Genomic DNA, 72,089 nt, shown 5'->3' with positions numbered 1-72,089 from the left:
TTTTGTTGTGTCCCTGCCAGGTTTTAGTGTCAGAATAATTCTGGCCTCATAGACTGAGTTATGGAGAAGTTTATTCTTCTCAATTTCTTGGAATAGTTTCAGTAGAAATGGTACTAGCTCTTTCATATACGGCTGGTAGAATATGGCTGGGAATCCTTCTGAAAAATGGAGAAAATGTCTCCGCGGCGTGTCAGCGCCTCCCATCACAGGCCCAGAGGCCTAAGAGAGAAAAGTTGTTTTGTGAGCCAGGCCCAGGCTTGGCATGCTGTGTGTAGCCTACCGACTTGGTGCCCTCCATTCCAGCCACTCTAGCCATGGCTGAAAAGGGTCAACATAGAGCTTGGGCCATGGCTTCAGAGGGTGCAAGCTTCAAGCCTTGGTAGCTTCCACTTGGTGTTGAGTCTACAAGTGCACAAAACTCTAGAATTGAGCTTTGGAAACCTCTGCCTAGATTTCAGAGAATGTATGGAAACACCTGGATGTCCAGATAGAAGTTTGCTGTAAGGGTAGGCTCTCATGGAGAACCTCTGCTAGGGCAGTGTGGAAGGGAAATGTGGGGTCAGAGCCCCCACACAGGGTCCCTACTGGGGCACTGCCTACTGAAGCTGTGAGAAGAGGACCATCATCCACCAGAGCCCAGAATGGTAGATCCGCCAATAGCTTGCACTGTGCACCTGGAAAAGCCACAGACACTCAATGCCAGCCTGTGAGAGTAGTCGCAGTCAAGAGGAGGGCTGTAACCTGCAAAGCCACAGGGGTGGAGCTGCCCAAGGCCATGGGAAGCCACTTCTTGCATCAGTATGATTTGGATGTGAGACAGGGAGTCAAAGGAGATCATTTCGGAGCTTTAAGATTTGACTGCCCAGCAGGATTGCAGACTTGCATGGGGTCATAGCCCCTTTGTTTTATCCAATTTCTCCCATTTGGAATGGCTGTATTTACCCAATGCCTACCCTCACGGTATCTAGGAAGTAACTAACCTGCTTTTGATTTTACAGACTCATAGGTGGGAGGGACTTGCCTTATATCAGATGAGACTTTGGACTGTGGCCTTTTGAGTTAATAACAAAATGAGTCAAGACTTTGGGGGACTGTTGATAAGGCATTATTCATTTTGAAATGTGAGGAAGTGAGATTTAGGAGGGACCAGGTGAGGAATGATTTGGTTTGGCTGTGTCCCCACCCAAATCTCATCTTGAATCCCATGTGGTGTGGGAAGGACCCAGTGGGAGGTAATTGAATCATGGAGGAAATATTTTCCATGCTGTTCTCATTATAGTGACTAAGTCTCATGAGATCTGATGGTTTTACAAAGAGGAATTTCCCTGCAAAAGCTCTCTCTCTTTGCCTGCTGCCATCTATGTAAGATGTGAATTTATCCTCCTTGCCTTCTGCTGTGATTGTGAGTCTTCCCCAGCCACATGGAACTATAAGTCCAATTAAACCTCTTTCTTTTGTAAATTGCCCAGTCTCAGGTATGTCTTTATCAGCAGTGTGAAAACGGACTAATACACACTTTATCTTTCATCAGTGTGAATAATATGTATCAATATTATTATTTCATATAACTAATGTTTGACTTTATTCACTTTGATCATTTTTTTGTTTTCTCCCTCCCATATTTCTATTATATTTATTAGTTTTTCTCTCTTACAGTTTTTTAGTTTATTTTTTCCAATAGATATTTTAGTGTAAACTTAGATTATAAGTTTGAAATCTTTTAATTAAGTTTCATAAGTTTCTTTCTAGTCACAGCTCTAGTTGCATTCAATGAGCTTTGGTACATTGTGCTTTTGTTTTCATTTAGTTCAAAATAGTATCTATCTTGCCTTTAATTTCTTCGAACCATTGACTATTTGGTAGTATGGTATGTAATTTTCAATATTTTGGTATATTCCAAACTTGGTATTGTTATTTATTTAATTGTTGTAGATTCAGAGGGTACTTCAGAAAGCCTGTCACAGGGATATATTGCATAATGGTAAGGTTGGTTTTCAGGTGTACCCATCACCCCAGTAGTGAACATTATACCCAATAGGTAATTTTTCAACCCTCTCCCTCCTACCAACCTCACCCATTTTGAAGTCCCCAGTGCCCATTATTTTTTTACTCTGCATGTCCATATGTACTCATACTTTAGACCCCCTCCTATTATGACTGAGAACATACAATATTTGCTTATCTCTTTCTGTATTTTTTTGCAATCAAATTTCTATATAATTTTAATTATTTGCAATTTGATAAAAATTGTAGTCTTTACAGAGTATGGTATATCTTGATGAGTATTTTACACATACTTGAAAGTAATGTGTGTTTACCTGTTTTGGAGTATAGTTTTCTGTAAATACACACTAAATCATGTATCTTAATGAGGGAAGTATCAAGTCTTGTATTTTATTACAAAATAAAAATGATGATTTGTCTGTCCTGCACTATAAATTTCATAAGGGATATGGCTCAAATCTCCAACTGTGCCTTCTGTATTTACTTCATTGATTTGGTACCTTATTTTTAGAAGTGTGTGTGTGTAGCAAGGGTTGTGTGTGTGTTATTTTTGTTTTTATTTATTTTTTGCTTTCTTGGTGGACTGGCCCTTGAACATTTATATCTCAAAATACGGTTACTACTGAAATCTACTTTTACTAATATTAATATAAGCCACTGCAGCTTGCTTTTGATTATGTTATATGTTTGACATTGTTTTCTTTTTATGTATTTTTATATTTAAAGTGGATTTTATGTTGATAGTATTTATGTTTTCCTTGCATTTTGTTTGTTTTCTGTCTTTCCAAATAGAATGCAGGCTCAATTAAAGCAGGAAGGTTTTATCGTTTTCCACTAGAACACTACTTTACAATCTGTGAGCGATAAAATACTTGCTGAATAAATAAAATTCAATAGCTTCTTCATAAATTAATTAATATTTTAAAGCATTTAGAACACTGTTTGGAACATAAGCACTATATTTAATAATATAAGCACTACAATTTAATGTAATGGTATCTGAAAATACAGCTAGTATTCATTCATTTAACCAAAACAATTTTGTACCTTATATTTGATAGACAATATGGCAGGTTAACTTTGTAGCTTCTAAGATACATTTTTCATTATTATTTTTCATCTTCTAGAACCAAATGGTAGATTCAATTTCTCTGAGCCTTAAATTCAGGGGTCTTGAGACTTATTAGAAAGTGTGAGAAATGACGTTGTTCCAGTTGTGATGCCTAAAGAGATCTTCAGGCTTCTTTTCTCCTTACTGGAATTTTGCTTCTAACATGTGAACAAACCCATATTAGGTCGTTCTAATCTGAGAACAATGAGAGGCAAGTGGAGAGAGGTGTAGCATACCAAGCTGCTCTCTGCCATCACCCAAACACCTGAGAGAATCTGCCCTAAGGTGAGTCATGTCCCCTCTGACACCTGACCACACCACAGATGCATGAGGTAAGCCCAAACATGACCAGAAACCCAGCTAACCTGAATACGCTGAGCCAAACAAAGGGCTGTATTTTTAAAGTGATGAGTTTTGAGGTAACTGTTTTGCAAAAATAGCTAACTGTATACAAAATATAAATTCTCCAGTACATCATATAGGACTTCAGCAGTGCCAGGTATCAGATTGGAGAATGGGATCACTGGCCCTTAGGCTCTAAGATTTTTAAGACTCATGATTCAGAGAAGCACCAGCCCCTCTTCTGTTGGGATAAGGAATTAGGTCCAACAAAATATTAATAATCAAACCATCACCTATAGCCAAGTCCCATCATCCCCGTATTCGTTGTTGGGAACTTACCAGGCCCTAATCTTTTATCATCAGTAGCACAGATCCTTGGTGTTTGAACAGAAGCATCAATCTGATTCATTATTAATGTTATTACTAATAGAAAAATTAGATTAATTTTAGGACATTTTGCATATTATTTTATTAATATAATATATTAGAAAACTTCGGGAATTTTTAGTGGCATAAACAGTAGTAAATGTTATATTTTCCTTAAGGTTACAGAAGTATTGAAATAGATGAAAAAGTAATAAAAGACATTCAAGAAGTCTCAAAATAAAAATTTTCAGCAAAACCTGAGGCCATTAATTTTGTATTTTATAACAAAAAGTGTCTCATGATTTAACCTATTTTAGTAAAAACCTTAGAAAAATATTATAGCTTATAATAAAAAGAAGAGACTCAGTCATAGAAAGGAAAAGAAGGGGGTTGTGTGAGAAGAGGGAAAGAGACATACTATGAAACTTATGGTAACTTTCAGAGTGAGTAAAAATGAGGTTATGAAATTCACAAGTCTTGGTGACTAAGTTCAGAGAAAGTTGGGAGACATGATCTTTACAGAGGAATGAGGTAGAAATCCAATACAAGACAGGCTAAAGACAGCTTGATTAGAAGAGAACGTTCATGTCTTCTGGCATTCGCATTCAGAAGAATTGTAAGGGAGTCTGCAACATTTTAAAATCTTCTTCTTATTAAAACAGTTAAGTTTTTCAAGATCTATTATTTTCCTTTCAATCTTATCCCATACTCGAAGGTAATTCTTTTTAGCTTATTGAGTTATAGTTGGCATATAATAAATTTGACACATTTAATGTACACATCTGACTAGTTTGGATATATGCGTACATCTGTGATAACTATCACCATAACCAAGGCAGTAAACAACTCCATCATTTCAAATAATTTGCTTATGTTTTATTGCTGGATTTTTTGCTTATTTTAGAAGAACTTTAAATATGATATCTATATTCTTATATTTTTAAATGAACAATACAGTATTGCTAACTATAGAGACTATATAGGCAGCAGATATCTCGAATTTATTCATCTTGCATAACAAAAATTTTATGTCCATTGAAAACAAATTCCTCATTTTTCCCTTCTGCTAGTTCCTGGCACCACCATTGTATTGTCTGTTTCTGTTAGTTTTACTGTTTAGATACCTCATAAAAGTGGAATCGTATTTGTCCTGTGACTGGTTTATTTCACTTAGGGTAATGCCCTATGCATTTAAATATGTTGTTACAAACAGTAGGATTTTCTTCTTTCTTAAGGCTGAATAACTTTCCACTGTGCATTTATATACCAAAATTTCTTTTTCTATTCATCTGTTGATGGACATTTGAGTTGTTTCTATATTTTGGCTATTGCAAATAATTCTGAAATGGAAATGGTCACATCCTCATCAACGCTTGTTATTCATTCGTTCATTTAAAAATGATAGTCATTCTAACAAGCGTGACGTAGTATTTTGCTTCAATATAGATTTTATCTGCATTTCCAGAGTGATTAGTAATGCCGAGGCCCTTTTCATGTACTTGGTAGCCATTTGTAGGTCTTACTTGGAGAAATGTCTATCCAAATCCTCTGTTACTTTTGTTAAACCAGATTATTTGTTTTAAAAGGAGAAATATTATTTTGAAACAAACTGTAATTTTATTTAGATGATGTATTTTGGGAATAACTTTTAGAATCTTTCTCCTTCAATTGCTTTGCAACAATGGAATTGTTTTGCGTTATGGATGATGCACAATGTATATTAGAAAATACATTATTTTCTAAATGAACTGGTATAAATAAAAAAAGCAGGATTTCTTGAGAAGCAAAATATATTTGTCTGAAAATTTTTGTACATTAAGAATATAAAAGTGTCTTAAAGATTATGATTTATAGAATATAACAATTACATTACTTCAAATGACATGTTACCATTAAAACTACATTCTATTACCTGAAAATGAGCAATTTACATTTTATCTCATTGTCATGACTAGATTCTTTTTATAAATTAGAGGATGTCATGCAGTAACTGCTGAATTTGCAAATGTTAAGAAAATGTGCAAGTTCACAGTAAGCATTTTCATCAAGCTGAGTAAATGTGTCATACATTTTATATAAAACAGAAATTTCTCCCATTAATGGTTCATTACTCTGCTGAACATTTTGTTTCATTAACATTATATGCTGGAATTTTTCTGTCTTACCTTCAATTTTGTAGGTCAAATAAAATACAAATGATTAAAAATAAATACCAAGTTCAAATCAGTACCTAGCACTTTGACTAGCATTGGTAGATACTCAATGTTTTGAATGCTTAATGAATCAACTGAATTACAGTTCCATTTTTGGCCACATTATAGAAACTGTATGTCTCAATATTTATGTTCATATTTTAGAAAATGTTGGCCTAATTAGAAATGCGGGTAAGTGCTGGCTGTCCTGTTGGGTGCCTGTAGTGCCAGCTATTAATACTAGGGTGGTTGATGCAGTAGGACTGCATGAGCCAAGGAGTTCCAGTTTGGGCAATGTGGTGAGATGTTGTCTCTAATTTAAAAAGAAGCAGAAGCAGAAGCAGAAGCAGAAATGTGATATTTCAGCTCCATATTTTGTTTAAATCTTACAGCCAGGCATTGTGGCTCATGCCTATAATCCTAGCAATTTGGGAGGCCAAGGCAGGCAGATCACTTGAGGTCAGGAGTGTGAGACCAGCCTGGCCAAAATGGCAAAACACCATTTCTACTAAAAATACAGAAATTTGCTGGCATACTGTCGGGCACTTGTAATCTCAGCTATTCAAGAGACTGAGGCAGGAGAATCTCTTGAACCTGGGAGTCAGAGGTTGCAGTGATCCAAGATCATGCCACTGTACTCCAGCTTGGGTGACAAAGCTAGACTCGATCCTAAAAAATAAAATAAAATAAAATAAAAGTATATCACAATATATGTGTTATATGAAAGAAAGCAAATATAAAAATTAATTATTCCTATAGTTTATGTTTAAAATATAATTATATGTCATTTCATATTTCCCATTTTGAGAGGCAGTTTTTATGATTAATTTTACAGAAAAGGATTACACATGTTACATCATTTGCTCAAAAAGATATGCCCAGTTATTTTAAAGGATAGGGCTTGGATTTGAATCAATATATTATTTCCACAGTACTTCTTATTCTGTATAAAATAAGTTGTTCATATAAGAATTACAAGTGTATATCTAACTCCTTTAAGTTATAGTATGAAGAAATGTATTTAAATAAAATATAGATTTAAAAATTGAGAAACCCTAGGAATTGCTAAGAATATGAATTTTTGAGTGGATTTTTAAATAATTGTGGATTTATATGAAACTCATTATTATAATAAGCACATTTTGTTATCTGAACTTTTTAAAAAGTGCTGATTTTCCTCAGATAACTCCCCATATGCTTCTCTTTATTAAAGAGTCTCTGGGTTTATGAAAGAACTATGTGAACAACATGTTATTGTGACATTAAGGGTGAGAATACTCCTAAACTCATGCTGGGCTTTGGGAATACCTCAGCTGGCATGAATTAAAATCTGGTGTTATTTCCTTGATCCAGTTTTTTTCTTTTTTTTTAATTCTTTTTTTTTTTTTGAGACGGAGTCTCGCTCTGTCACCCAGGCTGGAGTGCAGTGGCACTATCTCGGCTCACAGCAAGCTCCGCCTCCCGGGTTCACGCTTCTCCTGCCTTAGCCTCCCGAGTAGCTGGGACTACAGACGCCCGCCACCTCGCCCGGCTAATTTTTTGCATTTTTAGTAGAGACTGGGTTTCATCGTGTTAGCCAGGATGGTCTCGATCTCCTGACCTCGTGATGCGCCCGTCTCGGCCTCCCAAAGTGCTGGGATTACAGGCTTGAGCCACCGCGCCCGGCCGATCCAGTTTTTAAACATGTAGAATTGTATATCCTCTTGTCTTTCACCGCCCACTGGCTTCAGTCTGTATGGTCTTAGCTATACCCTCTGTCCACATTTGAATAAGCCACCCCAATCTCTGTTTTCCAATATACGGTCAATATTCACTATGGTGAGAATCATGGTAAGAATATTGTCTTTCTTTAGGAAGAAACTGACAATCAATTATGTTAAGGAGGAAAAGGTAACTCTATTCTGGCCTCTATATTATCCCAGCACCTGCCAGAGAGTCTGAGACTATAAATATTTGCTGTAGAATGAATTGGATGTGGATCTTAGCTTAGAATATAAAAGAATGATAGTACTAATAAAAATGAAGCATAGTGCATAGTGCAAAGTGCTGCCTAGTTAATTTGTCAAAGAAAGAAAAGAGAAATGGGTTATAGAGATAAAGATTAAAATACTTTTCTCTGGGATATATATATTGAAAGTTGAGAATGCAGAATGAAAAAGAACTCCAATATCAACATGGTAAAGGTATATTAGAATATAAATATTAATGTTAAAAATACATGAACATCTTACTATTCTATTGCCTTAAATCAATATCTAGTGAACTTTTTAATTTTGTATTGCTATTTTCTCTTGTATTATAGAATGAGTGTGTGTGTGTGTGTGTGTGTGTGTGTGTGTATGTACGTGCTCATGGTATGAAATATTATAATTTACTTTTGAAGGCTTCGTAATAAAATATTTTATGTTATACCTTAACAAAGATGTGTAAAATAAACATTAATTCTATAGATTTTTACAAAGAAATATATGCTGTAAACTTTGGCAAAGGCCATCTTATACATTGGTAGATTGTTCTCCTATTTCTCCTTCATTATTTATTTGACAAAATTATTATATTTCTAGAAATCATAAAGACACTTCAACAATTAATGCATATGAACTGTCTTTATAAAAACAGCAGTGTTCTGAAAGTGGCATTGCTATCATTATGATTAATACATTAGAAAATATATACATGTGGTAATTAAGCAATACATTCTTGAACAACCAATGAGTCAAAGAGGAAATAAAATGGAAATAAAAAAATATCCTGAGATAAGTGAAAAAGAAAACAAAACATACTCATACTTACTTCATGTAGTAAAAGAAGTTCTAAAAGAACAGTTTAACAGCAATAAAGGCCTACACAAAGAAAATGGAAATCTCAAACAGCCTAACATTACACCTCAATAAACTAAAAAAAGAACAAGCTAAATCCCAAATCAGCGGAAATAAGGAAAGAATAAAGATCACAGTAGAAATAAAAGAAATAGAGACTAGAAAGGTCATAGAAAAACTCAATACAACTAAGAGTTTTTTTTTTTTTTTTTGAAAAGATAAAAAATATTGGCTGGGTGTGGTGACCCACACCTGTAATCTCAGCACTTCGAGAGGCCTAGGCAGGCGGGTCACGTGATCAGGAGTCCCAGACCAGCCTGGCCAATATGGTGAAACCCAGTCTCTACTAAAAATACACAAATTAGCCAGTCGTGGTGGCACGTGCTTGTAGTCCCAGATGCTCGGGAGGTTGAAGCATGAGAATCGCTTGAACCTTGGAGGGAGAGGTTGCAGCTAGCCGAGATTGTGCCACTGCACTTCAGCCTGGGCAAGGGAGAGAGACTACGTATAAAATAATAATGATAATAATAATAATAATAAATCAAAGATAAACAAAATTGCCAAAACTTTAGGGAGACTAAGAAAAATAAAAGACAAGTAAAATCAGAAATGAAGGAGGAGACATTAAAACAGGTGCCAGATAAATATAAAGGACCATAAGAGACTACTATATACACTAACAAAATGGATAACGTAGAGGAAACATACATAGTAGACTTATAAAACCTACTAAGACTGAATCAAAAAGAAATTTAAAATATGAACAAACCAATGACGAGAAAGTAGAGTGAATTGGTAACAAAAAACTCCCGTGAAAGAAAATCCCAGTTTCCAGATGACTTCATTGGTAAATCTACCAAAATTTAAGCAAGAATAATGCCAATCCTTTTCAAACTGTTTCTAAAAACTAAAGAGGAGAGAAAATTTTCAAACTTATTTAGGAAGTATTTCCAAACTCCAGCAGTGATTTTTCTCATTGAATATGTTGCTACGTGTGGGTTTATCATACACGGCTTTATTGTATTTAGGTACGTTGCTTCTTTACTTAATGTATTCAGAGTTTTTATGATGAAAGTATGTTGAAATATATCATATGCTCTTTCTGCATCCATTTAGATGATCATGATTTTTATCCTTCATTTTTAAAATATTGTATAATCCATGTATTAATTTACATGCACTGAGCCATCCTCATATCCCAGGAATAAATCACAACTGGATATAGTGTAGTTTCTTTACATGTGCTGTTGCATTCTATTTACCAGTATTTTGTTCAGGATATTTGCATCTATGTTCATCAAGGATATCGTCCTGTAATTTTCTTTTCTTTTAGTTTTCTTGTCTGGCTTTAGTATCAGCTTAAAGCTGGAGTTTGGAAGTATTGCCTAAATAAGTTTAGAAGTATTCACTCCTCCTCAATTTTGAGTGAGAGTTTCAGTTAGACAGGAGGAATAAAAAAACACAGAAAGTAGAGGGAAACATCAGAGGTTTCTGGAATGCTGATATATTATTTTACCTGATCTCGGGGCTGCTTACAAAGGGTGTGGTCCACTGATCAAAAATCATCAAGTTGAATACTTTCATATGTATATTATTCTGATATAGGAAGTCGAAAAGAAAAAAAGAAGTGGAGAAAATCACCACTCATTTTAAGGGTACAGTTTAGATATTAGATGCCTAATATTTGCTCTCAAATTGGGTACCACGTAATATCCATATCCTAGTCATGTTTAGCTGAAAGAAAGGCTAAAAAATGTGGTCAACTTTTTGTTAGCCATGTGTTCAGTAAAAATATGATGTTCTATTATAAAAGTTCAAAAGAAAAACTGGAAATTGAGGGACAACTGGTGTTTCTGCCAACAAGAGTTGGGCCTTGTTTCCAGAAATGATGTTAAAATGACAGTTCTGTTGTAGTGCCTTTCCCTAGTATTAAAATATATTATAAACCAAAATAAAATTTAAGAAGCAATGAAGAAACAATTTTTTGTGGAAAAACCTAATAAAACATTAGCAATATATTTGGATCTTAGTTAAAATAATCAAAAATGTATATTACTTTATCTGTAGATGCAGTCTTTTAAAAATTGTATCAAAATGCCTATATTTGAATTATTTTGTGTGTATATACAACTCAACTGAAAAACTGTTTTATGAAGATCATTTAATGTCAATGCCATCTGTGCACAAGAGCTAACAACTCATTTCATTGAATGATGCTTTTATATGGCTTGAGTGCCAAAATCATCATTTATACAAAAGATTTCTACATTCCGTTACTAGATAGTGGCAGCAGACTGTCAAAGAAAGTGTGTTTTTTTAAAAAATACTACTTTATAGTTTTAATTTCCTTTCTTAATTCATTATAATTTTTAGTCTATGAATCCTACACCTTAGATCATCAAAATACTAATCTATTAAGTATCAGCTATAGTAGTAATCATTTTAATTGTTAATTCAGTCTTAAAAACTGATTGAATGACAAAATGTCTTTTATTACATGACCATGCTATAGTCCAATAAAAAATTATAGACAATGATGAAAAAATTATTTTAAGGGCTAAGACTAGATTATCTTTATCATTTGAATGAGTATAGCTATGTAGGAACCTATGTTGATAATCATCTGGCTTTTACTCATAAATAGTAGATAATATTAAAATCTGGAATATTTCCACAATTACATCTTATAAGTTTACTTAATCAATTCACTGTTTGATCAAATAAGAAATATGAGAGAAAAACAAATAGGCCATATGTAACACAGGACAAGTGGCAAGAAAAGTGGACATTCTGGGGTACCTGACCCATATAGAGGGAACATCCATCCCACTGGCCAATAATCAATAAAATGGAATGTGAGTCTCTGGATTCTCAAAAAGATGAAAGCAAAAACAAAAATCCGACAAACAAAAAACATTTTCAGGTACTTGTGAGATATCTCTCCGTTAAAAATAAAACAAAACAAAAAACCTAACAAGTCAGTTTTTAAATAGCTGCGCTAACTGTATCTAAAAGCCAGATCTCACCTATGGACCACCAGATTACAAACTTTCCATTAGAGTTTGAAATGTATCAATGTATTTCAGGTTAAAAATATTATTTCAACAAATGTGAACTACAAATTTTCATTATCATTTCTTAATTTTGTTAATGACAAGCTTTATAGTTGAGGAACATTTTTAGAAAACTTTTTAAAATAGGAAAAATGAGAAAAAAAACCTCTTTTATTCAATGAATGAGAGGCAAGTAAATGATGAAAATTTATAGTGAAAAATAGGGGAAAATATAGACATCACATTGATTAATTTTTACAAAAGGTGTCATATTCATACTACAGAGCAATAGGATATTTATAAATAAACCACTGTTGTGAATCCCCCATCCATATTCAATTAAGCTTTCTAGGTTCAAGAACATTTAAAATATCATACTTAACCTAGACATGACAATTTTAAACATAGAACCCAGTCATTTAAAACTTCTCAGTAAGTGCCTGAGTAAATATTTCTTTCCCTAGCATTATTTTTGACCTCCAGACTTGTAAGATATTTACATATGTAAAACATATATAAATGTATATTATATGTGTCTTTCTAGAATTCTACATATGTGAAAATATATCATTCAAAAAGTGTTCTTATTAGAAAGTCACCCTATGATCTAAATGTGCTGTGAACATTTTGAAACCTGTGGCAACTTTATCCTAACTTTAAATTTCACCTTGAGAGTCTTGATCTAATTTTCAGGCTTGGCGGAAAAGTTTTAAATCATTATATTATCAGTGAATTTATTTAGTACCATTAGCTTTTTAAAAGATTACTTACTGTGTTATTTTTATTTATGTTTTTCTTCACATATGCACAACATAGTGTCCAAAAATGTAGGAAGCAACAAATCATGGAGACAGGTGAAAAGCCAGGAACTAGAAGAGTGAAAAAAGGGACATTAGACAGGAAATGGGTTAGGAATGGGAATCGACTACATCAAATTAGCAGCTTCAGTAAGTAAAAGAACAGCACCAGGATTAAAACAAAGAATCACAAAATAGGCTAAGTAGGCAAAACAGATATTAAAAGGAAACCCAAGAAGTTTTCTAAGGAATAAGTAAGACATATGTAATTAGTACATCAGGGCGAACAGTATGTTCATGGCAGGCACATCTTGTAGATTCTGGCAGTTATTAAAACTCGGCTAGGTAGGAGTTCCAGAATCTAGAAGCAAAATCTGCTCTTCATACATCAGAGTCTGAAGCACTGAGATTTGTCAATACATTCAAGAGCAATAATGCTAACTACTTACAATAAAAACAAAGAAAACCAATAGCTTGTTTTGAAGAGTGCTTATTGTATCATTTGACAGATGGATTTCACACATAATTTCATTTTTTATGATAGTTGTGAATGGAAGACATTGTCCCTATTTACAATTTAAGAAACTTGTGCACAGAGGTTTTAAGAAGAGCACATCATGCTGTTAAATGACCAAGCATCAGAGCTAAAAGCTCATTCCATGTTTAATAAGGCATTGCATTAATTTCCTCTCCCTACTATAACAAATTGCAACAAATTAGTGACTTCAAGCAACACAAATGTATTACCTTCCAGTTCTAGATGTTGGGAGTCTAAAACAGATGTCACTAGGCTATAATCAAACTTCAGCAAGACTGCATTCATTTTGGAAAACACTGGTGGATGATCCATTTCCTTACATTTCCCAGTTTCTAGAAGCTGCTCATATTCCTTGACTTGTGGCCCCATTCCTCTACCTTCAAAGCCAATTACTAACTGTTTTCTATATTCTTACATTGCCATCTCTCTAGTTCTCCATAGTCACAGCTTCCTTTAGCTCTTTTAAGGACTCTTGTGATTACGTTGGGTTCACCTGGATAATCCAGGCTACTCTTCCTATTTTAACATCATCTGTTCAGCAAATTTACTTCCACCTACAAACTTACTTTAGCTTTGCTATGTAATGTAGGATATTCACAGGTTCCAGGCCTTAAAGAAGGAACATCTTTGAGGGTGGGGAAGATTATTCTACCTGCTACAGCCAGCAAAGCTTTTATTCTTAATTCTGAGCTCCAGGGTCTCACCCAGCAGCAGACTTGCACATGCCTAACAGATCACCAATGTAGTACAGGCTCTCCCCACACTCCCCCTTTCCTGACTAACTCTGAATCTCAGCACTAATTCTCAAAAGTGTCTAATACAGAAGCAAGAGCTAACGATAAGTATGAGCCCATGGTTAAGAAAAAGAAATTCCTCTTCACTGGTGTAAAATAATGGATATGACATATATTATATACAGAACATCATCAAAATAAAAATTATGTTTTCATATGCAAATATTCAACTTCTATATCATTAGAACATTAAAAAATAATGAGAAGAAAACTGTGTGGGAACATTTTTTTAAAATTTAAGCCTTAAATAGCTAAGAGGACATTGTGTAGAATACAAACATGTTGTAATTGCTAATCTACTCAGAGTTCTCTTTAGCAAATTCCAGCAAAAATTTTGTGAAAATGATAGTATGATTGAGAAGATATTTTAGGATAATTGAGAGAAGATAGAGAGTCTTTTAAGTATTTAGAAATTACATAATGAGGAAAATGACATTAAACTGATAAAATTATAGAATCCTGATGTTAGAGCTGGATCCAGAGATTCTTAAAACTTTTGCAATGACATTTTTGTTTTGTTTTGTTTTGTTTTTAGAGACAGGGTCTTGCTCTGTCAATCAGGCTGGATGCAATGGCATAGTTGTAGCTCACTATAACCTTCAACTCCTGGACTTAAGCTACCCTTCCAGCTAATTTTTATTTTTATTTTTTATTTTTTATAGAATGGGTCTCCCTATGTTGCCCAGGCTGGTCTTGAATTCCTGGCTTCAGGTGATAATCCTACCTTGGCCTTTCAAAGTGCTGGGATTATAGACATAAGCAACTGTGCTTGACTTGCAAATGACAAATGTAAGAATAAAGATTTCCCTCATTTCATACAAGAATTATGCTGAATTGGGAGTTCACTGCTTTTCAGTAGTTAATAGGCCATCTAGACAGAAGGAATTTTTTTACTCTATTGACCATATATGCAATAAAGAAGTTGAAACTAGATGGTGACGTGGGTAGGGAGAGGAAAAGGTGGTGGTGAGGTGAGAGTGGGACATTGTTTGGAGATGATAGCCTAAATGTCATTCAGTGGCTAGGCAACACAGAGACACTGAGCTAGATTAGATTTTAAGCAATTTACAAAATGCAAAAATCTATAGTTCAAAAGAAATATGCTTAAAATAAAACAATGAAGAAAGCTAACTAAAAAATAAAAATAAACTTATCAAACAAATATGAACCAAAATAAAGCCAAGGTATCAATCTTGTAGAAGATGACAGACTTTTAAGCGAAAAACATTATAAAAACAATGGCAATTTAATATATCATTTAAAAATCGTACTTTTTCAATTGCATGTCATTTGATCCAAAGAGAAGCAATTAACAAAAGTATAGTGAGAATAACCTGTGTGGAGCTTGAAATACATTTTTAAAGTATATTAATGTACTTCTCTCTTTTATTAATTGCGTGAAATTGCAGTCATTTAATTACATGTATGAAGGCAGACTTAACCTGTGATAAAGACTATGTGATTAAAAATTTATGTTATCATTAAAAGACATATTAGTAAATCAGTCTGATATTGGCATTCAATATAACGTCATCTTTAAAAAATCAATATTTACATAGGTATACATATGCCTATGTCGTTTGCTGCACCTATCAACCCGTCACCTACATTAGTTATTTCTCCTAATGTTATCCCTCCCCTAGTACCCCAGAACTTAAAGTATAATAAAAATAAAAAATAAAATTAAAAAAAACCGGGAGAAAACCTAGTTGAAGTTGTAAAAAATGTCCAACAAAAATTAAAGATGTAAATGAATGAACATATACACCGTGTAGATGAATTAAAAGACTCAATACCATCAACACACACAAATAAACAATATTTATCAATCGCCTCCCAGGTGAAAAATACCAAGGAAGATGATATTAAAATGTTGATACCTTTTAATGGTACTTTGCAATACTAAAGTAACAGCTATTTACTAAAGTGTTTTAATATGCAGTTTTAAAAATGCGTTTCTTACAAAAGCTTTGTTTGAATAGTGTGTCTCGGATGCAAATACAGATCAGTAGCTACATGAAAAACATAAAATATATTGTTGTAAATCTCCTGTGGTGAGCACAATCTAGAGTAATGATTAAGTTACTTTTGGATGGCAAAGGTGGTAGGCTACCACTACTTCAATTACGTTTTGTAAGAGAAGACTTTATCTTAGCAGATTAGAGGGTGAGATTATCCTGCTGACCATGAAGAAGCAAACAGCCAGGTTGCAAGTGTCTATTGAGAGGGACATGTGATAGTAAATGACTGGCAGCCCTTAGGACCTAAGTATTGCACTCAGACAACATCCAGCAACAAAATGGGGACTTAATTCTTTAAACTCCAAGGAGATGAATTCTGCCTAACAACGTGTGGGAGCTTAGCAGAGGACTTATGCACAGTCAAAACTCTGGTAAAATCACAAACTTGACAGACATCTTCCTGCAGCCTTGTAAGACCTTTAGCTTAATAGGCTGCTTAATAGGCTGATCTGTGCTTAGACTCATCACAGAAACTTTCAGATAGTAAATAGGTGTTTCAGTCCTCTACATGTGCAGTCATTTGTTTTGCAACAATATAAAACTAATACAGATACCTGGGATTAAATTGTGAAGGATGAAAGCTAACCAAAGCCTAAGAAGTAGTTCTCATGATTTTTGGAGGTATGTGAAACCTTAAAACATAGGTATGACTCTAGGTTCAGGATACCTTATGATATCAGCCTGAAAGATCTGAATGTCATAGACAGAGATTGTGGTCGTGACTCAGCATACCGCAACCTGTAAGCGTGATATGAATTTGAGCACATTTATTGGGCATGTTAAAATGAATGCCTTGAGAGTAAGATTCCAAATAAATTTGATAAAAATAACTCAATTAATGATTTTCATTAAGTTTTTCATTTTGTTTCCATTATTAAAAGGCTAAGAAATTATTAAATGCTGTTACCCCACAAATAACATATGCAGAGCATATAATATAAAAATTAACAGAACTAAACTCTTACCTGCTAATAGAAAATATAAAAATAGTGATGCAAATATAATGAGATTTAAGCATTACACAATCAACTCAGGAACATAAAATAGACAAAAAATGCAATTTAAATATTTGAACAACATAGCTAATAAAATTAGCGTGAAGTGACAGCAGGCAATTGGCTTTATCTTTTCCTTTTTTTTAGTAGCCTTTTAAAAACTTTAATAGACTTTCTTAGAGCAGTTTTAGTTTTACAGAAAAATTGAGCAGAAAATAGAGAGAGTTCCCAAATAACCACTCTTCCCACAACTTCATGGTTTCCACTATTATTAAATATTCCATGAGTATGGTACAAATGTTACACTTGTTATTGATAATTAAATTAATCCAATATTGACATATTATTACTAAACAAATTCTATCATTACATTAAGATGTACTGTATATATTATACATTCTATTAGTTCTTGCAGTAAACTAAACATGATGTGATGTTTCTGCCATTGCAGCATCCTAAAGAATGGGTTTCACTGCCCTAAAAGTTCTCTCTGTTCTACTTATTCTCCCAGAACCATGGCCACCACCAACCTTTTCACTGACTCCATAACTTTTCCTTTTCTGGACTATATCATATCTATAATCATACAGCATGTAAATTTTTAAACTATCTTCTTTCACTTAGCAATATGCATTAACCGTTCCTTCTGGTCTTTTTGTAGCTTCATGGCTCTTTTTTTTAAATCCCTGAATAATATTCCATTGAGTGGATGTATCAAAGTTTGTTTATCCATTCATCTACTGAATGACATTTTGTTTGCCTTTCAGTCTTAGTGGTTAGAAAAAAGCTGTTACAAACATTTGCATACAGGATTTATGTGGACATTAATTTTCAACTTATTTGGTTGAATTCCTGGGAGCAGGATTGTTGGGTCATATGGTAACACTATATTTAGTTTTATAAGAAACTCTTTCCAAGTGGCTATACTATTCTGTATTCCCACCAAAAATGAACGAGAGTTCCTCTTGCTCCACATACTCTCCAGTAGTTGTTATCATTGCTGTTATTTACTTTAGCCATTCTAATAGATATAGAGTGCTTTCTCATTGTTTTTAGTTGCAATCCCATGTTGGGGTCCGCGTGTTTCCTAAACAAGGGAATGAACACACAAGACAACACAAGACAAGACAAACATGGCGGCCACCTCGAATGGCACGCTCTGCTTTATTTTATACAGTCGTTTGTGGAATGTTGCCAAGTCACAAGACACACTGTTGTTTTTCTGACCTTTCCCTGACTTTCTGGATTTTCAAGATATTTACACATAAGCAAGCCCCCAATGCCCTGCTTCGCTTGCAAGAGCAGGACTTATCAGGGACGCCCTGCTTTGTTTGCAAGAGCAGGACTCATGGGAACGCCCTGCTTTGTTTGCAAGAGCAGGACTTATCGGGAACGTATCATTTGTGAGCATGTAGTCCTCTACAATCCCATGATGACAACTCAAGTTGAGCATACTGTCATAGGTTTATTTGCTACCTGTATATCTTCGTTGGTGAGATACCTGATCAGATCATCTGCCCAATTTTTTAAAAAGTTTTTTGTTTTATTATTGTTGAATGTTAAAAATTACAGACCTGTAGCAGAGGGGCCTGTTAGAAAGAAAACTAACAAACAGAAAGGAATAGCATCAACATCAACAAAAAGGACATCCACACCGAAATCTCATTCAAAGGTCACCAACATCAAAGACTAAAAGTAGATAAATCCACGAAGATGAGGAAAAACCGTTGTAAAAAGGCTGAAAATTCCACAAACCAGAACACCTCTTCTCCTCCAAAGGATCACAACTCTTCACCAGTAAGAGAACAAAACTAGATGGAGAATGAGTTTGATGAACTGACAGAAGTAGACTTCATAAAGTGATTAATAACAAACTCCTCTGAGCTAAAGGAGCATGTTCTAACCCAATGAAAAAAAAAAAAAATAGAGGAATTCCTAACTAGAATAATCATTTTAGAGAAGAACATAAATGACCTGATGGAGCTCAAAAACACAGCATGAGAACTTTGTGAAGCACACACAAGTGTCAGTAGCCAAATTGAACAAGCGAAAGAAAGGATATCAGAGATCGAAGATCAACTTAATTCAATAAAGTGTGAACACAAGATGTGAGAATAAAGCATGGAAAGGAATGAACAAAGCCTCCGAGAAATATGGAACTATGTGAAAAGACAAACCTATGTTTGATTGGTATACTTGAAAGTGATGGGGCAAATGGAACCAAGTTGGAAAACACTCTTCAAGATATCCAGGAAAACTTCCCCAACCTAGCAAGACAGGCCAACATTAAAATACAGGAAACCCAGAGAACATCACAAAGATATTCCTCAAGAAGCGCAACCCCAAGACACGTAATCATCAGATTCACCAACGTTGACATGAAGGAGAAAATGTTAAGGGCAGCCAGAGAAAAATGTGGAGTTACCCACAAAGGGAAGCTCATCAGACTAACAGTGGATATCTCTACAGAAACCCTACAAGTCAGAAGAGAGTGGGAGCCAATATTCAACATTCTTAAAGAAAATAATTTTCAACCCAGAATTTCATATCCTGCCAAACCAAGTTTCATAAGCGAAGGAGAGATAAAATCCTTTACAGACAAGCAAATGCTGAGAATTTTTGTCACTACCAGGCCTGCCGTACAAGAGCTCCTGAAGGAAGCACTAAATATGGAAAGGAAAAACCAATACTAGCCACTGCAAAAACATACCAAATTGTAAAGACTATGGACACTATGAAGAAACTGCATCAAGTAACAGGCAAAATAACCAGCTAGCATCATAACGACAGGATTAAATTCACACATAACAATATTAACCTTAATATTGTTAAGGTTAATGTAAGCGGGATAAATGCCCCAATTAAAAGACACAAACTGGCAAACTGGATAGAGTCAAGACTTACCAGTGTGCTGTATTCAGGAGACTCATCTCATGTGCAAAGACACATATAGGCTCAAACTAAAGGGATGGAGGAATATTTACCAAGCAAATGGAAAGCCAAAAAAAAGAAAAAAGAAAAAAGAAAAAAAAAAACCAACCAAACAAAAAAAAGCAGGGGTTGCAATCCTAGTCTCTGATAAAACAGACTTTAAACCAACAAAGATCAAAAGTTACAATGAAGGACATTACATAATATTAAAGGGATCAATGCAACAAATGTGCTAACTATTCTAAATATGTATGCACCCAACACAGGAGCACTTAGGTGCATAAAGTAAGTTCTTAGTGATCTAAAAAGAGACTTAGACTCCCACACAATAATAGTGGGAGACTATAACACCCCACTGTCAATATTAGACAGATCAACAAGACAGAACATTAACAAAGATATTCAGGATTTGAACCCACCTCTGGAGAAACAGCCCTAATAGTCTGCAGAACTCTCCACCAAATCAACAGAATATACATTCTTCTCAGCACCACATCACACTTATTATAAAATTGACCACATAATTGGAAGTCAAACACTCCTCTCCTCGGCAAATGCAGAAGAATGGATATCATAACAAAACTGTCTCTCAGACCACAGTGCAATCAAATTAGAACTCAGGTTTAAGAAACTCATTCAAAACTACACAACTACATGGAAACTGAACAACTTGCTCCTGAATGACTACTGGGTAAATAACAAAATTAAGGCAGAAATAAATAAGTTATTTTAAACCAATGGGAACAAAGACACAACATACCAGAATGTCTGTGACACAGCAAAAACAGTGTTTGGAGGGAAATTTATACCACTGAATGCCCGCAGAAGAAAGTGGGAAAGATCTAAAATCAACACCCTAACATCACAATTAAAATAATTAGAGAAGCAAGAACAAATAAATTCAAAAGCCAGCAGTGGATAAGAAACAACTAAGATCAGAGAAGAACTGAAGGAGATAAAGATACGAAAATCCCTTCAAAAAAATCAATGAATCCAGGAGCAAGTTTTTTGAAGATTAATAAAATAGATAGACCTCTAGCCAGACTAATAAAGAAAAGAGAGAAGAATCAAATAGACACAATAAAAATGATAAAGGGGTTATCACCACTGATCCCACAGAAATACAAACTACCATCAGAGAATAGTATACACACCTCTACACAAATAAACTGAAAAACTAGAAGAAATGGATAAATTCCTGAACACAAACACCCCCAAGACTAAACCAGGAAGAAGTCGAATTCCTGAATAGACCAGTAACAAGTTCTGAAATTGAGGCAGTAATTAATAGCCTACCAAACAAACAAACAAAAAAAGCCCAGGACCAGATGGATTTACAGCCAAATTCTACGAGAGGTACAAGGAGGAACTGGTATCATTACTTCTAAAACTATTCCAAATAATAGGAAAAGAGTGACTCCTCCCTAACTCATGTCATGAGGCTAGCATCATCCTGATACCAAACCTGGCAGAGACACCACAACAACAACAACAACAACAACAACAACAAATTTCAGGCCAATACCCTCATGAACATCGATGCAAAAATCCTTGATAAAATACTGGCAAATCGAATCCAGCAGCACATCAAAGAGCTAATCCACCATGATCAAGTCAGCGTCATCCCTGGGATGCAAGTCTGGTTCAACACATGCAAATCAATAAATGTAATCCATCACATAAACAGAACCAATGACAAAAAACACACGATTATCTCAATAAATGCAGAAAAAGCGTTTGATGAAATTCAAAACCCCTTTATTCTAAAAACTCTCAATAAAGTATGTATTGATGGAACTTATCTCAAAATAGTAAGAGCTATTTATGACAAACCCACAGCCAATTTCATACTAATAGGCAGAAGCTGGAAGCATTCCCTTTGAAAATTGGCAGAAGACAAGGATGCTCTCTCTCACCACTCCTATTCAACATATTATTGGAAGTTCTGACCAGGGTAATTAGGCAAGAGAAAGAAATAAAGGGTATTCAAATAGAAAGGGAGGAAGTCAAATTGTCTCTGTTTCCAGATGACATGATTGTATATTTAGAAAACGCCATTGTCTCAGCCCAAAATCTCCTTAAGGTGGTAAGCAACTTCAACAAAGTCTCAGGATACAAAATCAACATGCAAAAATTCCTATATGTCAATAATAGATAAACAGAGAGCCAAATCATGAGTGAACTCCCATTCACAATTGCTACAAAGAGAATAAAATACCTAGGAATCCAACTTACAAGGGATGTGGAGGACCTCTTCAAGGAGAACTACAAACCACTGCTCAAGGAAATAATAGAGGACACAAATGGGAAAACATTCCATGCTCATGGGTAGGAAGAATCAATATCGTGAAAATGGCCACACTGCCCAAAGTAATTTATAGATTCTCTGCTATCCCCATCAAGCTACCACTGACTTTCTTCATAGATTTAGAAAAATCCACTTCATATTTCATATGGAACCAAAAAGGAGCCTGCATAGCCTGAGAAAGAGGCAGAGAAAAGATACAAAAAATCCTAAGCAAGAAGAACAATCCTAAGCAAGAAGAACAAAACTGGACATGGCTCATGTCTGTAATCCCAGTGCTTTGGGATGCTAAGTCAAGAGGATCATTTAAAGTCAAGAGTATGAGATCAGCCTGGTCAACTAAGCAAGATGCTTCACATTGTTTTTTTTTTAAATTAGCAAGACATAGTGGCACACACCGGTAGGCTCAGCTCCTTGAGAAACTGAGATGGGAGGATAGCTTGTGGCCAAAATTTGGAGGTCACAGTAAGCTATAATCCCAGCCCTAAACTCCAGCCTGCGTGACAGAGTGAGATTCTGTCTTTAAAAAAAATTATGAGAAAAGTGTAAAATAAAATTTAAACATTGACATTCAATAATATATATTTTAGTATATAATATAGGGTCAATTATATATTTTGGTATATAATATAGGGTAAAATACCATTATATATAATGCCATATAACATAGGGTCAAAGGGTCAGAAACATTTGCGTTTAGAAACAAATATGGTCAGTAGATTGATATTTTGGGTCAGCACTTTGCTTTAGCATTAGGAATTAGTATTCTTTCAATCTGGTTTACATTTCCCTATTTGTCTAAAATTCTAATACTCCCTATTTTCTCACATTTGGCAATATTTTACTTATTTCACATATATCCTTATAGGCATTTGATTTCCCTAAAAAATATTGTTTTTAATTATTGCTGACTATCATCTTCCTTGAATTCCCACCTCATCTTTCATGGAGGTAGAAGGTACATAATATCATGAGCTAAATAGCATTAGAGAATAATCCTTGATTGATAATTCAGTCACTCACATAAAATGTTTATTCTTAAATTTAAGAAGATAATGTTAGAAAAATTATACAGCAATCATGAAAACTACAGAAATATCAAAATGTTAGCATTTAAAAATAAGTATAAAAACCAGGCACATTAAAACTTTTGTACAGGTAATTGTAATAGTAAAGTAGAGCAGAGTTAACTTTTAATCACATGAGAATAAGATAATACACACAGTTGTGAAATTATTAGTACTTATTAAACAGGATCGGTTGGACTTCAAGATAATGAGGTTCTGCGTTTTACAATTATTTATCATAACTGAATTTTAGATTCAGAGGAAGACTTTTATGATACATATTAATAATAGTTGTACATATGGGGTACATGTGATATTTTGATATATACATACAATATGGGTAATAATCAAATCAGGGTAATTGGAATATCTACCACTTCAAACATTCATCTTTTCTTTATGTTGGGAACATTCCAATTCTTTTCTCTTGGCTATCTGGAAGTATACAATATATTATTGTTAATTATTATCTTTCTACTGTACTTTTAAACACTATAGCATATTCCTCCAATCTAACTTTATTTGTATACCCATTAACCAATCTCTCTTCATCCGTCTATCTCTCCTATCTTTCTCGATCTCTGGTGACCATGAATCAACTCTCTACTTCCATGAGATCCATGTTTTTGGGTCCCATATATGAGTGAGAACATGTAGTATTTATCTTTCTGTTCCTGGCTTATTTCCCTTAACATAATGATCTCCAGTTCCAACCATATTGCTGCAAATGACTGGATTTTATGATTTTGCATGGCTTCATTGTTTATATATACCATATTTTATTCATTCATGCAAACATTGACACTTAGGAGGATTCCACATATTGACAATTGTGAATAATACTGCAGTGAACATAAGAATGTAGATATCTTTTCAATATACCAATTTCTTTTCCTTTCGCTCTACAACCAGCAATGGGATTACTGAATCACATGGTCGTTCAATTTTTAGCTTTTTGAGAAACCTCCACACTGTTTTCCATAATGGCTGTATACTATGCATTCCAACCAACAGAGTACAAGTGCTGTTTTCTCTGCCTCTTTCTCAGAGTCTGCGATTTTTCTTGTCTTTTTCATTGAAGGCATTTTAACTGGAGTGAGATAGTTCCTTATGGTTTTGATTTGGATTTTCCTGATGATTAATAATGTTGAGCATTCTTTCACATACCTACTGACCATTTGTATGCCTTCTTTTGAGAAATGTTGGTTTAGATTTTTGGCCCATTTGTTTGTTTTTTGTTTTGTTTTGTTTTTGGTGTTTTGTTGTTGTTGAGTTCCTTATATTCTTAATCCTTTGCAGGGTGGATAGCTTGCAAATATTTTCTCCCATTCTTTATGTTATCCCTTCACTATCTTGAGTACCCCCTTGGCTGTGCAGATTTTTAGCTTGATGTAATCCTGTTTGTCTTTCTTGGCTTTTGTTGCCTCTGCTTCTGAAATCTTAACCCAAGAGGTTTTGCACAGACCAGTATCCTGAATTGTTAGCTCAGTGATGCTGTTGTTTCTTTTAAGGCAGTTTATTAGCTTCAGGCCTTAGATTTAAGTCTTTAATGCATTTTGATTGATCTATGTGGTGAGAGCTTTATTCTTCTGGATATGGATATTCAGTTTTCCCAGCACCATTTTTTAGAAGACTGTGCTTTCCCCCGGTGTATGTCCTTGGAGGCTGGCTTCTTTTCCTCCTGTAAATTGTGTAGCATTCAAAGAAAAAAAAGAATATATATATATATATATATATATATATATCTCCATTAAAATAAGGAAATGATTAGAAATACCATTTTGTCAATAATAATAGACAACATCGACAATGGTAAGAATTATGTGATTTTAAAAACATTGTTGTTGAAGCTGCAGTAAATGATTCTAACATGCAGAATCCAAAACCACCATTGACCATTATATTGCCCTATAAAATAGGATATAAAATTTTCCTTTTAAATTTCCTTTTATTTTCCTTCCATTCGTAAAGAGTTGCTATTTTTAAGTATAAGACATACAACTTTTATTAATTTGATCACTAGGAATTTTTTTAAAATAGGATATTTCTGTTACTGCTTTAAATTACTTGTTATCCCTACAAAGAATAAAAAGATAAAAATATGTTATCAAAGAAATGTAGATTGAATAATCTATATTTTAATACTTTTGTGAGTTTAATATAAAACATTACATATTCTTTAATTCTACTCACCTTAGAGACAAAATCTGAAAACAGTTTTTGTTAGTTTTAATTTAATACAGATACTAAAGTTTACTATCACTTATATAGAACACTTTTATGTATTGATAAAATTGATAGCTGGATTATATATGGTTTTTTAGTCATGTTTACTGAATTAAAATTTACATATAGCAAAATAAATCATTAATTCCATCTATTTCTCTGGATTTTGACAAACGCTTCATGGAAAAACAATCATGATACATGTTTCCAATACCACAAAAAGTTCCCCAATGTCCCTTTGTGTTACATCACTTCCCTGAGCCTGTGTACCAGTAGCAATTGATACATTTCTTGCCTCAATAATTTTGCCTATACTAGCATGTTTTATAAATGGATTATAACAGTATACAGTCTTTTGAGTCTGGCTTCTCTCATTTAATGCATTTGAGATTCATTTCTGCCACTGAATGTATCAAAAGTTTAACCATTATTTTTATTGGTCAATAACATTCTAGTATATGTGATTATATCACGGTTCCTTCATCCATTAAAAGTTAAAGACATTTGTATATATTTATGGGGTACAATGTTTTGTTTCAATGTTTGTATACATAGTGTAATTGTCATCCCCTTAAACATTTATCATTTATTTGTGAGGATAACACTCAAAATCTTATCTTTTAGCTATCTTGAAATTGACAGTAAATTGCTCTTTGCTCTGGTCACCCTACTGTGTAATAGTATACTAGAACTTACTCTTCCTGTCTTACGAAAGCTTTTGATCCACTGATCAACCTTTTTAGGTTCCTCCCTCCCCAAACAGCCTATGGTAACCAATATCTACTCTCTACTTCTCTGAAATCAACTCTTTAAGATTCCACGTGGGAACATACAGTGTTATGTGCAATTGTTAAGTGTCAGTTATATAAACAATTGTTTTTAAAAGAAAGGAACACAGCTCACCAAAGATGAACACCACTTAGCTAACCAGCCACCGATTCTTAAGGGAATTCTTACTGAATTTCCAATCCCTCCCCCACTACCCAGAAATAACTCTCTTGGGGGAATCTCTTAGAACTACACTTCTGGAGATGATTCAAAATATCCTTACACCTTCTCTCTGCCCTTCTAGTTGGTGAGATAGAATTAGCAGATCTGGTGCTAAAGTCTCCCAGAGACTATTTTAAAAAGAAAATACATATTTCAAAAATTTGCAATACTATAATCATAATATAATCAATGTTAATATTTTGATATGCTTCCTTTTTTCTTTATATGGCTGTAATAATTGTGAAACATCTTTATTCCAGCTTTTTTTGATATATATATATATATATTTATATTTACTCTTTTATATAGCTGTAATAATAGTGAAACATTTTTATTGCAGCTTTTTTCCAGCATTTATATACACACACACACATATATTTACACATTACCACAGTATTCCCATCTATCACAATTAGTCATGTCATATTTTATTGACTGAAAAAATTTTCTTAACCATTCCTCCATTGTTGAACATTTAAGTTATTTGTATATTGTTAAATAATGAACAAAATACTTTATAGTATGTAATTATCCATATTTTGGATAAGTTACTTAGCATAGATATATAGAACTGAATTATTTGGTGCCAAAATATTCCCATAGACTTATGTTTCCAAAGTGGGTTATATGATCATTTAGATCTAGTTCTCTATTAAAAAAAAAAACAGTGCCCCTGGTCAAGGGAGGTTGGATATTATTGTGAATTATACACAACTCTTGGAGATTTATCAGCACAGTAGCTGATTAAAGATGGAAGTATTTTATGAAAATATATCTAATATTGTTTAAAAAAGACATTTTGATTGTTTTCATTTTATATTTAAACTACTACACATTTGCATTCAGATTTTTATGTGGATACATATTTTCATTTTTCTTGGGCAAATAGCAAGACAGAATGTTGGGTTGTATGATCAGTATAAATTAGATTTTATAAGAAACTCCCCAACTTTGGTGCCATTTTGTATTTGCCTTCACACTTGCTCTGCATCTTTTTCAGCATTTAATTATCCAGGTTAAAACTGCATCAGTCCAATTTGAATATTGGTTTATAGTTCTTTAAATATCGACATATAAGTTTCTTGTTTTTCATACTTCTTTCATGTCTTTAGTGGTTTTAATAGTTTTTAAACAATTCAATGTGGTCATTAATATTTCATAATATTAGACATCAGGATATTTAAAAACTCAACCTAAAATTGCCCTATTTATGTATAATGTCATTATAATGAATTTTACTTTATTTATTCACATTTATTTATCCACATAAACCCATTTAACATCTTCAACATTTGCTTCATAAGAACCAGAATTTTGTACAATGCTTGGCCCTAACAACAAGGTTCAGTAAATAAAAATTTAATCCATGCAGTTGCTCAATTAAAACTACTTGTGTCTCATTCTTTACATATTGTGTTTTATTTGTATCACACATCCAGCCCATCACCAAATCCTGTGAATTAGAACTACACAATCTGTCTCAATTCTTTGCATTTCCTTCCTTCTCTGCTGTCACCTTCATAATCCAACTTCCTCTAACTCTTCTCCAAAATTATTGATAAATTTATTTCTCTTTACCTTGCATTTTTTGTTTCTAACCAATTTTTCAGACAGAATCATGAATAGCATTTCTCAAATGTTAATAGAGCATCTACTAGTTTGGAATTAACTCTAAAGTCTTTCTCTGTCTACTAGTTCAACCTCAAGTTATGTATAACCTTTTTCAATCACTCAACTATAGGTCCATGGCATTGCCAGTTCCTTTAAAAGCTCAGTTTTTTCCATTGAGATTGTAGTACATGTTGTTATCCCTCATTTGAGGCTTTGGCTTCGATTTTTTATCCTGCAAACTCTTACTCTTCCATCAGTAAGCAAGTGAGTTTTCTCTTCCTCACCAGAAACTCAATAACCTTCATAAATAAAATTATGATGACCTCTGTATTCTAATATTGCCTTGGCATATCTTCCTCACCACAGCTTTACATACCATTTTGAGGTCCCTTTTAAAATTTGCTCCTAAAATACTTGCCTAGTAACTTAAAATATGTGTTAAAAATGTGTTATAAGAAAATAAGATGCATCAACCACAAGAAACCTTTTAGATTAAAAAAGGAACTTATTTCCCTCTACATCTTTTACAGCAAACTTAATTTATATTAATAAGAAAATTTAAATAATTTACATACTAAAAACTTTAAAAATGGAAACACATACACACACACATATATGTATATCTTTTATATATATATATATATATATATATATATATATATATATATGTATTTCCTCACTGGGTACCAGTTTTTATCAGTCACACAAATCTACAACACATTTTGTCAATCACATAAATCAGGTAAGACTATTTTATACTCTTAACTGTGTGCAGGTAATTTCATAATGGCCAAGGGGGAAAATATTTTAATTAACTTGTGCTCACTCTGTTGGATCTACTACAGAATAGTACTAAAATTTTATGTTTTTCCCACAAACAGTGGTGACCTTTACATAATTTTCTTTCGGAAGAAAATGTAGAACAGATAAAAGATACGAAAGGATCATTACCATATGTTAACAGTTTTAGGGCAGATCACTGCTGTCTGAATGTGACCTGTATCATACATCCATTGGTTATAACTATTAATTCAGAGGGACAAAATTAGTTTAAATCTACTTCATTTCTGAACACAGTGGGATTTTTTATGAAAACAATGGTAGATTTTTATTAAATATGCACTATACAGAAATTCTCAAATTTATGGTTCTCCACATTTTCAAGAAACTGAAATGAGAGTATACTTTAATTAGCCTCATCTATCTTTGAATATAAAATATTCAGGTAAAGTAGCACTTATTAAACAACCTTTAGTAAATGCTCATAGAAATCTTTGAACAAAATTGTACTGAATTAACTAAAACACACATATTTGAGTTTTATATCTCTAATTTCTATATACTCATCTTTAAGAAGAGATGAGCCATCACAAAAGGACAAAAGGTCTTCCCCTTGTCCTGTTTCGGTCCTTTCTTTCTGGTTTTTGCTTTCCTACCTCCTTATTTCATTGGTTCTGAGGCTCTAAACATTTGCTCTTAGGACCTTCTTATATTTTTTTCTTTTATCCTGCTGGGCACTTATTCTCATTTATCCTACTTTCACTCTGTACTTTATTTTGGACATCATTTGGTAAATGGCTGGCCATCTACTTAGGTTGGCATGGGACAAACATCAGGTAGCCCATTCTTTCTGGAAGGGCCTGGAAAAGATTCCAAACATATAGAGACATCACGCTATTACATAGCGTGTTATCATTATACCTCTTACTGATGTCAAAAACTGTAAGAAGTATCTGTATTCTATTTTAAAGAACAGTTCCACTGATAGCTCAGTGTAAGTACAAAAATGATAAGATGATGTTTCCCTTCTCTTTTGCCAGAGAGATATAACTGATCTCTGATCTATAGTACATGAAAAGAAAAACTGGAATTTTCTCAGATACTCTCATCAACATCTGCTGCTCCTCATTTATGTTTAACAAAAAGCAACTTGAAGCCTGAAACATCTTTTCTTCCTAGGCAACTCACAATATATTACAAGTCTAAGCTATGAAAAAATTTCTGAACACCTGAGGATATTGTGGTCTGAATGATATAAATTATTTTATATAGTGTATAATGATACAAACAATAAAAATCTGTATTTTTACATTTTATATATTTAACAGGAATTCACGAAAGCAAACAACACTCAGCAATTACAGGATAGCCGAGCATTAACATGTCACCATTTCATTCATAATAAAGAGTGAGTTAAGGGAGAATAACACTGTTAACAGAAGGGGCAGGGAAAGTTGGACTAAAAAATCTTGTTTCTGAAAGTAACTTTTATTCCTGTCTTTCCAAACTGCTTTTATAGTCAAGTAACCTGAGGCCCAGATTATTACATAATTTACCTCAATAGAAAATGTATTAACAGAGTCAAGATATTTCTGATAAAACAAGAGCAATTAAAAGAAGTGTGTAAAAGTTATGAACACTATTCTGCTTTTTGCCATTAGGAGACATCTGCATTAGAATAATTCTGTTTTACAATAAAGGCAAATAGCTGTCCGTGGGTTTCTGCTAATGAGAAAATGTTGACTTTTGTCTCTGAAAGTATTTATTATCCTCTATGACCATTAAAATAATGATCATAGAGACAAATACATTGAGACAGGATAGCATTATAAAGAATGAGTCTAAACTTCTGACTTTTGAAAAAGATGATGTTTCTAAATTCAAAGAACACAAGATGTTTTATCAAACCATAATTAAGCTAAAATACTTTAAACAGTATTAAACACAAGTTACATCTCTGTGTATATTACTATATATAATGTTTCTAAATTTTTATTGTCAAGTTTATGTAACAAATATCATAACATCATATAGAATTTTGCAGCTATATATTTCATTATTTGATTATCCTTTTAGTATTTTTTTAATCTTGGCGTTCCCTCAGTGGCACAGTGTTTTATGCCTCCATGAGGAAAATGAGTCTTGGAAGAGACTTTGTCAGAGAAAAACTTACCTCACCAGGTTACATGCGTTGTCAAGATTTACCCCAAAAGTGTGACAAAACATATATAGTGTATTTGTACTGTGAAAGTTGCAGATACCAGGATGAAATCATTTTTGTCTTCCCAAACAAAATAGAATATGAAAAGCCCTGAAGGTGAGGAGACTCATGTTTGTGTGTTTGAGATAAGAACTGTTTCCAAGGACATTCTAAAATTCCTTTTATGTCTTTCACATATCTCCTGCGTTGATAAAGGTTATCACTAGGCATTCTTTAGGACTTACGTCATTCAGGTAAGATGTTCTTAGACAAGCACTTCCCCAGTAACAGCATCTCCACCAATGAACTGACAATATCTCTGACTTTGAACCTCTGGGACCAATGAAATCTATTTCTAAGGAACTTACATAAATCTCTTTTGGCTAATAAAAGTTCTTCTTACCCTTTCCCTCATTGAATGCACTGGGAATTTTATCATTCTATGCATTCCAGATTATAATCCTCATTTCTTATCCTTAAATAAAACCAACATATTTAGAGACAATTTTCTCTAGTGTATTTTTTTTTAGGTTGATAGTATTCTCATACCTACTTTTCAGCACTTCTCCTTTTAACGCTGTAGCTTCTGAGAAGGTACTTCAGAAAGTATCTAGTGATCTCAGTATTCCTTCTCTTAGAAATCTGAATCCAGAGTTGTGGATGGGTTGGAGAAGGGTGGTGAAGAGTATGGCAAGGACACAGTTTAGAAACTGTAATCAAGATTTTAGTTCCAATTAGCTGACTCCTCAAAATAAGGAGAGACATGTCTGAACCTAGGTACATGAAAGTAAATTGAAGAGAGAAACAATGGTTAATTCAATCTGCAAAAAACAAACAAACAAACAAACAAAAATCTAGACAAAAACTCTAGCAAATCAAAATAGTGGTAAACCAAGACTAGGGAATCCAAGAATTAGAAGGTCCTAATGAATGTATGTTTTCAGAAAAAAAAATGAACAAGTATTTCCAGAAATGTTTAGGTGCACAAATACACTGTGAACCATTCAGGAATATATTCATGGTTGTGGTGTCTGAGGTTTGCTTTTGAAGGTTCCATTGTAGAATCATTACTCTGGAGCCAATTGACTAGAGTGGGATGGCAGAGAACAAGTTTTGCATTTCTTATTGAAGGGTTTCTCCAGGCATGCGGTCCTTCAGTGCTACAGTTTTGAACTTCTCTCCATGTATTTTCTGATCTCTTTTTACATTTTGTGTGAAACTAAGAGTTCAGAAATGATTATTTCAAGTTGTCTCAAATAAATTCCTTAAATCCTTATGATTTACATTAAAATTTAATAGCAATAATGTAATAACCCTTATTAAAAGTTTAATATTAAATAATAATGGATATCTAGTATTAAATCATCTGAGTTTTTCCAGAATACTTTAATATATCACACCAAGAAAAAGTTTATGTTCCTCTTATTCATCTGATAAGCACTAAGTGAAATTATTATTTTAATTTATTTTAATTTGTATCACTAATTTTTAAAATGCTTATATAGAAAAAATACACATAAAGTCACTATAGCACAGATTTAAATTGAAAAGAATTAACCTGATGTGATTATTATACATTGTATGTCTGTATCAAGATATCTCATATAATCCATAAATATACATGCCTACTATGTACCCATATAAATGAAAAATAAAATATTTTTTAAAAGAAAAATGAAGATATATGTCCCAATTAATTATTTCACAAATAATCATATTTATAAGATTCTAATCCCTTGTTTTATATGTCCTATCTAATCTTCTCTCTTAGATTGTGAATGCAACTTGTGAATATGATATGATTATATTACCTTGTATTATGACAGGAATTTTTAAAAAGATTAATTGTTCTTTAAATACATAGAAAGATTAACTGCTCTTTAAATACATAGAGGGGATTTTAAAGATGTGATCAAGGCCCCTAATCAGCTGAGTTTTAGTTAATCAAAATACAGATGCTTCTCTTTTTATGATGGCTACATCCTGAGAAACCCATCAGAAGTTGAAAATATAAGTCAAAATTACATTTTCTACTTAACGATATTTGCAACTTATGATGGGTTTCTCCACACATAGCCCCACTGTAAGTAGTGGAGCATATTGAATGCATATCTGTTTTGCACCACAGTAAAGTCAAAAATATCATAAGTTGAACCATCATAAGTCAGGGACTGTCTGCAGTAATTAACATGAGTAGACCTGAAATAACTTAAAATAAGTCAGATTCAGTTGAAGTGAAAAATGTTCTCTTGTTGCCCTTATGGAGAAAACCTACTATGTTGTAGAACGTGTCATGGGGTAGACATCAGCAGATAGTCTCTAGGAGTTGAAATGGTCCCAACTGATAGGAAGAAAAAAAAAAAGTTCTCAGTTCTACAACTGCAAGCAACTGAATTATGCCAACACACTTGTTGTTGTTCTAATCTTAGAATTGGGCTATAAACCTTAGATGAGATGTCGGCCCCCATTTCCTCTTTGATCACACCCTGTGAGGTCCCGATCGGAGAACCTACCTGTGCTGTGCCCAAACTCTTGACCTGGAGCAACCCGGAGAAAATAATGAAGGTTGCATTAACTGGCAAATCTGTGATTATTTACTATTCAGGAATTGAAAATGAATGAAGTTGTGCTAGGCAGAATTCTAAAATGATCCAAATCCCACTCTCTGATACACACACCCCATAATATGTCTCATTTTGAGGGTGAATGGAACCTGTGAATAGATGGATATCACCTTTGTGACAATGTGGGAAGCATGAAGGGAATTTCCAGATGAGAATAAGTTCCTATATTTGTTGTTTTTGAATTACACAAAAGGAGAATTATGCCAGGTGGGCCAGAGTTAATCAAATGACACTCTAAAAGGAGAGACATGTTCAGACACAAAGAATATTTTTCTACTGTAAGCACCCCAGTGTGAGTGTGTGTGAGAGAAAGTTGTGTGTTCAGGTGTGGGAGCTGAGAACAATCCCCTCTGAGAGGCAGCGAAACAAAATGAATTAAATTCTGTTAACAACCATATGAACTTGGAAGAGGAGCCTGATCTCCGCCAAAGAATATTGTTGAGCACACATCTTGATTGCCACCTGTGAGACCGTAAGAAGATTCAGTTAAATCACGCGCAAGTTACTGTGTGTCATTTGTTATGCAAAAATACAAAAGGAACGTGTATGTTGAGATTAAAATTAAGATATATGAGAAAAATAAAATATTATATTTAGATTACATTATTCTGAATGTTTATCTACACAGTTTAAATAATCTGGCTATATTGTCCACATGGCTTCCAACTTTGTTCGTATAAGCAAAAAGGATTTATAAGAACTATTGAATTCAGAAAAAATCATTTTTGTTTCAAACTACTTGAAAAGCATATGACTAGTTATTCTTGTATACAGCAGTTCAAACGAATCTTTCCTGAATAATCTTTTTCCTCATTACAAAATATCTTTTTGGATGAAGATGTTAGCCATACTCCGCATGATTCCAAATTTTAATATTTAATGCTACCTCCTTTTTTTCTCATTCTCTACTGCTAAAACTTTTTCTACATTATCTGTGAACATAAATTTGCTAGTTATAAGAACATATTTGTGGTTTATATCTTCTTGATATTTGAGGAATACCTGTGTAACCACATTTAAATTATTCAGCAGTAAAATTAATGCTCTATTCACAGAATCTTCAGTTTCCAGATTGCCTTTCTGATTGGCATAACTGAGATATGACTAAGCTAAAAGCTTCATATCTGGCAAGAGTTTTATTCATTTTAAAGAAAATTATCAAACCAAATAGCAATGCACAATAGTCTTCTCCTATCAAATACAATTATCTTAAATATACGCATTTTCATATCAGTGAAGAAATGGTCTAGACAATTAGTAGAGAGAAGTTTATCTTCATTTATAATGTGTATGTAATGGGTTAATTTGAATAACCAATCAAGGCATAGATACATATGTTTGTATGTATTAAATTGTTGAAATTCACAAAAGTACATCTATTAATAAACACAGATACATATCTATTTATGCAATTATGTTACTTATCAAACCTTCCTTAGTTCAGCATTCATTATAATTTATAAGTACATTGTTCCTTCTTTTTCACTAGTTATCAATTAGCTCCTATCCCATTTATTCTTTTATATGTATACATCTATCCATCTATCCATACTGTGTCTCAGTATAGAATCATAAATTCTGATTTTATTTAAGGAGATAAGTAATATAACCCAAGATAAACAGAGCCAATTCTCCTACTATTGTTCATTGAAGTTGTTAGTTTTCCCAGTCCTTGTTCCAATCCGGCATTATGCATTTTATTTAGATGCCAAGGCTTTTCATTCTCTTGCAATTTGTAGCAGTATCTTACACTATTTATCTGTATCTTTCTAAATAGAAATTTTGGAAGAGTAGAAATCAGTTATTTTGTAGAATGCCTCTCTAGTTGGAATTGCATACAGATTCTTCTTAATAAGATTCAGGTGATGTGATGTGGGGACAAGAAAGAGAGATCAGACTGTTACTGTGTCTATATAGAAAGAAGTAGACATAAGAGACTCCATTTTGTTCTGTATCTGAGATGCTGTTAATCTGTGACCCTACCCCCAACCTTGTCCTTGCAAGAGACATGTGCTGTGGTGACTCAAGGTTTAACGGATTTTGGGCTGTGCAGGGTGTGCTTTGTTAAACAAGTGCCTGAAGGCAGTATGCTTGTGAAAAGTCATCACCATTCTCTTAATCTCAAGTACCCAGGGACATGTACAATGCCAAATGTCACAGGGACCTCTGCCTAGGAAAGCTAGGTATTGTCCACGGTTCTCCCCACATGATAGTCTGAAATATGGCCTCGAGGGAAGGGAAAGACCTGATCCTCCCCCAGCCTGACAACTGTGAAGGGTCTGTACTGAGGACTAGTATAAGAGGAAAGAAGGCCTCTTGGTGGTTGAGATAGAGAAAAGCATCTGTCCCGGGGCAATGGAACATCTCGGTGTAAAACCCGATTGTATGTTCTGTTTACTGAGAAAGGAGAAAACCGCCTTGGGGTGAAAGGTGGGATTTGCTAGCTCAATGCTGCTCTTTATGCACTAAAAAGGCTTATGGAGATGTTTATATATGCATATTAAGGCACAGCACTTTTCTTTAAACTTATGTCACAGAGATCTTTATTCATATGTCTTACTGCTGACCTTCTCACTAAGATGATCCTATTATCCTGCCACTTCCCTTTTTCTAAGATGGTAAAGAGAATGATCAATAAATACTGAGGGAACTCAGAGACCGGTGCCCGCGTGGGTCCTGTATATGCTGAGCGCCGTCCCCTGGGCCCACTTTTTCTTTCTCTATACTTTGTCTCTGTGTCTCATTTCTTTTCTCAAGTCTCTCCTTCCACCTAATGAGAAACGCCGACAGGTGTGGAGGGGCAGGCCACCCCTTCAATGTGATTTTCAAAAATGTCAGTAAACTGATTTATCCTTCACAGTATATCCTGTTTGGAAGTATGTGATGTTGACTTACCCTAAAATACTAATGTTAGTTTCGATGACTTGTTAAGGTAGTGACAACAAGTTTTCTACCCTGACAAGTCACTGCCTTTCAATTTATAATTTATAAGTAATGTGTAGGGGATACTTTATGTCTATGTAATATTTTGTTAGTTTTCAAACTTTAAGCCATTGGGTTGGCTATCCATTATAATTTTTAATACATTATTCCTTATTTCCTCTTTATTTACTAATAGTCATTTTTCTTTTATCTCATTTATTTATTCTTTTATTAATCAGTATATACATACATGTGTACTTTAAAATGATGAATTCTTCTTTTATTCAAAGAGTTACAATCTATGACTACTTTATTCATTTTTATACTCAAACTGTCACAGATTTACCAGTGAAGGCACTTCCTAGCTGACTTTCCTGTCCTTTTGACACATTTTTGATTCTTTGAGGCCTTACTTACTTTCTTTCTAAAACAATGTTTTAGGTTCATTTTTTAATTTTTTTTTTAATCCTATCCCTGAAATATCACACAGCAATCTTTGTTTCTTTTCTTTTCTCTTCTCTTCTCTCTCTCTCTCTCTCTTTTTTTTTAGACAGAGTTTCCTTCTTTTTGCCCAGGCTGGAGTGCAATGGCATGATTCAGCTCACTGCAACCTCCACCTCCCGGGTTCAAGAGAGTCTCTTGCCTCAGCCTCTCGAATAGCTGGGATTACAGACACGTGCCACCACGCCTGGCTAATTTTGTATTTTTAGTAGAGATGGGTTTTCTCCATGTTGATCAGGCTAGTCTTGAACTCCTGACCTCAGGTGATCCGCCCACCTTGACTTCTCAAAGTGCTGGAATTACAGTTGTGAGCCACTGCGCCCAGCCAATCTTTGTTTCTTTAAATGAGGAATATTAATTAGAAATCAAGACTTGGGCATTAGCTTTCCTTATTGACACCAGAGTATCATGCTATTAGACCCTGTCATGAGATAAAGCTACCATTTTATGTACACTTTTATGACTATCTATCTGTAGATTGATATGTAGATCAATCTATTCATCAAAAACCATGAATTCTTACTCTTTCTTCCTATCATAATCCAAATCCATAGCACACATTAAAAAAGAGAGTACATGTAGCAGGAGGAAAAGAACCTTGGAAATTGTCTTCTTTGTTTGATAATTCAATATGATTAGCTAAATCAATTAATGACTATAATGAACTTTCAATTTCACTTTCACATAAAAATACAAAGAGGAAATATTTATAGAATTTGATTTGGCACACACACACACACACCATGGAATACTACTCAGCCATAAAATGGAAGAAAATACTGGAATTTACAGGAACTTGGATGAAGTTGGAGGCCATTTTATTTATCTACTTGGTTGATGGGCATTTAGTTTGGTTCCAACTTGTTTTCCTTTGAATAGATATCCAGTGGTGGGATTACTGGATCTAACAGTAGTTCTACTTTTACTTCTTCAAGGAATCTCGACACTGTTTTCCATAGTAACTGTACTAATTTACATTCTCACCAGCAGTGTAAAAAAAACTCCCTTTCACCACATCCACACCAAAATGTATTTTTTTTTTTTTGACTTTTTAATTCTGACCATTCTTGTAGGACTAAGGTGATATCTCCTTGTGTTTTTAATTTGCATTTCCCTGGTGATTAGTGATGTTGAGTATTTTTTTCATATGTTTGTTGGTTACTTACATATCTTCTTCTGAGAATTGTCTATTCATATTATTTTCCTACCTTTTGATGGGATCTTTTGTTTTTTCTTGCTGATTGAGCTCCTTGTAGATTCTGGATATTAGTCCTTTGTTGGATGCATAGTTGCAAATATTTTCTCCCAATCTATGGGTTTTCTGTTTACTTTGCTGATTATTTCTTTTCCTTTGCAGAAGCTTTCTAGTTTAACTAGGTTCCATTTATTTATTTTTGCTTTTGTTGCATTTGCTTTTGGAGTCTTAGTCGTGAACTTTTTGCCTAAGCTAATGTCTAGAAGAGTTTTCTGATGCTATCTTCTAGAATTTTTAGGGTTTCAGGTCTGAGATTCAATCCTTTGATCTATCTTAAACTTATTTTTGTATAAGGTGAGAGATGGGGATCCAGTTTCATTCTTCTACATATGGCTTTCTAGTTTTCCCAGACATATCTTTAAAAAAATGTTTTGACCACTTGGAAATAATATTAGATATGTAAGTTTAGCTTAAATTTAAACATTCAAAAACACAAATATGCAATCTACCATATTAATGGAATAGTGGAGAATAAAATATAAGATATTGAAATAACACTTAAAAGTCAACCCAATTCCTCATCATAAAGAAACTCTCAATGATTAGGAATAGAAAAGGATACCCTCATCTGAAAAATGGCTCATATCAACCAATGTTACACTTAGTAGTGAGACATTGAAGGCTTTCTCCTAAGATCAGGAATAAGATAAGAATATTTTTAAATATTGCACTGGATGTCCAGGCCAGTGCAACAAGGTAAAACATAAGTAAATAAAATAAAATAAAGTAGGATGTTATAAATTTATCAGGGGAAAATAAAACCTTCTTTTTTGCATATTACATGATTGTGTATGTGGAAAATGATGAAGAAATTAGAAAACATTTTTACTAAAATTAATAAATGAATTTGTCAGTATCATAGGGCATATGATCAATTTACAAGAATCAATTTTATTTCTATGTAATGTGAGCAAACAATTAGAAAATAAAATATTTTTTAAAATTACTCTTACAGTATCTATAAAATTTTATATGTGTGTGTGTTTACATATATATATGAGGAAATATGCTATATCTTGACTGATTTGTTGATTATAATATGTATGTACTTGTTAAAACTTAGAATTATACACTTAAAATTTGTGCGTTTCACTGCCTAGAATTTCACTTAATTAAAAAATTAAAATATGTAAAACTCAATCAACCCACACTTGGTTTTAGTTATTTTTATTTGCAACCACTACCTTTTTAATTTGGAAATTAAAAAAATCAATGTTTATTCAATCCAGAAAACCTATTATAGTTCATTTTAGTCACCTTTAAGTGTAAGAGGAAAAATATTATGTGTATCTTGGTATAACGCACTTATTAGAAAAGTAGATTTATTGACAAAATTATTAATTTACTCATAATAATTTTGTATTACTATTTAACATTCCACATATTTTTATATCTCAGATAGAAATAAATTATCTTTACTTCTTTTCATTGCTGATACTTCTACTTCTACAAAAATAGAATACTATTACTTTTTTCAATTAAGTTTTTCTGTCATATTATTTTTACTGAATATCTCTTGTATGGCTGGCCTCTTCATGTGAGACAGGCATAATTTCTAAATCACATATCATCACATTTTGTATGATTGGTATTTCTTAAAATATAATTCTTAAAACAAAGGGTGTCTGCAAATTCTAAGTAATATTTCTCCCCACAGTTTGAAGTTATGTTAGTCTAGATTCAGGTTGTATCTTACTTATGAAACCAATTCTGTCATTATAGGGGAGTAGAATTTCTTCCTTCCATTGAGATTGTAAAACTCCAACTTGTCTGATCTATTACATTTGTGGTAAGGACAATGGACTTCGTGTTATCATGTTCAAAGTCAAAATGATTATTGCTCAAGTCTCGTGTACCATACAAATAAAAGCATGTTTGTCAGGATAATAAATGCTAGCTATCATTTCAACAAATGCAGTAAAATATGGGTGGTTTCACTCATTGTAATTTTATTTCTTAGTCAAGTAAATCCTGATACGAATCAGGAAAACCTTTTTCCATTTGTAATTCTATCTTGTGGAACGTTTGGTTTCTGAGGTCTCAGTGGGGGCAAGGGGACAAAATGAAGTAGAAGGAAGTGGCACAAGTTATTTTTCTTCACAGTCATTAAACAGAATTGACTCCAACCGGACTGCAAAGAATGCTGGGAAACACAAGAGAACTGGAGGAATATTTGTGAGTACTGTCTCTCACAGCAAGTAGCAAAGTTATTACCATATCATTTCCTTCACGTCCTGGATAGTTGTTCAGGCCCTGCAGACTTGGCAATGCCCACTGTCTAGATGCACACTCAATTCACCCTTACAGGTGCTCCAATCCAGGAACGCTCTGGTGAAGCAAGCTGTGTATTCCACTCCTTCTCCTGAATACTCTCAATTTAGAAATTCAATTTCTCTGATTTTGTATTATATTGCTATTTTCCATTTCTTTATCTTCCTCACAGGACATACAATTTTCTACTGCCCAATCATTATTCCACATCACATCAAACTCACCTAGTATATAATACATCAGGGAATGCTGTGAACTCTACTCTACCAAAGGGTACTTAAAATCTGTGTGAAAAAAATATTTTCACAAAATTTACACACACACACATATTAACAGATAAACACAGATATATGTTTAAAATTCTTAAACTTTAGGAAAAAAATATTTTAACACTTCCCTGATGCCTGAAAAGTCAAGAAAGACAAAAAATGTAGGACCTGATACCATGGTTATGCTCTTGAGAGAGAAAGAAAAACATTTCTCCCATTGCTTTTTGTAAGTTTACATCTAAGAAATAGAGTAAATTTTTTGTGGGGGCAGGGCAGGGTTGTTTTGTTTTGTTTTGAGATGGTCTGGTTCTATCACCTATGTTGGAATGGAGTAGCAAGATCACTGCTCACTGTAGCCTGGAGCTCCTGGCCTCAAGGGATCCTCCGACTTTAGCCTCTGGAGTAGCAAGTACCTGGGACTACCTGCAGGCACCACCGCGCCTGGCTAATTTTTATGTTTTTGGTAGAGATGGGGTTTCATCATGTTGCCCACTTTGGTCTTGAACTCTTGTGCTCAAGAGATCTGCCCACCTTGGCCTCCTGAAATGCTGGGATTACAGGTTAGAATAATTGTTAATTGTTCTATCAGATTCTCCTGTTATTTAAATTTTTGATATCTCTGGTACTTCCCTAAAAGGCTATAGAACTCTGTATTAAAAGTTCACTGTTCAACAGAAAACAGTGATGTTTAACTCATTTTATTGAGACATAGGCATGTATTTATTTCTGAAACGTTTGATTGTGCAGAATTTATGGGAAAGCCAATATAAACACTGACTCTTAAGATTTTCTATGTTAAAATTGATCCATAGTATTACCGCTCCATCAGAATATATTCTGCCTCTCTGTGAATATTGAGTGGTATTTTTTACTTAAAAGAATTGTTTTTAATTTAGAGTACAATAACCAGTTTAAGTCAAAATAATTCAAGCGATACAGAAGAACACATAATTAAAATCATTACTCGAATCTTGCCAAGTTTTCCACACCCCCCGAATTAGCGACCCACTCAGTAAGACCGTCTCACTTTAAACCTCTCCTAATTTACAATATTTACACACACATATTTGTACCTAAGTGGAATAGTCCTATAAACCTATTCCTAACTTGTATTTGTATTAACAGATACGTTGGTCTTTACTCCACATCAGTGCATATAGATAGCTCTCTTTTTCTTTTTCTTTTTCTTTTATTATTGTTATACTTTAAGTTCTGGGATACATGTGCAGAACGTGCAGGTTTGTTACATAGGTATACACGTGCCATGGTCGTTTGCTGCACCTATCAACTCGTCATCTGTATTGGGTATTTCTCCTAATTGCTATTTATCTGTTGACAATTGCTTTGCTCCACGTTTTTTATTATTCCAAACAATTTTGCAGTTCTTCTACGTAATAATTACAGCAATGAACTCCTCATTTCCCAGTCTTCTGAGGCAATAGTTGCGACTTTTCTAGATTGCTTTCTACTTCAAGCACACAAACAAAAACAGAAGAGTTGTATTTTTTAAAAATATACCGTTAAAATAGCATTGACTATATTCACCCTATTGTGTTATCAAATAGTAGCTCTATTCATTCTTTCTGGTTTTGTGTGTGTGTGTGTGCTCTCTTGTCCTATCTTGTCTAGAAAGTTTTTCTGTTCCATTGTATATTCCCTAATCAGGATCTACCTTGTTGGTCTTCCAACATTTGTATATAACAGTAAAATTCTTGTAAGTTTCTTTTTAGTAATAATTAGTTATCTCATTAATAATCTTATTATTCTGTTATGGTAACTACACATTTATTGATTTTTCAGAAAATGATCTGTACAATATTTATTCATTCCATGTCATCAATAGCATCAACATAAAGAGATGGGGAAGTACTTGAAATCTTTGGTAATTTATTTTCAAGTAATAATTCCATTAAAATAAAATTTTGTGTGCTGAAATTCCTATCAGATAAATTGCATCAGATCATTAGGTCACAACAGAATACCAAATTATTACTTTCTTTGTGAAATACCTGAGTTATTTAGTGAAAATAAGTAAAAAATCTTAAACAAGGAAGTTTAAATAGGGAACATTGAGGAATTTGTGGGTTTTATGGACTTCCTCTTCCCCATAGACTAAGATATTTAATGTATTGATATTTATTTAATTATTTCATTTAACTCTGAGGACTTTTGGGGTACCTATTGCTCTATGCAAACAAAAATAACCTGTCCTAACAAATACTAAATTCAGCTTTACCAGATTTATTCAGAGCTATGGATTTACAATCAGTTAAGAATGTATTAGAATAATTAGAATTATCAAAAGAGTGACTTGAGATGCTTTGAATCTTGGAATTTTAAGTAGCAATGATAGATACTAAGGAGCAGGATGTATAAAAATGTGGCATTTTCTCTGACCTCCAGGATCAAACAATTAATGAAATTTATTATCTGCCCCCTTATGCTTTCTTGCACAAATATATGTTGCTTTTTTAAAATTACTTTTTGTTAAAATTATTGATTTATCACATAACATAATTATTCTTAATTTCATATATGAGCTGGTAAAACATTTGATGTATTATCTTTGAGTAAATAAAAACAATACCAGCTATATATAGTATCTGCTTAATGATGCATTTTAACTCAATTTTTGTAAGTGATACCAGTTTGCACATGATTATTATAGGTTATCAGGTTATGTTAATAATTAGGGTCTGAATGTTCCTTAGATTACACACTGGCATGGATACTAGAAAATAACTTATCCATCTAAAACCACAAACTACGTCAAGAGTAATAGCAAAATGCTTATTTACATTAATCTTTCATGTCTCTATCAAGTGTCTCTCCACATTTATCTTTAAAATCTTTGAGAGATTGAAAATTAAGTACAAACTATTGCACAGTATTTTCAAATTGAATTGTATATCATGAGTTTTATAACTGCCATCAAATTTAAGACAATAAAGGCAATACTTTTAATTTAAACCCAATATTGGTGGGAAACTGGCTTTTGGAATGATGTATTTCTGTGGTGGTGATAATTGTTTGCTTTACATATTTATGTAAAATATTGAGAGCAGCAAGGGGCTTTGTTTATGAAAATAGGTCAAGCTTTACAATTCCAAAGAGAAAACTGTCCGTTACATTGGAAAGACTTTGCAAATACCTTAAATATTTTATCTTGTTATATGCAAACTTTACCATTTCAGTTGGTGCAAACATAGACTATAAGTGATCTCTTAGTGATTATATGAAAAATTTCAATTTTCATGATGGTTAGTCTGAAAACAGTCTCAGGTGGTTTTGTGTGTCTATTTATTGATATGATTTTTAAATTTATATTATCTTAAATATTAAAAATCAACTCCATGAACTTTGATCTCCTTTCACCAATGTCTGTTGAACAAATTGTTGATCAGAATTTTTCATTATCATTTTGGAGATACTGCCGACTATGTTAGAATAATTACACTCTAATTTGCTATTAATAAGCTAGCATTCCTAAAAATGAGGTATTTTATATTTTTAAAACCGTTTTTTATTTATGCCTTAAGATTAAAATTGTCTGAAATTTTCTGAAGTTGCTGTTAAAAGCTATTGAGCATTATTCAGTCTCAAGCAAACAAAGAAAGGGTCATATTGAACCCTGTGAATAAACCATTGCTTAGAATTAGTGGAACAGCACTACACGTCAAAATGTTTCCTTCTGTTTTGAAATATATTATGAATTTATTCTCCCCTATGTTTGCGTTGCATATTGAAAATATGAAATGAGAAGACAAAATGTCATGTCTGATGCCCTTAGCACTGAGAAAGGAACAGATAACTTGATTCAAATTCTAAGCATTTATTTACTAAAACACATTACTGATTTTTACAAGAACATTTTTCAGTTTAAAAAAGAAACAAAAATGTTTCCTATATTTTACTATTTAAGTAGAAATATAAGGGCAAAAAGTTTTGGGGTTAAGTCTTTTTTTCCACACGTTTCATTAATAGAGTATATTTGAAAGCATTATGGTAAAAATAAGGCAGATCAATAATTGAAACATATTAATTCTATAAACATCTCCTCTTTGTATTTTTATGTTAAAGTGAAATTGAAAATTCATGATAGTCATTATTTGATTTAGCTAATCATATTGAATTAGCAAACACAGAAGACAATTTCCAAGGTTATTTTTCTTCCTGCTACTTGTACCCTCTTATCTAAATTCATACAGCTTTCAGCCTGAACAAGCATTTGAATTCACTCTTCAAATTATGTATATACACTTGACTTAGCTCCAATATGGGAATGCAACATACACAGGAAATTCTGTACAACAAACTGAAATCATCTTTTTGGTTTCCTATGTTTTCTAACAAGAAGAATGGTAACTTTAAAATTTTGTAATATATACTAAACGTGTGCTTTTTAATATAGTAAGGACATGATTTTTCTGTAAAGAATTTTTCATTTGCCATAAATGTATTTAAAGGAGGCCACAATTTTTTTAAAAAATGCATTCTAGAAACTTGTAACTTTATCAAAATGATCCCAAGTAGAGTCCTGGTAAATTAAATTTTCTTTAACAGAAATCAGAGAAATAATTGAATTTAAAATCTCTTTTCTATTTATATGAGTCCTGTTTTAAGATGGCCTCATATATTCAAAAAGTTATTGTGTAATAATTTCATAAGAAATTGCAGGAGTGATGATTTAATTGGTAAGTGATGCTTTTAAAAGGTCACGAAGATATTGTTGATTATGTAATTCTAAACTTTCTCTGACTGCTCATCTGTTCAGTCAAATCTGTTAAGGGCACTTCTCCAGATCCATATTAGCAATACATCTGTTACACTTGATCAGGTTGAAATAGAACAGAAGTAAACAGCATATATTTGCCCAAGGCAGGTTGATTTTAATTTATTTTTGGGAAGAGTGGTCAGTTTGTGAAGTTCTAGAGACACACAGTAATTATATTTGCTTAGTGAAATGTGGTCTCTGTATAGAATCAAATGCTCTCCTAACCAACAAAGTAAAACAAAAAAATATAAAGGAATGAAATAATTAAAAACGATTTTATTGTTAATAGTACAGGCTGTTGGTATAACAAAAATATCACTAACGCATTACAAATATTTTGTCATCATTATGATACTATTGAAAATAAATTGCTTTCCATAGGATCCTTTATTTTTTTCTGTTATAACAGTATTTACAAAGTAATAAAAATGTTTGAGAAACTGGCATGCTACTAAATGTGTATATCTTTACCAAACAAAATATCTCTTAAACTTGTCCACACATATTTAACTACAGAGAGTAATGTAGAAGATGACAAGGTGTCTTGGATCTTGCCTTGAAAGCAAGTTGACTTTTGAACTACAAAGGAAATTTACTTTACCTATGTTTAAAAGTTAAAGCGTGGCATAATAAAATTGCATAAAAAATAACTACAAACTGCATGAGAAACAACCATATTCAAGACAAAATCAGAAGTCAGCTCCACTTAAGGCACAAAAAGCTGTATCATTGCTTCTCTACACACTTTGGGTCTCCATCTGACCTATTCCAAAGCCTAGCTATGTCCCAGATTGAAGAGAAAAATATGAAGTGCTCAAAGTGATTCATTGTGGTGTCAAAATGTATTAGAATTCCTATTTATGTTTTTTATCTTAAAAAGAACAACAAATAACTTTGCTCATATTTCACATATAGATTGACATTGGAACCTCCACTCAGCTAGTCATGTGTATAGATAGTCCTAACCTGATGATGGGTTATGAGGCTGACTTCATGAAAGAATGAGATTTCTCTAGCATTTGAGTAGGAAGGTAGGGAGACATACAGAGAATGAAGGAATATAGAAGATGAGGGGACAAAATACAGCATTTAATTTATAATCAGAATCAGGACATGTCTGAAATAAGGCTCCATTAATATTCAAACAGGCATCCGTATAAATCAGTACTGTTCTGCAAACCAACTTGTATAGATATGATAAGATGGAGTAGAGAGTTCTGCATTTAATGCCGGTTTATTGAGACATGGAAATTTACATGCACTAAGTCCAGTGCACTAAGAATTACACAGGTAGTTAATTATTTTTGTATTTATTTCTTAAATCAGTCCTTGAAAACTAGACAGGAGTTTGATAAAATAGTATTTCTTGATGTTTAGGTCCATAATTGCTTATCAGAAACATCTCAGGGACTATGCCTTGCCAAACTCAGAATTTTCAGGTTTTATAAAATTAGTATGTACCTACTATACAAGAATGTTTTGGGGAAATTATAAATGAAAGACATTAATACGCTTTCAGTAAGACATACATGCAATCACACTGAAATGAAGGCCATGAATTGGCATGGGGTTATCTCTTGCCAATGCACATTGCGCTTTCCACCAATGGATTGTATAATTGTGGTTTCTTCCAGAATTTTGTGGATTTAAGAATTTTGGAAAAGAAATCGTAGACATGTAATATATACACAAGGTCGCATTCTGTAAAACTTTCTATACATTTTGACATTTCTAAGAAAAAATAATTGACTATTAGGTTAGTATTAGACATTGGTATTTGCAGAGCTTTTATTATGCATTGACTTGTCAAAAATTTTTTAAAAATGTTATTTTTCTGTAATCTTAATTATTTATACTGCATACGTCTATGGCTGACCATTCTTCTTTCAGCTCTTACTATTAACCAAAGGTACGTTTTTTCAAATATCTATTGTCAATCAGGAGTAATCTTTAATATTGTTCATATATGTTTATATCAGATTGAGTAAGCCTACCAAATCTGAATTTCTCAATATACTGGGATTGAAATTTTAATCCTAGTCAAGTGCAAGTTATTACTACAATCATTAGTATGTTTTGCACATGTATCTAGAGTGTAGATACATTCTAAATAGATTTTCAATGATTTGTTGTCAACCATAATGCACAGTGCAATTAAAGGCTCATAAATGGCAATCACATACTCAGATGATTCAATGCTATGATAGATGTTCTCTCTTTTATTAAATCATTTTTCATATATCTTACTTTACACATATTTGGAATTAGATAATGACTAATAATTTTGTATCTGCACAGAAGACAAAACCAATGAATTAATTTGAAGCATATTGAGATATGACAGATACTAAGAATAATTTATTTAGATTTATTTAAACTGAAGCAGATGTATAAATCTTCAAATGAATTGATGAGTGAACTATGAACTTTTTCTATAGAACCTTTTAAACAATCCTATAACTTCTTTTCTGACTTTTAAGTGTTTAAAGGTTTGAAAAGCCCCTTAACTATAAAATTTTGTCAATGAACTTTTCATAAACAAAAGGACAATTAGTCCAGTACATTTTGGCAAAATACATTATTGTAGAAGAGAAATTTAAATTTTACACTTATCAATACAGAAGATCTAAGTCTTTAATTCAATATGGATGATCTGAGTCTTCAATCAATCAGTTAAGATGATGAGTCTTTAATTTGAAAGATAAAGGGATTAGGGATAGTATAATAACAAGTATAATCCATATACTTATTTATAAATTGACTCATAGCACTATAGTAATGAATAATACTATAATAATAATAAAGGAATCTTCTGGGTTGAGTGCTACTGGATTGACTCTCCCTCAACAGTTGCGAATTTTTGTAGAAATTCGCAGAATCACATTAACAGTGGGGTTACCTATAATAACACACCATTTGCTAGTGAACAAAGAATGTGAAGTAAACACACTGAATGATATACAGTATCAAAAGACATCATGAGATAATGTGTGCTTTGATCTCTATTATGGAACAGCAGGACCCAGTAAGACTAGAAAATAAAAGAACCTTAAAATCCACCCACTGAGATGAATTCAAGGAGAGTTTGCTTGAAAACGAAATAAATACTTCAAGATGTTTATAGCTTGGGTCTAAATTAACTATCCAACATTAAAAGGAAACATTGAGATAAGTAAAAAGAGAAAACAATTGATCATGATCAAAAAGGGAGTAGAAGGCATTGGATAAAAAACATAGATTAGTTTTAAATGGAAGAGTATTAACTTTTCTTCTGAATCTGTTGTGAAGAAAGAAAGAAAGGCCGGGCGTGGAGGTTCGTGCCTGTAATCCTAGCACTTTGGGAAGCCAAGACGGGCAGATCACTTGAGGTCAAGAGTTCCAGACCAGCCTGGCCAATATTGTGAAACCCTGTCTCTACTAAAAATACAAAAATTAGCTGGGTGTGGTGGCGGGCGCCTGTAAACTGAGCTATTCTGGAGGCTGAGGCAGGAGAATCGTTGGAACCCAGGAGGTGGAGGTTGCAGTGAGCCGAGATTGCAGCACTATACTCCAGCCGGAGTGACAGAGTGAGACTCCATCAAAAAAAAAAAAAAAAAAAAAACCACGAAAGGGAGGGAAGGAAGGAAGGAAGGAAGGAAGGAAGGCATTGATAGTACAATGGTATTTCTTTCACAATATGAAATCAAGGCCTGTGGTGCTCAGCACTAGTAAAGCAAAACGTGTATCTCTTTTTTTTATGTCTTTCTTTTTTGAGGAATATGCAGTACCAAGAAATGTAAGTATGAGAAGATACAATTATAGCTACTTCCTGAGCTCTGCAACTCTACACCATGTGTTCTTTCTTATCTCTTAGGCACTGCTGCTCTAGACAGGCCAGCTGGATACCTGTTTCCAATGATACTGTCCTTGATGACAGTGGCCTTTTATGGCTGTTTTCAAGCCTACAGCTCTTGATGTTCAGACTCCAAAAGCTTATATATGCACTTTTGAAGCCTTACCACACATAAAGGACACAATATTTTACCTTTTCAGGGCCCTGAATGTTATCTAGTTTTCATGGATTATTAGAAAACACTTTCAGACTTCAACTGTTTTCATTTTTCTTGAGTCTTGCTTCTGTTCCTGAGTATCTTGCATTATGCAAACTAGTAACTTCAAACACTTATTAAATCTCCCTGAGTAACAGAAAGACAGATCTCTAGGACTCTAATGACTGGCTAGGATGTCACAAGAACTTACATTAAAAAAAAAACAAAACCAAATTTCTTATTTATGAATTCATAGCATCAACATATAGACACATAAATGCAGCCTCTCATTCCACCTGCACATATATACATGGAATGAGTTCAAACATCATTGAATATCTATTTGGATTAGCTCCCATATTATTTTATAATTAAAAACCTTATTTTGGTACATTTTGGTTTCATAAAAAATGATATTTTCAGTGACTCAGAAAAGCATCAATTGTGATGCATAAGTTTAAAGTATGCTTAACAGAATGTACCAGACATAACCTGAAATTAATTTCAAATTAAAATTATTTAACCATAAAATAATTACTATCAATTCAGTGTATCTTACAACAATTTCTGACATGTATGCTTATAATTTGTGACAGGAATAGAGTATTTAATTCAAGTTTCAAAATAGAAAGATTATATCTCTGATTTATTAGAAAAACACAGGAAGCAGAGACAATGGGGAAGTTGATAAAGCCAATGGAATCCAAAGCAGTAGAAAAATGAAAATCTGGTATTTGTAATTCATCCTACATTATGATTGGTCTGAAAATATTGACAGAGATTTTATGTTTTTACCCAACAGGTAAGGAAAATTATAGACACACAGCATAAATGATATTCTGTGATCTACCGAAAAAAAAAGCTTATATTTTCATTATTAATTTTTGAAGTGACGGCTTAATTAATATGTATTTTAAACAGCATTTGGGAAGATCAGTGTTTTTCTATGTCTTGGTAATTCAGCGTTATAAAAGAAATTCCTCTGTATCTTTTAAACTTATATTATTATCTCCATGTAAGGAAATTCAATCCCAGGAACTTAGTTTAAAGGCAGAGATAATCCTTATTTTCCATAAAGTTATCAGGGATAATAACACTGACACCAAAATACCATTTATTCTGATGTGCACAGAGGAAAATTCAATGTTCATTGCATGAAATCAAGAAGATATTAAATATAACTTTGTTCTTACTCTTAAAAAGATGCCCAAAGGCAAAAGTGCCATTTTCTGTCAAGCACGACTCAATTGATAGTTCACTCTTCATTCTGCACAGATGCCTCTTTTAAAATGATTCAATTCCTCTACTACCTCATCTTCTCTGGTCAGGCAGGAGTCATCGAGAGAGAAGATTGGCCTATTATCTTCCCACTCTGTCAGAAACAGCAGCAGTAATGGTCATGATTCTCTCATATGCTACCAGTTCAATGCTCCATAAAACATATGAACCATGCTATCTAGACTTAATTGTGCCTAGAGGAAAATAAAATGAAATGAGGTGGGTAGTTAAGTAAAATGTTGTTATATATGTTAATACCTCTCTATGTGTGTACCTTAATTCTTTAAAAACCACATTAGTATGTGAATTCAGTATCTTATTAGAAACTCACAAATTTAAATACTGAATTTTTATTTTGTCTAAAAGTTGAGTTGGTTTGGATATTCTTACAATGAATAAACTAAGCTGCATTTATATACTATATGAAGTTCACTTTTTTATCCCTTTAGAAATTAAAAAAAAATATTTTACCAGGTGTAATTTGTCTCTTAAATCAATTAGTTTTTGAACATATGGACAAAGCTTTGAGACTAATTGAAAGTAACCCTTCCGCCTTTTTTTCTCATTAGCTGCTGAGAATGTGATTTTATCATTCTACATATGTATGTGTATGACTATGTGTCTGTATGAGTTCAGAAACCAGCTGCAGTAGAAAATATCCTGTGTGACAGTTTACTCTTCAAGGCATTTCTGATCTTGCCAGTCAGAGAGTGAAAAAGTTTCATGAAGTTTATTCCTGTCAGATTTTTCACTTTTTTCCAAATCAAGTTCTCAGAGAAATACAGATAAACTACAGATAATTTTTTTTTAAATCACATACTAACATAATTGTATGTAGTAATCTGAGGAGAATATCTCTCCCTTATGCATTTTAATGATGATCTACAGAAAGTTATTAGTCCCTTAGGAAAATTTTACTATTAACTTTGGTGTATTCTATCTGCAAACCTCAGTCATGGAGACAGATATGAGTAGGAGAACTATGATACCTCCCCCAAAATAAAAAAATAATAATAATAATAATTGCAAGGAACTAATAGAGATTGAAAGGTGGAACAAACCTCTCTGGGTAAAAGAGTTCTGAACTAACATTAGTGGAAAGTTCCAGGAAGAACAGCAGAGGACTAGCACCAGATGAAGCAGATGAGAGTGATGACAAGTGATGAGAGCACAGCTGGGGTGATGAACAGATGGCAAGAGGTGCAAACCTGCCAGCTCATGCATTTTCTAATCTCTTTTATCTGGTGAAAATGATCAGAAGAAGGAACAGTACATGGAAAAGTATTAATAGCACATTCTACTGGGGCGAGATCAGTGAATTTGGACATTTAAGAGTTAATTGTGGTTCTGGAAGATGTCACTTATTGGAGATGTCACCTTGAACTTCAACCAACCAGAGTGGTCCCAAGTTACTGATGCACTTTAGTCTCATCCAATGATCAGTGTATCATTTTTAACAAACTCTGTCCTCACGCCTTCAAATGCAATCAGTGAAAGTTTCTGTCTGCCTTATACCTTCAGATTTCCAACGTAAGTCACAGAAATTACTTGTCTTTACATAAAACTGAATACTTTGGGGAATAAATGTTATGTTTTCCAAGAACTCACTATTCTCCCCACCATGAGCATCGTGGCAGGCCTCCCTTCCAGTAGCAGCTGAAGTATCCTCTAACCAAGGAGCAAGATGGCAGTCCCCCATACTTAAATACGTTCCTGATGGGTCTCTTCCTACTTTGATTGACACAAGATAGTGTTCCTTACCTTTTCCAAAAGTTCTTTTTAAGGGGAAAAAATGTAAGTAAACTGAGGAATTCGAAAAAGATGCTTTTAAGCTTCAGCTTGATGGACAAATGGAGATTAGACTGGCTAATGTCTATAAGGGATATAACAACAGAGAAAAGGAGACTTTAGATAGAGGAAGAAACATGAAGACAAAAAAAAGTCTTGATTTATTCAGAAAACTAAGGCAATAATGGTAAAGATAAAAAACAATTAATGGGATGTAATGATTGATTTGTATAAAAAGAAGAAAATTAGGAAAGGGCAATTTTAATTTAGAGTAAATAGAATTTATGAGACATTTAGTTTACTTAATTTAACATTTTTTTCTACCTGTGTGTTTTATTCTCAAATTTTTATTTGTTAGCTTTTTTAGTATATGTTTGTAATATTTAATTTTAATAATTACTGAGAAAAATTGATGTGACAATTTTATGCATATTTTATTATTGTGTTTAAAACTGAATTTAGTCTGTATACCATATGAATTATATGTGAGTATGCATGTATATGCAACCAGAATATCTAAATAATATTTTTATACATCTTGGGGGAGTTTTTGCAATGCTTTAAAGTTGGATCTTTAATCTCATACTGTAGCAATAGGAATTGGTAAAGATATAAAAGGAAACATAAATATCAACAAAGTTTGAGCACATTTCTTTCCTTGCAGCACTTCATAATATTTTTAATTAAAAATCACACTCCAAACACCAATTAATCTTATGAAAGCTTAATTTTATCTTATTGGTATTATATCAATGAATTGGGTAAGTCCAAAGATTATAACACCATGTTCTCTATTGACCATATGATTAATCACTTTAGGTTTTAGTATTAGGTTGCCATTACATTTGAAGTAGAAGCCTTTCTTTCACAAGACTAAACAACAGTAAATTAATATAACATTTAAGAAAGTGTCCATCTTTGCTAAATTGTCAGTACATGATAACTAGAAAATGTACTTAGAGAGAAATTAATTTAATTATGTAGTAATAATATTTTTAAACTAAACTAATTAATGTACATGAATTATAAGATACAGTGGGAAGCTATATAATTTAATTTTGGGTTTACTCATTGATCATATATGGAATCCCAGCTATTATATTCAAATTATTATTTTCTAAAAATAATAGAACAACCAGGATAGAAATGACTTTGACTCAACCTTCCCTAGATATTCAGGGAGATTAATGTCAAATAAAGACAGAGAACTTATTTGCAAAGAGGAAATTAGATATCCTAAGCAATAAATTATTAAACAATAGACAATGTATTTTGGCACTTACTTTATTACATCCACACCATAAAAATTTTGATGAATACAGAGAGTTACGACTTTTTATCATCATTAAATATCAAAATTTATATACTAAAGGTGCTGAAAAATCTTGAGGGTACAAATTATATTTATAATTAATAGGAAGGGCTTAATTCTTAACATCTTTAGGTCGTAACAGACGAATTGAAGAAGTGTGAAGTAAGAGACTCAAGATTATAAAAGAAAGGCATAATTTCTAGGTCTCCATTGTGTCACCTATAGGATGTTTGTGCTTTGTTGTAGTTTTAACTAGATTTTAATGCTGCTTTTTTGTATTAGAAGGGAATATTTAATAGTATTATATATTCTTAGGTATTTTAAAATAAGAATCTAAATATTGTTAAAAAAATCTTGAGTCTACAAATCTAAGCAGCAATCTGGAACACAGCATTTGTAAAAGTGTATAAACATCTATAATGATGACCTTCAGTGTTTAGATAGAAATGGTGTTATTTTCACGTCATACATCAGGTAATTAAAACCAAGAAACATTAACAATTTACATAAAGATACACTACTTTGAGCTTGGATTTAAACATAGATTAATCTTTTACAAAGACTTTTACAAGAATATATATACATATATATGAATACAAATATGTATATATATGGAGAAAGAGGGAGAGTTATAAAATTTAATTACATTAGAAGGGTTTACCAAACTCAATAATTATACAGAAATGTCATGAATTTATCAAGGTTGCTTCATGGAATTTTTTTATTGTTATAACAGTGAGCATATGCCAGATTTTCTTCATACATAGATTTAGTATTTTTACATAAAAAATCTTTCACCTGTTTCAAGTTAACATTCTGAAAATTGTATTTTTGAACATCTTACATTTTAGAAAACATTATCTTACTGAAATATATAATTCTTTTCCCCAAGTCAGGAAAATCATATTGTCTGCTACCACAGTAGGCTTTGTTGCTGTTCAAGTTATTAAAAAAAGAAATGTCTGAATGTAAAGCAAAGTTAGCAGCAAACATCCCCCCAAATAGTATAAGTCTAGACTTAAAGAGTTCATTAATTAGTAATATTTTATTTCATTTATTTATTTATTATTTTATTTTATTTTATTTTTTACTCTCTAGTGTACTCAAATCCCAGATATCTGTTTATGAAGGAGAGGAACTTAGGTAGCAGGCAATTATTGAAAATACAGAATTATAATCTGTCTTGAATATTAACAGCTTTAAATATGACAATATAATATTGATAGGATTTAAAAGCAGAGTTTGTAACTTGCACATTTAAAGTAATAATCAAAGTTGAGTGATATATAAATAATATGTATATATACATAAATTACATATATATATGATATAGACACTGAACACTATTTATTAGTAGCCTAAAGAGTCATTTTTGGAAGAAAATTAACTCTATGACTGAACCTAATTGATAAAATACTATTCATTACTCATTCAACAATTTTATCATACAGTTACAGTCTAATCCAACTGATACCCTATTTGGCAATTAAGGTATATTAGCAAGCTAAAATTCATTTAACGTCTACAGAGACTACAGGCTTGTGAAAAAGAAAGAAAGAACTGAAATGATTGCAAAATACTTATAAAGATAGGACGTGGGAAAGCCCTGTGAAGCAAAGTTGCATAGTTCTGAAATAGAAAGCATGACATGTAAGTAGCACAGAAAAGAAGTTCTCGGTGTTGGAAAAAAATACAGAGATGAGGGCTGTATATGTGGAAAATGAGAGTACAGAGACTGTGAAGGGTCATCTCTTTGAATGGTATTAAAGCTATTTTATAGTGATTTGCTTGTATAATAATGAAAGTAATCAATTGTGTAAAGTCTGTAGATGGAAGGTTAGTTTAATTATATTTTGCATTTCAAAATACCACTGTAATATGAAAAGTGGATTGGAGGATTTCTATTGACTATAGATTAGGCAGAGCAGGAGATCTGTCCAAATCTGTTGAAAACAAAACTGGTGCAAAAACTTTCTTTAAAAGATTCTTTAAAACTGCACTGATAATGCTTCCAACTTCACTGTAAATACCTGAAAATGGAATTACATGACACAATAAGTCTATTTTAGCTATTGCCGAGCTGATGTGAAAATGAAAACTGTCAATAGGATATTTAAATGATTTGCTTGTCACAAGTGAAATCACACGTGGTTTAGTGAACTAACAAAAGTGTTGCTTGTATTCAAATAGGCATGAACGAAAAAAATGGGATGCGAACATACACCTAAGTCGATAAGTAATCCACAGAAGTCTAGAGAATATATACTTTCTGAATGTTAGTTAAAATTGAGTATATCATCAGTAAATAAATGTGCATCTGAATGTCCTTTTTTTCTTTTTGCCACTATTTAATGCATGTTTTATGATAGTTGAATGAAAGATTCTTGTTTTTTTGTGGGGTCAAACTTTATATGTATGTAGTTTTTTTCAAAAATTTCATTTAACATTAGATAGTCATTAGTAAGTAAAATTTCAAGATTATTATTTTGTTTTGATTTTGGGTTGGGAAGGGGAGGAGGATATGTTTGTTATCATTTGGTAGGGCTTTGCCCCAAACTATAGCAGAAAAATACTTTCTTTGAAAACAGGGTCAGAACTTTTTAAAAAAGAAACTAGCTTAAAAGTTTTCTTAAGCTCATGAGTATACAAATAATACTAATGAAGTAAATATAATATAAAATAAAACAATGCAAAAAATAACATCAAATTACTACTAGAAAATTGCATTTTTATTAAGATGAATAATAAACTATATAATGTTTATTTCTTATATGAGATTGTTACTAGCTAGACAAAACTAAATGTACATAGAAAAATATGATATAAAAGATATAATTAAAATGTTACATGCAATAACATAGAAATATCTTTTTTTATGTAAAGATTTGTATAATTTATTTAAAAATGGAGTGAGTAGAATATTTGTCAAAATGTCACAAAACTAAAATTTGCGTTATGGGTGGTGACCCCAATTTTTAAATCTTAGCCACATGAATTAAGCACATGTCAGCGACTGTGCTGAATAAAGAATTAGATAGATGGGCTGGTTATTTCTTTTCCATTATTTTTACATAATTTCAAAATCAGGTTTTTACCAGCACCATTAAATAAAAAAGTCTTTAATTATCTATTTTCTGGAAGAACTTGTATCAGAAACGAGTTATATTTCCTTTATTGAAAGTATAAGTTTGGTAGAACTTACTATAATAATACTTTAATTAGGTTTCTTTTTAATATAATGAAGATTTTCAGATTTTTAAAACCATTATCTGTATATTGAAGTTTCCTGTTTCTTCTTTAGCCAATTTTAACATTTTGCAGAAATATATTTTCTCAATTATGGATTTAAAATCACATTGACGTGTACTTACACTTCACTTTAAATAATTTTATGTCTATTGAGTTGGACTTTTGAAACTTTGTCATGAGGCAGGATAAGTAAGATCAGGAGGCTGTGCTGTCTTTTCTCCTTGTATGAAGCTCTGTGGGCTCCGCATCTCTTGCACACGCTTGCATCAGCACTCAACTTTTTCTCAAGGTAAGCAATCCTACAAGAAAGCAGCAGACAGTCAGAGGGTTACAGGCTCCTGATACCAGATGTGGACCCAGAAAGAGAACAAAACTGCCTTCTTCCTGATATAACTTCCCCAATTTCCAACCAATTGGCACTAAAAGATCATGAAGCTATTAGCTACAAATTTCTGCCTTGGGGATCTTGGGGTTTCTATGGGGTCTTGCATGGACAGCTAGGCTCAAGGTTTAGCTTTCCTTCATTTTACTAGCAACACACACACACACACACACACACACACACCTCTCTAGGTGGAGATTTTACATGCTAATGATATATCTGATGGGTATTGTAGCATGTATAACTGAGTGTATGAGCCAAATCGCAGTTTGTCTTTCCATACATGACCTCACCATTATTTTATGAATATACACGTACACTTCTCATAAAGGGAGTTTCCCTCAAAGCACCAGGGGTTGTGTCTCCCTCTGAGCAGCCTGCTCTACCTCTCACTTGTCCATAATTCAAGTGGCCAAGTTGATTGGCTTTGCAATCAACTTCTTTGTTTACTCCTACTTTGGATTTAATTTCTAATTCTCTTGTGTTAAGCACTCAAAACCCTGAACCAGCCCACCCATTATTAATACTTATATCACTTGTAACCTAACTTTGATATTATTTTCTACTTTTTTTTTTTTCAATTTGTAGTTTACATATTTGGAATTTACACTTCAATTGTATTTTTACTGCTTGTTTCTCCTTAATCTTTAAAAAAATTTTACAAATATATAATAAAATTTTTCCCTTGTGATTATTTTTAATTTTTAATTTTATTTAGCATTTTCTCATTTCACTGCATATTTACATTGTTAATTGACACGTATTAAATATATGTATTCTCAGGGTACATGTGCTACTTTGATATATTCATATAATCAAATCACAGTAATTGAGGTATCTATCATCTTAAAAATTTATCTTTAAGTGAGATACATTTGAATTATTCTCTTTTAGGTATTTTGAAATATAGTGATTAAAAATTTGAAGATTACCTTTTTTGATTTAAAAAAACCCTATGCTGTCTTTTAATTTGTATTTTTGTTTTTGTTGTTTTATTAAAAAATATTTTCAACATCAGTGCAATATTTAGATAAGTGCTTCATTACAAACAATATATTGATTGTAGAGTGCATGAAAAGTTCATTGTACTCCTTGAGAGTGCATCCATTATAAGGTTGCTTGGGCAGTGAAGGGTGTTTCATGATCAGAGTAAAGTCCCCTGGGCCATCCAAAAGCACAGCATAAATTCCTCTCAAGGGTCCCAGTATCCACATGTCAAACTAGAATCAAAATACCTCAGTCTGAGCGGATGTTAACTAATGACAGTGAGGTACTCTCCGTGTGCCTCACTCCATGTGGTCAATCTGTCGGACCCAGGTGAGCCCTAGCCTTCAGTTAATATGTCCTAATTATCCTCTTTGGATAATCTGTGCCCATTGGAAAGAATCACACAATTGTACAGCATTCTTAGTCTCAGCATCTTCTAGAGTCATCTCTTAAGCCTTTGCCCAGCCTTGCATCTAAAATGTACTTCCACATCAGTTATATATCCAGAAGTAACTTTTGCTACCTGTTGGGCACGAGCTTGATTAGCATGAGAATTCTATTTATGTTCCATTTTGAAAGGTTCTTTGCCATCAGCATCCACATGAGTGACATATATTTGTCCCCTCCAAGCAGCAAGCCTGCTTCTATTGTCCTTGTTGCATATAAGGGATTCTTTAATAGTCCAGTCACTCAATTGACATTCTACTGACCAAGTGGCCAGGCTGTTAGCAATGGTTTCCGTCAGTGAAACTGTAACAAGATATGACGGTAGGAGTGGTCTGCACAGGCATCACCACTGTATAGTTCATCTCATTGGGTGAAACATCCATGTTCAGTCTCAATAAAAAGATGGCTATCTACTGGCCTGACGGCATCCTCAGCTCAGTGAATCCCATCTGCTTTTGGATTCACGGAGCCATCAGTAAATCATGTCATCTCATTGGCAAACATGTCTCTAAATCTTGATCTCCAAGTAGCTGCAGAAAGAGCTACAGCATCCCCTATGATTTACTTGGTCCCTTCTGGCAGGTTAGTCATTTGTTCACAGAGCCTACTGGTCTCTTCATGGTCTAGCTAGGCCTGATCATGAATGTAGCATTTCTATTTGATAACTGAGCTCTGTTAAGGCTGTCCAATTTTATTTGTGGTATTTGTAAGCACCTGAGTGAGAATAGACAGTTCAGGTCACAGTGTCATATGAGACACTTAGTCTTCGCCAGTGCCAAAGAGCAAGCAAGGAGTTGCTGTTCAAGGGAGTGTATCTGTTGGCTACCTCAGGCAACATTTGTTCCAAGATTCAAGTGGCCAGTGGCAGTTTCCTAATGCCAAAGACTCCAATCAGCATGCATGGTAGTTGCAGACACTTGTAATTTAATTGGGTTAGCAAGCTCTAAATGTTCCAAAGGTAGTGCCTGGGCCATGGCTCATGAATGGTTTATAAGGCATGCTGCTGCAAACAGCTTTATTCAAAGTTGGTGGTCCTGTGAGTCACCTTGTACTAAGTGGGTCAGAAGAGCCCCCAGGGGGGGTACATGCCATCTCCAGTACCCAAAAGAGGCTTATGCACTGTTGGGTGTCCTTTCTATCAGCACATGCTTCCAGAGCAAAGGATTTTTACTTGATTGAATGTGGGATATTTCTTTGACTTCCCACCCAAGCAGCCCCTGGGAATTGCATGTGTGGTGCCAGGCTATAGGATTTAGCAGGGTTGAAGCTCTAATCTGCACTAGCCAGTACACATCAGTGGCTCAGCAGAGTACCACAGCCACATGTTTCATGATGGGCTTACTTTTAGGATTTTAATGGTGTATTACAGATGACTAAAACTTTCGTGGGGCTTGGATTTGTTGAAGATCAAGTGCTACCCACAGGCTGTATATTGCAGGGGAATTGAAATATTCTTGAAGAAGCAGAGTGAAACTATATTGTGGGCCATTCCATGCAAACACAAATTTGTGTTGATCCTCATCCCATAAAGGGATTGAGAAAAAGGCATTAGCTAAGTCAGTAAGTGTACCAATCCTACACATGGGTTGCCACTGTTTTAGTGACATTGATATTTGGCATCTAGGGGCAAGGGTGCAATGTTGGCATTCAGCCTGTAATAGTCCATAGTCTCCAGGACCCAGAGGCCACTTAATTTTCATAAGAAATATTGGCCTGTGATTTTTTATTATCTTGTGATATCTTTTCTGTCTTTAGTGTCAGTTCAATATTGGCCTCATAAAATAAGTTAGTAAGTATTAGTTCATTCCTGCTTTTTTTGGGAAAGGTTGATAAACTTTGTTGTTAGTTTTTCTTCAGATGTGTGGTGGAATCTACCAGTGAAGTGATTCACAAAAAAGACAGTAAGGTAATAATGGACCTGAATGACACAATAAAACAACTATAAAGACCTATGGGGAACATTATGCCCAGAAACAATAGTATACACATACTTCTCATGTGCGTATGAGACGTTTTCCAGGATAGACCTTATGTTAGGCCATAAATAAGCCTCAATAGATTCAAAATAATAAAAATCACACAAAGTATTTTCTCTGACAATAGAGAGATTAAACTAGAAATCAACAACATAAGAAAAGCTGAAAAATTTACAAAGCTCTAGATATTAAACAACAAACTTGCAATCAATGGCTTAAAGAAGAAATCATATGGGAAATTAGAAAATACTTAGAGATGAAACAAAATGATACCACAACAGATCACTCCGTATAGACACAGCGATAGCTCTGCTAAGTAGGAAATTTATAAATATAAACTCTTACGTTAAAAAAATATATCTCAAATTAACAACAAAACTTTACAGTTTAAGGAAGCAGTAAAATAAAAGTAAACTAAACTGAAAGCTAACAGAAGAAAGAAAATGATAGATTAGAACAGAGGTAGAATAGAATAGAAAATAGAAAAACGATAGAGAAAATCAATCACACTAAAAACTGATTCTTTGCAAAGCTCAACAAAATGTATAAGCCTTTAGCTAGATGGACAAAAACAACACAAAAAGAAGATTTAAAACTGTCTTTTTATAAGTTATAAAACCTTTAAATGTCCAAATAGAGTTATCAAAACATAAAATAATGGAGAGTACTAATTTCAGCAATGAAAGAGGATACCTGACTGCAGGTATACTGATAATAAAATAATTTAAAATGAATATTAATACAACCTTATATCCATCCATTCAACAGCCTAAATATTGGACATATTACTTTAAAGACACATGTTACAATACCTAAATGTAGGATAATTAGAATTCCTAAGTATTTCTATAGCTACCAAAAAAACAACAAACAACCCTGAATAGATAACTTAAAAACTCTGTCTACAAGAAACCTCCAGGCTCAGATGACTTTACTGGTGAATGAAAGAAACATTTAAGAAACAAATAGCAATGATTTTTTTTTTTTTAAGGGACAAATAACGATAATAGAAACCTTTCTATAAAACAGAGAAGTAAACAATTTTCCACTTATTTTTTGAAGTTGTCATGACAATGATATAAGAATCAGACACTTTTTTTTTTTTTTTTTTTTGAGACGGAGTCTCTGTCGCCCAGGCTAGAGTGCAGGGGCCGGATCTCAGCTCACTGCAAACTCCGCCTCCCGGGTTCACGCCATTCTTCTGTCTCAGTCTCCCAAGTAGCTGGGACTACAGGCGCCCGCCACCTCGCCCGGCTAGTTTTTTGTATTTTTTAGTAGAGACGGGGTTTCACCGTGTTAGCCAAGATGGTCTCGATCTCCAGATCAATATAAATCTCAGTAGGATTTAAATAAAATTAAAAAAAAAAAAAAAACTGAGTCTAAAATTTTGCAGGTGGGAAAGGGACGTAGGATATCTCACTCATATTTTAAAAAAATAGCAATGTTGAAAACTTTTCACTATTGGATTTCACGACATATATAGCTAAAATAATCATCAGAGTTTGATATTAGTATGAGAATAATCATATAGATCAATGGAAAAAAACAGACTCCAGAAAAAAACATACATATGTATGACCAAATGATTTTGAAAAATATATCAGGATATTTCAACAGGAAAATATAATCCTCCTAACAAATGGTATTGGAACAATTGGAAATTCATTTATAAAAGTAACAAACCTTAACTTTTTTCTCACAGCATAAATACAAATTGCCTTGAAATGTATCATAGCCCTAAAGGTAAGAGTTAAGACATAGGAGACGATCCTTGGAACCTGGAAGAAGGCAAAGATTTTTTAGAAAGACTACAAAGAGAAGGCCAGGCACGGTGACTCACGCCTGTAATCCCAGCACTTTGGGAGGCCGAGGTGGGCAGATCACGAGGTCAAGAGAGCGAGACCATCCTGGCTAACACGGTGAAACCCCGTCTCTACTAAAAAATACAAAAAAATAAAAAATTAGCCGGGCGTGGTGGCGGGCGCCTGTAGTCCCAGCTACAAGAGAGGCAGGAAAATGGCATGAACACGGGAGGTGGAGCTTCCAGTGAGCCGAGATCTTGCCACTGCACTTCAGCCTGGGCAACAGGGCGAGACTCCGTCTCAAAAAAAAAAAAAAAAAAAAAAAAAAGATTACAAAGAGAAGAAACCATAAATAAAACAAAACATATGAAAATAGTTGGACTGCAGTTGTCAGATTGTCTTTACCCAACATGTAATCATTTTATATAAGTATTAGAAAAATCAATCATATATGGTATTTTATTGAAGATCAATGAGGAATACTTTAAGTCTTTAAATCTTTAATATTAAAAAATCTCTTAGCTAAATGAAGTATGGAGTGGTTGAGTATTCATTCTCTATTTCATAACAAATTAAAACACTCAAGCTTAGAAACTTTTAGTATGATATTCTCTTTGGTTTAATTTTTGCCTGAATACTAAAAAAAAAAAAAAAACTTCATCAATATAACTTTCCATAATTTCTGTACTCCTCTTGATCCAAAGGAACAATAATATCTGAATGATTCACTGAATAAATTGATGACCAATAAATATGACTTAGTATTCCCCAAATTCTGAAAATAAAGTGATAAATTAAATGCATCAATATGTAATTTTACATAAAGCTCTGGCTATCTGTCAAGAAATGTTGAAAATATTCATCATGACATCACATTTTCTGGAACATAAATCAAATGATAAGGTATTAAGTAAAATATGTTTTAATAATATCATGTTTAAATTTGATGATACTTTAAAAATGGTTCCATGTGTGTTCTCTTGGGTTATTTCACAATCAATAAAATGTCTGCAAGTGATGAATGCTATATATGTTTTCTCCACTTTCAGTGAAGGCATTGAGTGAAATGTTTACAAATCTGGTATCACTGGATTGCTGATTGGTCGGATTTTCATCTTAACGTTGTACAAATTTGAAAATAGTCTTAGTATTTCTCAGAATCCTGCCTGAAGGATCCAAAGAACTATGCAATCTGTTTCTAAATTTTCTGTTGTGTCACCTGGTTTCACTGTTGTCACAATAGTTCCGCCTTCATGTCAGGCCACAGGCAACTCAGTCTCAGCCGTAAACATATACCATCTTTACAGTCAAAATATGAGACCCAAATAAATAAAATAAGAAATGAAAAAGAAGACATTACAATTGATACCATAGAAATACAAAGGATAATTAGAGACTATTAGGAACAACTATATTCAAAGAAATTGGAAAACATAGAAGAAATGGATAAGTTTTTGGATACATACAACCTACCAACATTAAACCAAGAAGGAATAGAAAACCTTAACTGACCAATAATGAGTAACAAGATTGAATCGGTGATAAACATTCTCCCAACACAGAAAAGCTAAAGACCAAATAGCTTAACTGGTGAGTCCTACCAAACTTATAAAGAAGATCTAATATCATTTCTTCTCAAACGATTTCAGAAAGTTGAAGAGGGGGAAATTTCTTCTAACTAATTCTATGACACTAGCATTATGTTGATATCAGAAACTGAGGACAAGACAAAAAAAGAAAACTACAAGTCAACAACACCGAGGAACACAGACGCAAACATCCTGAACAAAATGCTTGCAAACCAAATTTGATCTAAAAGCACATCAAACAGACAAGATTAAGTGGGTTTTATTCCAGGGAAAAAATATAGATATATGACATCTTTTTATATAAGTATTAGAAAAATAAACTATAACTATATAGAAATGATATATATGTAGAAACTATATATAGTTTCTTCTATACCGCACACCCGATTCATTAACCTATCTCTGAACACATTCACAAATACTGCTAGTTTTCCACTTCCATATCCACTGTTACTACAGTATAATGGGTGGTACAGTAGATAAAAATATAGGTAGCCTGAATTAAAATCCTAGTTCTAATATGTACTAAACTTATTGAATTTGGGAACATATATCAACTATTTAGGTTTCAAAGCTGAAATATAAAGAAAATAGTAACTCTGAGGTAAATTACTTCTTTTTTCCCCCACTTTTATTTTAGGTTTAGAAGTACATGTGTAGGTTTGTTACATGGGTAAATTGCATGTCACTGAGGTTCAGTTTATGGATTATCCCATCACTCAGGTACTGAACGTGGTACCTGATAGGTAGTTTTAAAATACTCTTCCCTAGCCTTCCCCCACTAGTCATCTTCAGTGTCTCTTTTTTTTTTTTTTTTTTTTTTTTTTGAGGTGGAGCCTCACCCTGTCACCCATGCTGGAGTGCAGTGGTGTAATCTCAGCTCGCCACAACCTCCCCTTCTGGGTTCAAACGATTCTCGTGCCTCAGCCTCCCAAATACGTGGGGCTACAGGCATGCACCACCATGCCCAGCTAATTTTTGTATTTTTAGTAGAGATGAGGGTTTTTCCATGTTGGCCAGGCTGATCTTGAACTCCTGGCCTCAAGTGATCCACCCACCTCGGCCTCCCGAAGTGCTGGGATTACAGGCAAGAGCCATGGCACCTGGCCCTCCTCAGTGTCTATTGTTCCAATCTTTACATCCATATCTACTTAATGTTTAGCTCCCACTGATAAGTGATAACATATGGCATTTGGTTTTCTGTTCCTGTGTTAATTCGCTTAGGATAGTGGCCTCCCATTGCATCCATGTTGCTGCAAAGAACATGATTTCATTCTTTCTATGGTTGTGTAGTATTTCATGGTATATATGTATTACATTTTCTTTATCCATTCCCTCACTGATGGACATCTAGGTTGACTGATGTCTTTGCTATTGTGAATAGTGCTTCCATGAACATTTGAGTGCATATGTCTTTTTGATAGAGTAATTTATTTCCCTTTGTGTATATTCCCAGTAATGAGATTGCCAGTTTGAATGGTAGCTCTCTTTTAAGTTCTTTGAGAAATCTCCAAACTGCTTTCCATAGTGGCTAAACTAATTTACATTCTCACAAACCGTGTATAAGCATTCCCTCTTCTCTGCAATTTCGCCAACATAGGTTATTTTTTGACATTTTAAGAATTGCCATTCTGACTGGTGTGAAATGGTATCTCATTGTGATTTTGATTTGCATTTCTCTAATGATTAGATGACTAATGATTAGTCTCTTCTTTTGAGAACTGTCTGTTCACGTCATTGGCCCATTTTTTAAGAGGGTTATTTGGTTTGTGTTCGTTGAATTGCTTACATTCCTTATAGATTCTGGACATCAGATCTGTGTCAGATGTGTAGTTTGTAAATATTTCTCCCATTCTGCAGGTTGTCTGTTTACTCTGTTAATAGTTTCTTTTTCTGTGCAGAAACTTTTTAGTTTAGGTCCCTCTTGTCAGTTTTTTGTTGTTGTGATTGCTTTTGGTGACTTAATCACAAAATTGACGGTAACAAATAGTGGAGAAAGGACCCCCTATTTAATAAGTGGTGCTGGGATAACTGGCTAGTCCATATGCAGAAGATTAAAACTGAACCCCTACATTTCACCATATGGAAAAATTAACTCAAGACAAATCATAGACTTAACTGAGACCCTAAACTATGAAAATCCTAGAAGAAAACCTAGGAAATACCACTCTGGACACGTCATGTATATTGAGAGCTAAAAGGTGTTTATTTTTTCTCTGAAATTTTGCCAGTGCAATAAAAGCAAGTATACAATAACTATTTATTTAAAAAATTATGTTGTTCCATGGCTAAAGAACCCACAGAGAGGACAATTGGTGTGTCTGCCACTCAGAGCTTTCTTAAAATAAAGCAATGAGCAGTAGTACTGACTACATGGCATGCCTGTAAGTGGCAAGGAATGTCATACAAAACTCTTGTGTGTTTGAACCCATTAAAAATAAATAATGTAATTTTGTCAAAAATATATACACACACACCCACTTATGTATATACCCATATGTATACTTATGGGTATTATACTTCCATATAAGTATATTTGGAAATATACATACAGATATAAAATATATATATGTACATTCAAAAGGAGAGGGGGGAGAGAGAGAGAGTTGTACAGGCAATCTCCTACCATTTTCTTGTCTGTGTGAGCTTTTCCCAAATAAAGTATCAGGGTAATATAAATAGTTATTAGTTGATTTTAGATTAAACAGAAAGAGAAATGCCAACGGAGTAGTGAATTTAGAATTCAACAACTAAGCTCAAAAGCCATCAAAATTCATTGTTTTATATGCATATCGCTTTAGCTGTTTTTTTTTTTTTTTCTGGTAATATCTGAATTTAGATGGAGCCATAGGAGAACTGCATAGAACATAGTCTATATTAAGGAGTTAGATTTTATTCCCATGGAAACATTTTGGCAACGAGTTATGCAAAAGAAAATGACTAAGCATTTTAGAATGTGATGCTGCTCTGTTTGTTTTTAAAATGTTCAAGAGTCTTAAACAGTTTAAATGATCGAAATTCGAACTGTTTAGATGAACTGCCTAATAAACTACATTTCAGTTGGAAATTTAGAGAAAAGAATACTTGCTGATTCGTTAGTTTCATTTTTAGGCACTTTGAAGGAAGGTTAATGAGGGAATGTCTATCCATGTGAGTTTTTGTAGATTTTATAATACGCATTACATTTTAATCAATTTCTGATTATTTGTACTTATAAACAATATCTTTTATAATTTTGTGAGTATTTTCAATCATTTTTATTATTTTTCTCTAATTTAAATATGGAGAAAATAGAAATTTAGTAAACAGTTTGACATCACAAAAGAATATTTCAACTCTCCAAAAATTTATTAAAATATTTTTTAATTTTTCATTTCCTTTAAAATTAAATCTTATAATTTACAAGAAACAAAAAGAAAGTACAATTCATGAACAATATTCATGTTTGCCATATCTCTTCTTCTTTATGGAAATGTTAAACTTTATAAGTTCTGGAAATACTCATAAAGTATTCTAATTGAAGCTGTAATTAAAAATAATTCAGATTGTTTTTGCCCTGAAAGAGCATGCTAGAGAGGCTCACCCCTCAGCAAGGCTATGTGGGGGTCTTTACAACAAGCGCCATTGGTGGTGGTATCTTTCAAGCAATTAAGTTTTCACAATTCTCCAGTAGGAGTAAACCACAAACTCCAAAGGAGTTTGACCGCTATTAAAATCCAGGTTTCATAATTGGGAGGTAGCTTTGCATTCAGGGAGGTCTGTTTCTTATGACTGACTGTAGTATGGCTCAAGTCAAAGGAAAAGAAGATCCCTGGAACACAATTACAAGTGTTGCCTTAATGGGAACCATACTGGCAGCAAGAAATGGACCAGTGGCCATAGTTGGGTCAGCTGTGATGAGTGATATTCTTCTAGCTTGAACTGAAGGAGATATTATCTTGTTCACAAAATTTGCTTATGAATATTTGCTGAAGAACTCTTCCAGTTGTCTTCAACTGAGTTACCATCCTCACTTTTTGGAGACTGTGGACAATATCAGTAGGACTCTTTTCGCAGAATTTCTTTAACATAATGAGCTATAATTTAAGAAGAATTTCAGAAGATCTGGCTAAAGTCTATTTTTAAAACCACAGATGCGACAACTATGGCCAAATAGACTATGAAGACACATTTAGCACTTTTTTTTTTCTATTGAAAGAAACACGGTAGGGCAAAGGGATGGCTACATGATAATATATTTATTAATATTTGAAGTATATTTCTGATCAAAATAAATGTCCAATAGCATTAAAAGAAAATATAAAGATGCTTAGAAGATGAAGGACCAAAGGGCAAATAACCTTGAAATGTAACCATCATTTCCTTGGACACGTCTCTGCCTAAGTTTGTGTGTTCTGTTACTGTAATAATAAAAAAAACTTCTGGAAATTAAAATAAATAATAATCTAAAGAATTACTTTGCTTTAGAAAATCAAAGCAAACTACTTTTGCAGTTTCCATGCTAAATCAGTATGTTATTAAATGTACATTTTCACTTGGTTCTTTTATTTCTGCCTAGTCTAATAACGATATACCTTATAAATAAAAAATATTCCATAATTTTGTCCCAAATAAATTTGAAAGTCAAGGAAAAATTTTTTCTGTAGGTTATTTTTCCCTTCTTTAACACTCTTCTCTACCCCTAAGAATAACCACAAACACATAGGGTAATGCACACACATACACACAAACACATTCACATACACTCCTAAAAATAATTATTACACTTGAGTTCTCTAGACAGAAAAATAATTCACATGTATTTTTTCTTCCCTTTTTTTTCAGTCCTGTTGCTATAGACAGAAAAAAAAACAAACAAGCAAGCAAACAAAAATCACTCTTGATAATGCTGGTCTACAGTTTCTGTCTTTCCTATCTTTTCCCTTTTATGTATTTCAAATGTTCATGAGAAAAAAAACTCATGAATTCATTGATGGTGTGTAAGTTTGGAAGGATACAAATATTTTTAAAAAGTCAAAGAGAAAGAAAGATACTAGAAGAGGAAAGGTAAAAGAGATTCAGAAATTAAAAGATAATACAATTTTTTAAAATACTAGCTTTGTAGTTATGGCAGGTAAGCATGTCACTGTATACAGGACAGGGTAGTCAATCTTTCATGCCAGTTCACTGTGTGTGTGATTTCTCTTTATAAACATAAATTTCTTGGTCCTAATCTACCAAGTGAAAATTGTCACAGATGGAAGTTAGATGTAACTGTGAATACTCTGCTTTCCCATGTTCAGGAGAATACAGGTCCTAATAATGAATATAAGGTAAGATTAGCTGTCATTTTCTTTTGAGAAGACCTCAAAGAAAGATCAATTTTTGAAGATACTCACCTTAATGGATTGTGCTAGAAATTAAATGTTCTGAAGTCGATGGGCAAATGACCTTTTATAACTTCTCTAAAATGAATTTGAATAGAAAGTTGTCTAAAACCCAGGGTGACTTGAAGGATTTAGGTTGTAATTTTCATTGCAAAATCACATTATTAATGGAGTATACATAATTAATGGGTTATACTAAAACGTCAATCTTTTTAAGCTCAAGAAATCCATTTCAGGTAAGCAAAGGCTAATTAGGGACTGAAACACAACAATTATCCCCTAATTGTTTGTAATTTTTCCCTAGATTATTATTAAATTTTACTAATACTTAAAATAGGAGAACGTAATACTTTTTCAGTAACATAATGTCATTCTGTACCTATGAAATGTTCCATTTTCTAATAGTTAATATCTCAAAGTTTGAATTTATATGGGTCTAGTTTTTATATCAAATTCTAATTGTAACCATGCATCTTAAAATCAAACACTATTCATATCTAATGCTTTCTAATATTGTTATATTTTTGTTGAATAACTGTGATGTATTTTTAATCTGCAATAATGAGGTAAAATACCTGTTTTGAAAATCGTTTAATATTCATTATATGCAAATAGCTATGAACTAGAGTCAGATAACTTTTAATATACATACTAATTTATGTGTATTAATTTAAAATGTAAAATCAGGGAAAAAAACCACACCATTTACATTTACTATTAAGACATGTATACTTCTGCGATAATTTTTAAATAACTTACATCACAACTAACACTTCTTGGTTAGTTTCTATCAGACCTTTATAGAGAATTTCAGAATTACCTGAAATATAATTTAATGTATTTCAAAAGCATGAAAAAAGAGAAAAAAGGAAACATATAAGATGTATATTTGAAATTAATTTACAATAAACATGAATATGTTTGTTTCCTCTAATATGTATCTTTCTTTGCCTAATTTGAGTATGCATCTATAATAAAAACAATTACAACACACTTTCCTTTTATCTTTAACCTACAAAGCAACCTCAAATATTTATAATTATGAAGTATAATTATATATATAGATACCACTCAATACTATCATATACACACACACGTAGGAAATATAAAATACATAGATAGACTGCATTGAATTTAAGTCAGACTTATGTACACAAAAGCTTATTACTGAGGAGTAGCAGAATATGCCTCTCCAAAGTATGCCACTTTGGCCTGACGATTATTTTGAGCTGAAGGCAATTGAAAAGATTCAGATACAAGAAAAGCCTCTGCTCACATCGAATTTGTGTAAAAGCATGATGTAAGCTTATAAAGGCGCCCTTCTTGCCCTCTCTACCAAGAATGACAAAGTTCCATCACCAGAGAGGACTTCAGACCCTTATGACCCTGGAAACAGCACCAGGGGAATCTACATAACACACGTGACTAGCTAACTTTTATCTACCACCAATTTCCTATTTAGCTGCCTTCCTGCAATTGGCCACCTCTAAAAACACAAGTACCTTTACTTTAATCTTGTAACTTCTGTTTAAGCCAGAGTTCTAAGCCACCTCTTTGAGAACTACTCCTTCCTTATCGCCCATGTATATAGAAATATACATGTTGATAAACTTCTGCATTTCTTGTCCTAAACTGTCTTTTGCTAAAGGACTCCAAGCTGAGAACTGAGAAAGGTAGAGGGAAAATTAAGTTTTCCTCCCCTGTGCTATTCATTTCAAAGATAATGGAGCAGACTGGAGGCATTTTAACACATTAATAAGTTAATAAGATTTTGAATCCAAATTTCACTACTAACTATCTATAGACCTGACCAGTGGCTCTCAAAGCTTAGTTTTCTCATCTGTGAAATGTGTGATTAATATGTTCCTTACAAGGGTGTTTTCAAGAATGATATATAGCATACAGAAACTCAGCACTTTTTCTAACACATATTTGATATTCAATTAATGTTAACTACCATGTTTTTCTTTTAAAGAACATTGGTCTATGCTGTGTTATTTGTTCATGTTAATTCCCAGCACTCAGCATGGATCCTGGCAAATATCAGATATTCAATAATTATTTATGGATGAATGAAAAATACTTTGGGGCTACATATTTTATTTATATTTCAGAGAAGTGACATTT

General features: G+C 33.1%; 1 pseudogene; it reads left to right on the top strand.

Annotated features, from left to right (window-relative positions):
- Nucleotides 1-18,311: 18,311 nt before the first annotated feature.
- Nucleotides 18,312-68,725, top strand: LOC140710167 (mitochondrial import inner membrane translocase subunit Tim17-A pseudogene; annotated as a pseudogene).
- The last annotated feature ends 3,364 nt before the right edge of the window (nucleotides 68,726-72,089 follow it).

The sequence above is a fragment of the Chlorocebus sabaeus genome, chromosome 25 (genome assembly GCF_047675955.1).
Source record: "Chlorocebus sabaeus isolate Y175 chromosome 25, mChlSab1.0.hap1, whole genome shotgun sequence".
NCBI classification, from domain to species: domain Eukaryota; kingdom Metazoa; phylum Chordata; class Mammalia; order Primates; family Cercopithecidae; genus Chlorocebus; species Chlorocebus sabaeus.
This window is presented reverse-complemented; position numbering and strand designations above follow the sequence as displayed.